The sequence below is a fragment of the Thermobia domestica genome, chromosome 1, assembly GCF_964235325.1.
Source record: "Thermobia domestica chromosome 1, izTheDome1.hap1.1, whole genome shotgun sequence".
In the NCBI taxonomy this organism is placed as follows: domain Eukaryota; kingdom Metazoa; phylum Arthropoda; class Insecta; order Zygentoma; family Lepismatidae; genus Thermobia; species Thermobia domestica.
This window is the reverse complement of record NC_137454.1, coordinates 189,642,428-189,714,516: the sequence shown is the minus strand read 5'-3', so window position 1 is coordinate 189,714,516 and position 72,089 is coordinate 189,642,428. Positions and strand designations below refer to the sequence as shown.

The 72,089-nt window shown below is 34.5% G+C and overlaps 1 protein-coding gene, 1 long non-coding RNA gene and 1 other non-coding gene across 3 annotated transcripts; 1 reads left to right on the top strand and 2 right to left on the bottom strand.

Annotated features, from left to right (window-relative positions):
- Window positions 1–800: 800 nt before the first annotated feature.
- On the bottom strand, window positions 801–6,927 carry LOC145666881 (uncharacterized). Its single transcript, XR_014127836.1, has 3 exons — window positions 6,856–6,927; window positions 5,066–5,185; window positions 801–1,080 (listed from the first exon to the last, which is right to left on the bottom strand). It is a non-coding gene; the product is annotated as an uncharacterized LOC145666881 (long non-coding RNA).
- A 23,718-nt stretch (window positions 6,928–30,645) lies between these two features.
- LOC145666872 (uncharacterized) lies at window positions 30,646–57,599 on the bottom strand. Its single transcript, XM_081734456.1, has 4 exons — window positions 57,513–57,599; window positions 43,835–43,939; window positions 42,862–43,092; window positions 30,646–30,850 (listed from the first exon to the last, which is right to left on the bottom strand). The coding sequence occupies exons 2-4, from the start codon at window positions 43,908–43,910 to the stop codon at window positions 30,813–30,815; spliced, it is 345 nt and encodes a 114-aa protein (XP_081590582.1). The 5' UTR covers window positions 43,911–43,939; window positions 57,513–57,599; the 3' UTR covers window positions 30,646–30,812.
- On the top strand, window positions 52,827–52,898 carry TRNAR-CCG (transfer RNA arginine (anticodon CCG)). Its single transcript has one exon. It is a non-coding gene; the product is annotated as a tRNA-Arg (tRNA).
- Window positions 57,600–72,089: the final 14,490 nt, after the last annotated feature.

Below are 72,089 nucleotides of genomic sequence, written 5' to 3'. Positions count from 1 at the left end.
TTTCACCAGATCTCCGAAAATATTAAGGCGTAGAATCTTTGAAATTTTGTATACATATTTTCCTGACACTCCAGACTGTAAATAAGGCAAAAGTTTGAGAACTGCCTATCTTAAAAGGAGATGGAAGCTTAAATTATTTTTTCCGCTCACTAGATCTCCGAAACTGTAAAACGCAAAACCTAATATTTTGTATAAATATTCTCCTTGCACCCCAGGCTGAAAATAACGCGAGGTATTGGGAATTAGAATCAAAAAGGGGGAAGGAAATACACATTCTTTTCTTTTGCAGATTACATTTCGGAAAATATAAGGCGCATAACCTTGCAATTTTGTATAAATATTATCCTTGGCTACAATGAGGAGGTTTCGGGAATTACGCATCCTGAGGAGGATGAGGGACTTTAGTTTTTATGCCGTTTGCCAGATCTCTGGAACTATGGCACGTATAACCTTGAAATATTGTATGAATATTCTCCTTGCACCATAGGCTAGATATAAGATCAGGTTTTTCTGAATATCTCATTTTTCGGAGGGATGGGGGCTTAAAGTGTTTGTGTGTGTTACTTAATTACATTTAATATCGGAGACGAAGAGGAATGGAATGCAGGGAGAGGAAGAGGTGCAAAATATTGCCCATGGTAACACTAGGAGCATAAGCTAGTACCGTATTTAATAAAATAAAGATTTCGTCTTATAGATATTTTAAATATGTATTTATTATGAAATTACATGAATATGTAAGTTACATGAAAATATTATCTGCAATTTGTATCTTATTTATACTATTACACCATCCGATATCTTTCTAGAATTTCTGGTTGTTATTAAGAACTGAAAATCTCAACTATTTGTACTGAAAGTTTTAAGTTATTTAATGTATTTTTAGAAGTAAAATAATTTAGCAACTTTCCTTCCATGCTTAATTCGTGCATATTCATAATGTTTATCTTCCTCCTTGTCCTTGGTTTCCTCCTGTTCCTGTATTAGTGCCTGGATTTGTGTTAGTGCCTGTATTTGTGTTAGTGCCTGCATTCGTATTAGTGCCTGTGTTGGTATTAGTGCCATTGTTGTTGGCCGTAGCTGAAAATAATAAAATAAAACAAACGTTAGATTTTTTAAAAAGTGAATAATAAAATGTTCGTTTAAATATAGGTATTGTACAGTACCTCCAATTTTATCTTTTCTGTTTTAAAAAAGCAGATGACACATTAGATAAAGTTATATTACTAAACATACATAAATTACTTTTCATTTAACCCAATTTCTTTTAATAATGGATTTGTGAGTACCTTTCAAACCTGTTTGTTTCGAGTTTAATGTTTCACTAATCATGGTTTTTATTTTCACATTAACAAGACGAGACTACACAAGATGGTTAATGAAATATACCTCTAAATTAAGATTAACCCTAACTACTTTAATTTTGATTTAACTACAATATCGTCCAGAGGTCACACACATATATAAATCCATAGATTACATGGCTAAATTCTCATGTGTAGTTTTCGAGAAAATTGAGGAAAACGAATTTCTATGGCGTTAAGAATATGTCGTTTGTTCCTATTATTAACTGATAACTTTTATTTTCCTGAAAAGTATTGTTTACTTATTTACGAGTATATACGTAGCAAAATACACTGTTAAGTATCCGATCGTATTGAAATTAAATGAAATTCTTGAGTTTTCCGCCCCACGGTTATGCTGGCTAGCTTAAGGAGACGATGATAATGAGAAATAAATGAAATGCTGGAATGAAGAAAGTGGGATGAAACGGGAGAACCCCGAGGAAACCCACGCACACGGTCTTTGTCCACCACAAAGTTCACTTGGCAGGAGCAGGATTTGAACCCGGGACCCCACGCACCAGAGGTGAACGCTCCACCACTGAGCCACCGCTGCCCCTTGTATCAGATTGTACCTACTATTACTTGTCTTTATCTAAAGGTGACATAAGTACTTTTATCATTGACACATTTAATCCTAACAGTGACATACATACTACTTGAATTTTTTCAAAACTTTCAAATATTACAGTATTTTTCTGGTGGAACCAATAACAATGAAATATGATAAGGAAATGTACGTATATGCACCTCTGTTTAGAGATACCACCATTTTCCTGGTGGAAATAAAGGATATAAATAGTTTGCAAAAATCTCTGGCAGGATAGATTCAAAACCGTGACCTCTTTATTCTAAAGCGAGAGTCTTAATTGTTAATCTAGCAATATATTCAAATAATAACTCAAAATTTGTTGTTGAAATATCAGTCTTTTGTTCGAATAAATTGGTACAGTAGCCATTGTCATAATTCGGTCATTGTTGATATACTCAAATACCGGTTAATCAAATTTTAATTTTAAAATATTCGCAAATCAATCAAACCCAACAATTGGATATTCTGCAGATTCTCTCATCAATTAGTTTCAACTATTACGAATTACATACGCATGATTCGGGTAAGAAATCCCTGTTTATATTATAGGCCTATGTTTCTGCATGAAACGAAAGCGAAGCTAAGTTACAAACCAACTCTCTTAAATCATATAGTAACAAGCACAGAATTACAAAAATATGATGAAAAATGTATGACATTGATTTAGAAATGACAATGGTTGAAATTGACTCACGCGAGATCCTCGAACAATACGCCGCAATTGAAATTGACTGATGGAATATCTTACTGATGGAATAAACGTTGCTTACAGCAGGCTGCAGAAGAAGCAGTAGGTTACCGCGAACACAAAACTGCTAAGAAACCATGGGTTACAGAGCAGATGTTGCAGAAAATGAGGGAGAGGAAGATGTGGAAACAGGTTGATACAGAAGAGGGCAGAAAGATGTACAGAAAGTTAAATAATGAATTACGAAGAGAAACAGACAAAGCGAGGGAAGAGTTTTACAAAAGAAAATGCGAGGACATAGAAGAATTAGAAAGAGTTGGGAAATATGAGGAAATGTACAAGGAGGTGAAATCTATGGAATTTCGGAGGAAACAAGGGAGTATCATGATGGCAGTAGAAAATATGAATGGGAAGGTAGTCAGCGAGAGAAATGAGGTCATAGGAAGGTGGAAAGAATACGTTGAAGACTTATATGAGAGTAGGGATAGACCGTGTAGCCTAAATGTTGAAGTGGAAAATGAAGTAGGCGAGGATGATAAAGGATTTAGTATTCTTCGGGATGAGTTTGAAAAGGCTATATCTGAGATTAGGAATGGAAAGGCAACAGGAATAGATAACATACCAATTGAATTCATTAAAAATATAGGAGACAAGGGAAAGAAAGAATTGTGGCGACTATGCAATGAAATATACAGGAGAATGGCCAAGAGACTTTCTGAAAACGATCATGATACCGATGGCTAAGAAATCGAACCCAAAGAGATGTGAGGATTATAGAACTATTAGTCTCATATCTCATGCAGCTAAAATTCTGCTCCGAATACTGAACAGAAGGTTATATGGAAGAACAAATAGAGATGTTGAGGAAGAGCAGTTCGGGTTCAGAAGAGGCAAGGGCACAAGAGATGCTATTGGATTATTAAGGGTGATCGGTGAAAGATTTATAGAAAAAGGGAAAGAGGTGTATGTTGTATTTATTGATCTAGAAAAGGCTTTTGACCGCGTGAATTGGGAATTGTTGTTGGGAGTTCTAACAAAGATAGGGTTGGAATGGAAAGATAGAAGACTCATAAGAAACTTATACATGAACCAACAAGTAAGTGTTAGAATAGGGGAAGAACTGACGGAAGAGAGTACAATTGGAAGGGGAGTTCGACAAGGATGCTGCCTCTCGCCAACACTATTTAATGTCTATCTAGAAGGGATAGTAAAAAAGAGCCTACATGATGATGATGGCATTTCGGTAGGAGGTAGAATGATTAGATGCATAAGATTTGCAGACGATATGGCCCTTGTTGCAGAATCTGAAAAGAAAATCAATAAAATGTTAGAAAAAATGAGAAGGGGCTTTGAAGAATATGGGATGAAAATAAATGTTAGAAAGACAAAAGCCATGGTGATTGGAACGAAGGGGTCTGTGTCAAATATAAAAGTAGGAGGGGAGAAAATAGAACAAGTGAATAGTTTTCGATACCTGGGTAGTGTTCTTAGTAATGACATGAAATGCGAACGTGAAATAAAAGCAAGGATAGGAATGGCGAAAGAAGCCTTTAAAAGAAAGAAAAGTCTGTTTTGTGGGACCTTGAACAAAGAGTTGAGAAAAAGACTCATAAAATGCTTCGTGTGGAGTGTTGTGCTGTATGGGGCGGAAACGTGGACATTGCGTAAGGGTGACGAAAATCGACTGGAAGCCTTCGAAATGTGGGTGTGGAGAAGAATGGAAAGAGTTAGTTGGGTCGAGCGGAAAACGAATGAGAGAGTGTTAGAAATGGTGGGTGAGAAAAGAACACTTTTAGATATTATTAGGAAGAGGAAGAGAAACTGGTTGGGACATTGCCTAAGAAGAGATTGTATCATGAGGGACGTCCTAGAGGGTATGGTGGCGGGAAAGAGAGGGAGGGGGCGAAAGAGACTACAATTAATGGATGATATTAAAACAGAAAGATCATACGCGAAGACGAAAAGGTTAGCGGAGGATCGTGGAGCATGGAAGCTTCTCAGCTGCGGCAAGTGACCTGCCAATAAAGGCAGAATACCTATGATGATGATGATGGAATATCTTAAATGTTTATAACATTATCACAAATAACATTTTTCTCGTGTTTGATTTTGATTCTAACAGTTTAAAGAAAACGAATAGAAGTGATACGGGAAACGAATGGAATCCATACAGTACAGTACCCATCTTAGATTTACATAGCCATTTTCTGTGTGTGTGTTTGTGCTCTCTAGATATTTTAAAGCATTGATTCATCTCGTAGTTTTCCAGAATGGTTAGGTTCGTTGAATATATAGTAATTAGAATTCATGTATTAGTATAAAATTCCTTTCTATTTTGTCAATTTTGAATTTGTCAGAATTTTTTTCCTGTCAAAATCTTGAATTTTGAAATATTTTTAAACTACTAGCATCATAGAGTATTGATATATTTATATTACTTACTTTGTCTGCAGTTGTTTCCAAATAATTGCTGACACGTTGAGAAACCACTAAAGACGCAGGTACAAACGAGGCAATTGTGAGGATAGAAGACTTCGCCCCTATTACATTGCCTGTTATTAACTAGAAGTAGTAGAAAATAAAAATAAACGTCTTATCTAAAAATTTAGGATTATATTTCTTATAGTATATGTATATATATTTGAGGCATATACTTTATGTGATATAATACAGTGAAATTCATGCTTAACAATAGTGTATTGTACTTTCATTGTGGACTTTTTTAGATTAAAACTTTAATTACATTGAATTTGAATAATAGAGCTTTAATATCATATTAACCAGTCAGTTGTATTCATGTAAAGATGGTGAAATACTTTAACGAAGGCTGATAGATTGTTGCTTTCAACAACAACTTTGGATATGTATAGGCACAGAATTTTTGAAATCTTTAACATTTAACAATTATGTTCTTTAAGCTAAGAGAGACGATGATTAAAGCAAGTGAACGATGATGGAAGATGTGATGGAATGGGAAAGTAGAACAAACGGGAGAACCTCGAGCAAACCCACGAGCACGATGTTGTCCACCACAAACTTATATGGACGGCTATCGGACCAGGAACCCTACGCACTAGAGATAAGAATTCTACCACTGGGCCACCGTGCTCCCATGTATAGGCACAACCACACATACAGGATGTTAATGAACTACACCGACAAACTGTAACAGGTGATTTCTCACATCAAAACAAGAGGAAAAGTTCATATAGACCTATGGCGAAAAGTGCATAGTTTCAGAGCTAGGGCTGTCCAAACTTGCGAAAAAGCTAAATTTCAATAGGCCCTATATCGAATTCCAGAAACTGTTGATGGTGGATGCATATACTATCCAAAAGCTCATATATCATCAATTGTCAATAGGTGTAAAGATTATTCCCTACAGGGTGTAATTCTCAGATATGCTTTCAATAGAGTGTTCAGATATACCCTGATTTTAAGAAGGGTCCAAAGTAGCCAAGAGGTAAACCTTGACAACAATGGACATCCATTATGTTAATGCAAAGAAACCCTATTCACACAAATATGTTGATGGAAATGCAAGAAATTGGAAATAGCACTGATAATTCAATAAATTCTCCAACTATGATCATTCAATAAATATTGGAAGTATGCTTATTTTAGGATTACGTACCCTCAGAAAACTTTTCCCGTACCCCCGGTTGAATAGCACTGGTCTAGCCCGCTGTGTTTCCACTTTTCGATTACTTTTGTCTATTTTGAAGATATTACAGAAAAACTGTAAAATTGGCTGTAGTTTAATTTCGTCCCAATTAAGCCTCTTGCAGATCTTCACTGTTTCCTTCTGCGCCAGCTATAATCAAAGCTCCACCCCATGCTCCTATACGTGGAGGTCGCAACATTTCTAATTTCAAGTTCTTTTGCATTTAGGATTTTTGGTAGAGTTACAAACTTTTCCATTGATCCAATGTAGATAAATACAGTTTCAATATCACCCAGGGTTAGTAAGTACACTATTGCCTGAAGCTCAACTCCACTTTCAACCAATCGTGTGAGTTTTTCCTAGGTCAAGTTACTAGAATAACTCAAGTCAAAATGGTAATGCAACCCCCTGGTGATTACATAGGTGTAGTGTGGTACGACGCAAATTCGCTGAAAATCATCAAAATAACGTTGAAAAACGTAACTGTTAGATTAAAATAATTAAAAGACCTATAAACATTATAAGTAGTTTCTTTTTACTGCGAACTAAAAAGATTTAGGTACTTTACCTTGTTGTGTGGTAACTAGTGCCGATTGACTTAACACATTCATACTGATGCACAATAACTTACACAAGACAAATTCCGTTGCGCAGTTCTGAATACAACAATGCATAACAAAATACAGTTCCCTGTAAATATAAAAAAGTGAATCGACTAAGTTGCCTAAAACGAATGATCCGTGCTCCTCTTCTTTCCTTTAGTGAACCATTATTGACACTCTATAGATCACTATGAAAATGAGTCTCAAGGATAGAAATTCTGAATATTATGAAACTATCTCTTGACACTACTTCTAATACATACAGCGAAATATCTATAATTTTGCGATATGAAAGGTATCGACGCTTAGGTCTGTAATTTTTTGATATTTTACTATTATTTCGCGAGCTTGTCGTTTCAGGTCTCCTTTTTAATGAATCCAGTTGCCAGCCCAGATTTGTTGTCGTAATCCAAAGAGTACGGGAAAGGGAAGCATAGCACTAAGAGTTCTATCAACATACAAAAGGTACCGTAACACTTATACTGTGGAGTTTTATTAAAATAGCTAAATGTAATGGCTGGGAAACAGAGTACCCATTACAAACGGGGCTCTGAAACAGGAGTCCCATTAGAAGAGGAACTGGGAAATAGTGGGCATTACATGCAGGGCTGGGAAACAGTTGTCCCATTCATGTAGGGCTTGGAAGTGGAGCTCTGAAACAGTGGCCCCATTACAAGCAGTACAGGGAAACGGGGCCCCATTATAAGCACAGCTGGGTAACAGGGGCCCTATTACAAGCAGAGTTGGGAAACAGGGCCCCATTATAAGTGGAGCCAAATAATAAGCGGGGCCCATTATAAGTGCGGCCTCATTACTTGCTTCATAAGATCCTAGTACATAACAAACAAAATACTATTGTCGTATGTGCGTTTTATCTTATTTGCTTTCCCTAATTATTTGGAAATTAAATTATAGACAGTATTTTAAAAATTTTTGGGGATCCCCAAGAGAGTGGGGCCCTAAGCTACAGCCGATCCCGATGATGTCCAGCCAGGATGTTCGGAAGCCCCAGGGAAGCCCAAAATATACTAGGCAAAATATAGGATGTCCTAGGGACGTCTGTATGTCCGCCTAGATTCCTGAAAATGGTATAATCCTACAGGATAAAAATGGGACTACTTTAGGATAGAAAAAAATTCTCGCCATAGTCCCAGTGGGACATCGACGGGATGTTGTATTTCCCAAGAAAGTCCCAACAAACTATCCCAACAGGGATCCCATTGGGTTTTCCCCATGTTTATAACGATAACGTTATACGTACTCTCTAAACAATCCCCGTATATACACCCGATCACCGAGACAAAATTCTTGGAAATTAAAAACTGCGAAGTTTTCCTCTCATGAGTGTTTGAATGTGTATGTGTGTGTGTGGTTGCTGGCCCATTTCTCTCTTCGCATAGCCTAATTTGGAAGAAGAATTCGTCACATCTTGGCTTTCTCCCCACCTCTGTACAAGCTGAATTGCGAAGCAACGACGGAACACTGGACAATATGCTATAATTTGCATGTTTCACGTTAATCTGTAGTTATTTATGTCATTCTCTGTTTAAGTGTGATCAATATACAGTTAATAACGCAATAATTAGTTCCTACCAGAGGAGCAATTACAAAAAACCTAATGTTTTGTAGGAAGTATTTTTGTTATAAAAGTGTATTCATACGCATCCATTGTGTGGAAGAAGAGTAGCACACACACAGGGCGTGAAGACTGGGACTCCGACGACAAGATAGAATGGATCATTTCAGACTACTTCTCACTTAATCTTATTTATTTAGTGATTATAGTGACATGGAAATTCTCAACGTAACACATGAAATTCACGTCATCACTAGTTTCTTTATATAAATAATGGCGTACGAGAAAGTTTTAATTATTAAAATACTGTGAAAATTCCAATTGTGAATAAAATTATGTCAAAGGATGGAATACAGTAATCTACGTTAAAAAAAACGTATTGTAGAATCAGAACGTGCGAGGAGTGAAATGATTTGAACAAACGGCGCATAAGTTCCTCATCTCCAGTGATTAATACTTACGTTTTTCGGTCAAGTAACTTTCGTAATCGTAATCACGCGTACGAGAATTTCGTGTTTCGGTCGTGAATATGTACGAAAGGGGCCTAATCAGTTCATCAAAAATTTATTTCAGTGTTTGTAAAATGTGAAGTGTCTATTATTATTAAAAGGTTTGAAATATACGTATCAAATATATATTCTTCGCTTGTTAATTACTACACCAAATAATATCACTGTGAGACAGTAAAAGTGTGCATATTACACAATAATATATTTTATGTTATAGGCTAAGTATTGTGCATGCATATATTTTATTATGTTTATAGTTTCCGCAGTGCTACAGGTTGGTATCTTCTTTAACGGAATATATAGAGAAGGAATATATATCACACCCAACGTTCCCCGAACTTCTGACCGTAAGACTGGGAAACCACTATTCGGAACAATCAGCTGGCTCAGCTGAAGTGAACACGGGGAAATACCACGAACATAGTATAAACTTAATACCTATAGTTTATGGTTCGAATCCCGACTTCCACCACTTTTGTTCTTAGTTGGTTAATATGTGTACTTGTGGTTAGGTATTATCTAGTCCAAGAGTCTGTTTTATTTCATGAATCAGTACAAGGATGTTCAGGGATTAAATCCAAATCTGTTGTCTCAAATAGTAACCCACAGGGAACGAACCCAGAACTACCCTTATATGTTCATGATTTTGGGAAATAAATAAGACGTCCCTAGGACGTCATGTGCTATGTGGGTAAACACAGATAAAAAGGCTAACTAACTAACTCTATGGCCTATGGAACCCGGGGGTTCAATGCCGCGTTCACAAAAGCTCTCCACTGACTTCTATCCTTAGCCAATTGGATCCAGTTTCTACTTTATATTCCTATCTCTGCGAGATACATCTTAATATTGTCCTCCCATCTGTGCCTAGGTCTTCCTAATGGTCGTTTTCCGATTGGTCTTCCAGTCAAGACTTTGAAAGCGTTTCTATTTTCTTCCATCCTAGCTACATGACCTGTCCACCTAAGCCTCCTGGACTTGATGACCCTAACAATGTTTGGTAAACCGTATAAATTATGTAGTTCGTCGTTATGAAATTTCCGCCATTCCCCATTCCCGTTCATCTTGGGTCCGAATATTCGTCTCAGGATCTTGTTCTCAAATACTTTCAGTTCTTCCCTCAGAGTAAGCGACCATGTTTCGCAACCATATAGAACAACAGGCATGATTATCGTTCTATATATTTTAAGCTTCAAATTCCTCGACAGAATTCGCGACGACAAGAGATTTTGAACCGAATAATAACACGAATTCCCTGCTTTAGTCGACATTTAATTTCTTCGTGAATATGATTTTCGTCTGTTAATATTAATCCTAGATATTTGAAAGTATCCACTTTATCAAAAGTATTATTTAATATTTTAACGCATCCCTAATTTGCCATATCACGGTCTCGACGCACTTCCATGAATTTAGTTTTCTCTGCATTTACTTCTAAACCCATGTCCCTGGAAGGGTTTAATAAGATTTCTGCATCTCTTTCTATTGTTTTTCTATAATCACCTATTAAATTTACATCATCAGCATATGCCATAACCTAGTCAATGCCGTTCAACTCTAGGACCTTGTTGCTATTTTCGATTTTCCTTATAGCGTATTCCAGAACAAAGTTGAATAATGGCGACAACGCATCTCCTTGTTTCAGGTCATTTTCGACGTGAAAGCTCGTGAACAAAAATTTTCCTACCCGGACTTTACTTTGGGATTTATTTAAACATATCTTAATTAATCTAATTAGCTTTCTCGGTATTCCAAGTTCTGTAAGAACATTGTATAATGTTTCTCTCCTAACCGAGTCGTAGGCGTTTCTAAAATCAATAAATAGTTGAAGTACCGGGGTATTGTATTCCCACTTCTTTTCGAGTATTTGTCGAATGGTAAATATTTGGTCGATAGTTGATCGATTTCGCCTAATAATCTCCAATAATTTCAACTGCGTATGGGGTCAATCTTGCTAATAGAATATTTGAAAGGATTTCGGTATTTCGTCTACACCCGGAGATTTGTGTTTCTTTAATTTCTTTATAGCGGTTTCTACTTCTTTTCGGTTGGGTTCTGAAATATACGGTTTCAGGTATCTTATTATTTAATTATTATTTATAGTGGTATATGAGGATTTAAAAAGATCAACATTATGATAAATTAATTAAATTTAGGAATATTATGTGTTGCGGTGTGTATTTCCTTTCCTCCACGCACATTAGTTTGTGGCTGTGTGTTCAGCAAATCGTCAAAGAAATCTTTCCATCTATTTAAGATGCTATCCGTGTCAGTGAGAACTGTTCCCTCAGCTTTCTTTAATATATAAGCACGAGGTTGATAGGCTTTCTGAAATTCGTTGATTCCCTTATACATGTCTCGAATTTTTTATTTTTACTATTATCTTCAAGTTCATTAATTTTAGCTTTCAAAAAATCGCGTTTCTTTGTTCTAAAAGTTTTGGAAGTTTCCCGCCTGATGTCTACGAAATTTTGTGTAGTTATTTCATTCGGATTTTGTAGCCAAGGTAATTTTGCCTGTTTTCTCTTCTCTGGTAGTTTAATGTATTCCTGGTCGAACCATGGTTTGTTCCTACGTATTTCCGCGTGTCCCAATTTTTCTTTTGCTGAAATTGTAATGCTATCTCTAATTTCAATCCAAGTATCCTGAACACTAGTGCACTCCGAATCTTCTAAAACCGAGAATCTATTCGAGACTTCAATCTGGTATTCCTTTCTTAACTGGCTTTCTTCTAATTTCTTTAAATTAAATCTCTCCGTTTTCGGACATTGAATATTTCCTCTATTCAACGATAATCTCTCTTTTATTATCGCTGCTACCAGGTAGTGATCAGTGTCACAATCAGCCCCTCTAAACGACTGGGCATCAATTATGCTAGATTGCCTTCTTCTATCTACTAAACCGTGATCAATTTGATTATGTGTTTTTCCGTCTGGTGAGGTCCAAGTGCATTTATGAACATCGCGATGTGGAAATTTTGTAATCTTCACGATTAGGTTTTGGGATGTTGCAAAGTTCACGAGTCTAACACCTCCTTGTTGTTATTACTTTCCTTATGCAGACTTTCGTTCCCTATAATCGGTTTGAAAATATCCTCTCGTCCTACCATCGCATTCAAATCTCCTAGTAGAATTTTCATATGGTATCGCGGGAGTTGGCCAAATATCCGTTCCACTTCTTCATAAAAAATGTCTTTTATATCATCCTTATCTTCTGTTGAGGCATGTACATTTAAAACAATAATATCACACCACCAACCGTTAAGAGTAATAAAATAAATTCTGTCAATAACAAATTCAACCCGCTTAATTGCTGGTAATATTCGTTTGTGAACGGAAAACCCTGTTCCTAATTGGTGATTTTTATTTCCTTCCCCGTAAAAGAACGTAAAAATTCCGGAATTCATAGATCCATTTCCTTCCCACCTCTTCCTGAACTCCTACTAGGTCCATCCTGTATTTCTCTAACTCACTCGTTACGGATTTTAACGCGCCTGCCCTATAAAGATTTCTAACATTCCATGTTCCAAATCTCATGTCCATTTTCTTTTGCTGAGGTCGTGCCAAGTTATGTCCTTGTCCGAGGCTTTTGTGAATGTTTCTGAACAAGTTTTTTTTTTTTTTTTTTTTTTTTTTTTTTTTTTTTTTTTTTTTTTTTTTTTTTTTACAGGATGAGGTTGTTAACCTTACCCAAACCCCCAAGCTGGAGGACCATTCCTTGTCGTGTGTTCGCGACTGCTTATTCAGTATATTCGCAGCTAACCTCTATATCTAGAGGCCTTCTCCTCGATCCGCAACCTGAGGATGCGCCATGCCGTGGTGACATTAATCCACGTTACACGGCACAGATAAAAAAAGCACTAATCAGTATAAAATCACAGATAAAAAAGACAAACGTATATTTTTCATGCTAAATATACAGAAAAAGTAAATACTTACTTAGAAAATAAGAATTCACAGTAGAGAAATGAAGAATTAGTATCATAAAAACTAAGTACATATTGAAGTGTGACGTCACTTGTAGTTTCATTTTCAGAATTTTTCTAATTGGCTGCAAAAGAGAGAAAGATTATTGGTTAGACATCGCTTGAAGTAACTTCGATACTCAGAGGCAAAATCGTTTAACTATTTGATTTTAGACTATACTCTACAAGAAACGAAATTAACATTTTGGGAAGTAGTTCATTTATCAGTAATAAATAATGTTAAATATGCAGTTGAGTGATCCCCATATCGTTGAATCGCATAGCCCTGGGTCTGATTCCAATATTGTAAGACAACTTGGAAGCTACTTGTTTTAAGAGGTAACTTCGGTAGAGATGTATTGGAAACTGGTCCACTAATAGTTTGTGCACTTCGTTGTGTACTTGTCTTTCCAACTTGGTATTTCAAATTATATTTTCCAAGAAACACTAACCCACATAGTAAAATTGTATAATACTGGGAGTATTTGAGTATCCAGAGTGTTATATTAGATTTCTGTCATCAGTGTGCACAATTGTTGTATTATTGTCCATTGTGCTATGAACTGGATATCTAAATCTCCTGAACCGATGTTGTAACGTACAAGTCCCGTTCCTCACCGCAATTGCTGCACAAATCTCTCAATCAAATACGTAATTTAATCCCTCATATAACATTTCTTTCATTCATATATGATGGAAGAAAACATTTTTTACTTCCTAGTAAATATTGATTGATAACGTAACATTTGAAACGTAAGTACCTTGAGACAATCTTAGCTTACTGAACTTGAAAACTATTGTGCCTATAATAGTGAGTTCAAGGAAGTACTTAAAAATTAGTATGAGATTTTTAACCTGGTGTCATTTTTCAAGTTCTTCTCCTTAATTTCAGCAGGTAAATATTGGTTAGTTGGTTGTTGTAGGGTTTTAACATCCTTTTCAACATCAAGGCTATGATGACATGGATCAAAAACTTAATTTGGGATCTGAACTCAAATGAACTCCCACTTGGACTCGAAGATGGGTCTTCCTAACCAAAGTCAGCCGAATGATGGAACATTGTTTGTAGATACCTAGGCTGATTGCACAATCTAAAAAATCCTTTACATACCATATATATATATATATATATATATATATATATATATATATATATATATATATATATATATATATATATATATATATATATATACGAGGGCTAGTCAAGAAAGACTTGGACTGATTTTCTTTCTAGGCAATTTATTATTACTCAGCAACAGGCACATGATCCTTTTCAAAGTAGTCCCCGCCCATTTGAATGCAATTTTTCATTCGAGTCTTCCAGTCCTCAAACACGTGTCGCAGGCCATTCTTTGAGAGGTCCTTCAAAACCGCCTCCGATGCCTTCAGAACCTCGGAATTATCGGAGAAGCGGCGTCCACGCAGTCTGGATTTTAGGGCAGGGAATAGAAAAAAGTCGCACGGTGCGGTAGGCGTCTCCACCATCCTCAAACCTTTGCAACAGCTCCCTGCAAGTCTCCACTCGAACGGCCTTCTGCTCTGGTGTCAGGAGTCGCGGAATCCATCGCGCACACACTCGGCTCATGTGGAGGTGGTCATGCAAAATTTTGAAGGCACTGCCATGAGATATGCGTAGTGCGGCTGCCAGATCGTCGATACTGATGCGGCGATCTTCTCTAACAATGACTGCTGCCGTGTTAATGTTCACCTCAGTAACAGCTGACGCTGATACACCTGGTCCACCAGCTTTCGTGATTTTCATTCGGCCCTCTTTAAACTCTTTGAACCACCAGAACACGGTACTTCGTGGCAGAGCGTCATCTTTGTAGGCTGCTCTCAACATTCCTAGAGTTTCTGTTGCACTTTTCCCCAGGCGATAGCAGAACCGTATAGCTGCAAATTGTTCATCTCGTAATGACTCCATTTCTTCTACAGGCGACTTCTAGAGGCGGCGCAGAACATCACCTGCAATAAAAAGTCGTGGTTACCAAATATGCAATGATTCCTTAACAACATTTTATATATATGCACAGCAAGACCCACCCTACTTGTATGCCAAACTATGAAGCTCCAACGTTAACAGAACTGCCGGGAAAAAAATCAGTCCAAGTCTTTCTTGACTTGCCCTCGTATATATATATATATATATATATATATATATATATATATATATATATATATATATATATATATATATATATATATATATATATATAAATTGATGTACACTTCTGTTCAGAATTTCTGTCCCATGTGCTTAAAAATTATATATACATATTGGAACTAATACAGCGTTTTAAGAGTAGGTTCCACTTCTTCCATCAAACCGTATTCAAACCGTTTTTGCTAGAAGTAGGGCGTTTTCAGTTCATCGTTGATCGTCATGGAACAAAAACGTAATAGAAGCGACAAGCTGCTTTTGGGGTCGATTTAATGTCTCAAGGAAAATCTCCATCACATTCGTAATACTCTACTCAAACAGGAAGTGGTAAATATTTACTAGTACTTACGATTATATATTGCTGTCTACAGAGGAGAAATGCCAAGAGGTATCGAGAATCAGTCTTTCGGTGTCAATGAAACGTCCCAAAGAAGAAAAAAACTTTAATTTGAATTTTTATCCCCCAATGCCAACCAGAAGTTTTGGAAATCTACTATTTTCAGTCATAACATTGATCACAATATCAAAATATACGTCATATATTCGAACACACTTAAGATAGATCAAACTCGGTATATGAACAAGTAGACACTAGTCGCAGCATCTTCGAAAATTTAGATTTTGATAAGATGAAAAGATCAAATTCTACATATTTAAATTTCTCAATTTCTATTCATAAAAAGCCAAAATGAGAAAATACTTAAACTATTTATAATTAACTCGCAAATTACCCTTTCTTCGCACGGGCAGAACAAGTTTCAGTTTGCACATAAAAGACAATGGGGACTGAATTTGGATTTAAATCGCATCGGAAGTGGCATTGTTCATCTCAGCAACCCCGAAAACTAGACATTCGACACTAATATCGGTCATTTTCGACCGTTTTCATATATCTCCTCCTCTCCTCCCCCAAGCTCCGGAACTGAATTTGGATTTGAACGCCATCGGAAGTGTTATTGTTCATTTCAGCAACCCTGGACACTATGGATTTTACATTAATATCGGCCATTTTCGATCTTTCTTATGTATCTCTCACCCTCTCCCTCCCCTGAGTTGCAACGTCAAAGTGAAATGATAAAAACTATCTCAGGTTTAAATTTCATCTATGTTGAAAATTTGATCGATCGTCTGGTTTAAACGTTATTAAATCACAAACATAGTCACTTTCATTTTTATTGATTTAGATTTGTGAATTGAGTAGACTTTGGTTTCTCGTATTTAATTTTGATTCATAGGCGTATTCTAAGGGGAATAAGAGTGCTCAAATATATCTTTCAAATATCTGCCAGGAACGGGCATTTCAAATAATATATTACAAAAATGACATCAATCTTGTCTGCTCAATGATAACGAAAAGTCGACTGAGCCCTGTGAAAAGAAGGTTTGAATACTGTCCTTAACCTGGATTTTTATTTTATTTTATTTATTTATTTATTTATTTATTTTTTGGCTTTCATTAAGAGATGTATGCTAACGGGCAAGGGAGATTCATAATTTTTACTAAAATTAAAGTATCTCAAAGCCTCTCAAACTAGGGATATGAACCTTGTATACATATATCCCATTAAAAATAAGTGGGGATATATCTTAACATTTTCCAAAATTTCGCTTTTAAGGAAGGGAAGGGAGCATTTGAACAATTATTTCACTCATATTGAAATCATCGTTACCTATCTCATCATCATGGAAAACTGTGAGAAGTTAGAAATTAATAAACGTATTCATAATTAATATTGTCATTGAGCAGGGATTTTATCATGTTACTTTCGTTAAAATAATACATAAGGAAAGAGAGTTCAAAATTTATGCTAGAAGTAGTCTTGTGAGACGGATATCTCACGAAACCTTTAAGTTAAGAATATGAAACTCGGTGCATATATTTCTAATTTAAAATTAGTAGATATGTATCCGCCTTCAAGAAAGGGAAGGGACAATTCCTACAATGATTTTCTTCACTTTCGAATAAAATACCATCCCATCATCATGGAAAAAATTCTTAACGATTTGAAATGATTTCTAGAACATAATTGGCATATGTAGCTCGAAAAGACATTTTATCATCCTATTTTCATTAAAATGTGTATCAAGGGGAGAAAGTGGGGTCAAAATTTATGTCAACAAGCTGAATATCTTTAAGGTTAAGACGACGAAGTTTTGTATGTAGATTCCTAGTTAAAAATAAGAGGACACATGCTGCAAGTTTTGAAAACCCCATCTTTAAGGAGTGAAGGGTTCAATTTCTATAACTGTTTTCTCAATATATGAAACTGACATCGCCGTTGCCGATCTCATTACGGATAAAAGAATAAATCGTTTGAAATGACTTTTGCACTTGGGACTTGGGTCAAGCTTACAAGGGGAAAACAAACTTTGGTAAATGAACTTCCGGGCCATCTTTTGTGAGGTACTAGTGCACATTTAAAGTGTTAAATTACAAACTGTTAGAGCGCAATAGCCAGTAATATCGGACAAAAAGCGTCCTAAAGTTTCCGACTCGCCGCATATATGATACGACGCGTTATCAAGTAACGGCGCGTGACAGGAGCATTTACACCTCACGTGCAAAGGGTTCGGAGTTCTATTCCCGCTCGAGTTATTTTTTGAATTTTGCTTTAACTAATAACATAGCTATTTGTAACTACAAGTAAAATATTAATTCACCATATGTTTATAATGCATAAAGCAATAGAAATGTTCAAATCAGTTGTAAAAGTTTGCAATATTCCATGTTAACTAGCAACAAAATGTAACCTATTCCGTAGATATATTGATATCATGAGTTATATTATGGTTACCACAGTCGTTGTGTAAAAATTGTTCTTGACGCTTCATGTGCATATCTGTGGACAGTGTGCGAATTATAAGGGGATGAGGGCGAAATCCCCTTTGGTAATACTGAATTATGCTATAACCAGAGGTGTGATTTCAGACGAAAATATAATTGGAAAGTATGACAGTTGTAGCCAGGGGCGTCATTTATTGGAGCAAGAGGGGGCAATTGCCCCCGAACAGTTTGAGGAATACATATACTTTAATCGATGGTCTACTAATATACTAGTACAAAACGTGAGTCTTATGTCGGTGATGCTCTTGCCCCCCTTAAGCAAAGTCTGAAATGGCGCTGCTGGTCATAGCATACATTCAGTATTACCAAAGGTTTTTTTCCCTCATCCCCACTGTAATTCCCACACTGTCCACAGATATACACACGAAGCGTCAAGAACATTTTTTAGACAACGACTGTGGCAACCATAATATATTTTGTTATCTCGTGCTATCAATATATTTACCGAATATGTTACATTTTGTTGCTAGTTAACTTGTAATATTGCAAGGTTTTACAACTGATTTAAACCTTTCTATTGCTTTATACATTATAAACACACTTAATATTTTGCTTTGTAGATACAAATGGATACTTTATCCGTCGAAGAGAAAAAAAAAACAAAAAAAATGTCGGAAACTTTAAGACGCTTTCTGTCCGCTTTTTCTGGCTTTTGCGCTCTCCCAGCTTGTAATATTAATACCTTAAATTTGCACTACCACCTCGCGAAAGACGGCTCCGAAGTTCATTTACCAAAATCTGCTTCCCCCTTGTTAGTTTTCATCAGTTCACTTTAATTGAAATAGACATCCTTTAATAGAAATAAAAAGAGGAAGGACTTTAAATGAGCCTTCCAAATATTTCTAAAATGAACCTCTTCTCGTTCAAAGAACATATATTTTTGCTAGTGAATAAATAAATAAGTAAATGTAGAAACTTTCAATCAGTCAGGCGAGAGTTAAAATAGACATATGAAGTGCGTCCTTGATGTGTAGACTATAGTATTGTTATATTTAGTTGTATTTCTTCACCAGTCTTAAATGTTGTATGTATATTGAATTCTATGTTACTGCTATGAAGTAAATTGAGAATGGTTCAACTATATGTGAATTATATCTTTTTGTTAAATTACTTACTCGTATATTGCATGTCCATGTGGCTAATTGGTATCTTCCTGAAAGAAGTACGGGAAATTCGGATTCAATTCTCGGGAGTAGTGATTTTGTTGCGGATTCCACGTTAAGCTGTAGGTCCAAGTCTTATGAAGACTCGGTGTTGCAAGGAGTCGTTAAACTTCCAACCACTAATTCATAATTAGTTTAGACGATAATGTATTAGACTGAGGTAGTAAAACATTTTGTCCTATTATTAGTCCATAAATAGTGCCTGGTTATTGAATCACCTTCAGAAAATACAGTGCACGCACATTCCACTGTAAAGTAGAAAGGGAACACGCATCTTGGATTTGTTTTCTAATACGATATTCAGTAATGCAATTGGGGCGTTCAGAGCACAATGAAAACAAGTAATATTATATAAGTTTGAAAAAATAGACGTGTTTAACATGTTTTACAAAAAACGTTTAATAAAACGAAAAACGTTTACACTGTTTTTCTTCTTTTTATAATAGTTATTTATAATATCTGGACATGAAAAGTTGAATCTTATAAGCTGCAAAGACGAAATATGTCTAAAGCAAGTGAGTTTCATTTCACAGTTTGAAACTACTGTAGGCTTCCAAATTATGTGAATTCAAGACTCAAACTTGAAAAAAGTATATTTATAAATAGTGGTTGCAATAGATTAACCTCTCCACGGATAAGGCATCAAATGATGCCACATATTTATCGGGAAATAATCCGAATTTTTTCATGAAGAATAGTGCGAACTGAAGGTAAGTAAAAACAAGTGCTTCAGAATCTTATTTTTACTTACCTTCAGCTTGCACTCTTCTTCGTGAAAAAAAAAATTCGGATCATTTTCCCGATTAATATGTGGCATCATTTGATGCCATATCCGTGATGAAGTTAACAAGGTCAGAGATAGAATCTGTTCTTCGGGCGCTGAATCCATATCAGAAAGCCATTACTCGCTATTCCTTACTGTTTTTCGTTCTATGGCGCTAAAGATTGAAATCCGAAATCGTTAATTTGAATCGCGTCCGGCTTGAATATATGGTTAAAAGAGAAGGTATAACGTAATGTTGGGAAGCTGAATCGATTAGATAAAACTATATCTCGATATCTCTTACCGTTTTTGCTCTACAGAAATCGGTGTTGAAACCGGAAGTAGTAGTAAATTTAAACCATTCCCGGTTTTTGGTAGAGTGTTCACCATTGCCATGATACGTTGTTTTGAAAGGCTGAATCGTTTGCAGAAAACCACTTGTTATGTAATAACCATTTTGATCTATGGAGATAAACGTTGAAACCAGCAGTGAGTGATTTGAACCACTTCCAATTTGAACAGAGAGTAAACAGAGGATATGAAACCTATCCTTGTGACGCTGAATCAATTGCAAAAATCCGTTATCTCTATATCTTTTATCGTTTTTGCTCTGATACCTGTCGACAGATGGACGGACGAACGGACAAAGCTGTTCTATAAGACTTTAGATACTTATACATAACACAGTTGGAAGTCTTATACCAAAAGTGAAGCTGATTCCTTTGTGCATTGAATGCCAATTTTCAGTATGAAACACTAGCTTCTACATGCAATCAAAACTGGATAATAGAAGTTCGTCTATAGTGAATGACATAAGTATGAAAACTGTGTCGTTTCTAAAGACATTCAACTGTACTTGATTTGTGTGATAGACTTCATGTAGAAAGAAAAAAAAAATGCTTTAGTCGTATTAAGACTACTGTGCTAAGCACAATACAGAACACATAGGCACGAGCTACAACCTTATGGTTCGATGGTGTCATGCAGGTAACTACCTAAAGGAGAAACAGCTTGCCATAGCAGTAATATTAGCCGAAAAATTAACACAAACAAACATTGAATGTTTGAACACCACAAAAATACCACATTCAAATTCTTATTAACTACGACAGGCCATTTGTATACATATGATGGTATATAGCACGATCGCAATAATTGATGATTGAGGCTTTGAAATCACTGGGCATTATTGAAATGGAATTATTTAGTTCAATGTTTCACGTTTATGCTCGAAAGTAAATGAAAAGGTAATTCTTTTTTGTTCTCCTGGCAGGAATAGAACCCGGAACCGCATGCTCCAAAGGCGCACGTGCAACTCGCTAGACCAATGGGAAGAGTTGGAAGTTAATATTTTATCTGAGAATACAATATTGTATTCACAATTATTTACAATACTTTACTTACAGTCATCTACCTGTAACAAAGAAAAACTTTAAGTTTTACGTAACGTAGTTGTGTCGACTAGAGTAAAGGAGAAGGTGATTATGAGAAATGAATAAAATAGTGGAATAAAGAAAGTGGAGGAAACAGAAAAACCCCGAAAAAACCTACACACACCCGAACCGAAAAAACCTACGATCGCTATGTGTCGAACCGAGAACTCCATGCAACAGAGATGAAAGCTCTACCACTTTTCTAACTTCCTGACTTATGCTCCATTTCAACCACATTTCAGGACTACTAGACTCGACAGGGACATGAACACAAAAACATCGAGGACAGTTAAAATTCCACAATTACTACTACAGAGGGACTCGAAAACCTCACGATCATCAGTCTAATGCCTCAGATCGCTCGGCTACGCATACCGGCTTCCACAGGGCAACTGCGTCCCCTAGCTTTGTAACGGCTTGTAATAATATTCATTAACTTCAGCCTCGCAATCAAATCGAGTCACGGTGATTAACTTATACGTAGGGGAGACCGGGGCACATTTGCCAACTTTTTTTAATTGCATGTGTACTATTTTATCTGAAACCTATTTAGAGGTAAACAGGATATCATTATATTCCTTATACCTTTATGAACGAAGTGGAACAGGTATTTTTTCACAAAATGAATATTGATTTTCACTATCAATGGTTAGTTGTGGTAATGTGACGTTGGAAAGTGTGCCCCGTATGTGGGGCAAGTTGGCCAACCTGCTAAAACTATACAGGAGCAAGTGTTCCAACTACTTCACATGCTAAAACACAGGTAATAAATCGTTGCTTTTACTGGAAATGTACCTTTTGTTTATTGCTTGAATGGTATACAGAAGTGAGATTATGGTAGGTCTAATCAACAAGTTAACAAAAGTCATCATTGCCTGGATCACAATGAACGCAAACAAAAAATACAACATCTCCCTTTGTACAGTTTTCGTGTGCCCACTTGTTGCATTTTGTGCACCTCACCCACTTTTCCTTTGCTTGAGAATTGGAGAAAGGTTCAAAGCAATAAATGCATAAACAATCTTCATCATCTTCATCACTCAAATTAAATGTTCTTACACAATACACTATATGGTCAATGGCAAGCCCATATTCAGTAATTTTTGGGGGAGAGGGATAGGGCCACAGCCGCTTCGATATTTCGATGGGGTTCGGACGTCATTTTTGAAAAAAAAAAAATATTTTTCAGTAATGGTTTATCTTATTATTCTCCAACTGCAATCTGGCACTGCCTACATATGCACTCATATAATGAGGTATGAATATTCCAAGCGTCACATAGAGCTATTGAAAAACTTAACCTTAACCTTCGATTTCAAGACTTCTATAAAAATAACACATTATACAACTTACGTGTTCTCGCGAAGTCAAGAATACACACACACACGCTGTTGATATTCATGCGGACAGATATTTATATAGTGCAGTACATAGCATATTGACGTCAAACACAAACATACTATTTCCATGACTGAAGCAATGTGTTTTAATATCATCAGCATGTTGAGTAGAAAATTTGCAAATTCATTTTCAATCATTGTTATTACAAGGCATACAAAAGGTGACATGTTATAAACGTCAACACATTTAAGTATCGGAAGCGTTAAGGTCAAATCACTCCGTTCAGAGATCCATTCACATTCACATTCCACGATTATTAGTAAGCACAAGGTCAGTTAAAACTAGGGCACGGTTTTTGTTAAGATGACAAAAAAATACACATGGATGTTAGTATTTTTTAACTCATCTTTAAATTGTTAGATTATTGACGACAAAAGGAGAATGCTTATCAAAAATTGTATTAAACTTTATATTGATGAGAAAGGTGTTTCCTGGGATCACTATGTACATGTTACTAATAGCTATGTATATTTTTTAAATGCGAAACATCTCTTAGAAATACTATATAATTGAATATAATTTATAAATTTATTATACCAATATGTTTCCTGATTAGGACAAGGAAACAGGAATTGCACATACAATGAAACATTTGAGTGTGTATTATTCAAAAATACATCCCTTAAACACACTATTGGAAGAATTTGCTGGAAAAATACTCGATCGAAGCTCTTTGGACGTCTTCTGTTTTGGGAAAACGAAATAGGAGGATAAAGATCAGGATAGTGGGGCAGGGAGGAATAATAATCTCTTTGGGGCCAAAAATTGATCGACAAGCACGGACCGGTGACTTCGTGTATCGTCAATCTAAAAGTACCATGTGTGTGCTCAGTTGTCCGTATTGTGGCTATTCCCGTTGAATTTATTCCCACAGACACATCAAAGCTTCAAGATAGAAATCCTCTGTGACTGTTTGTTCACTGATAACACATTATTTATGAATTATATCCATAGGGCCAAAGAATGTGACAAGCATCATCTAGATGTAGGACTTCTGGAGGCTAACTGGCTTCTGTTTTGGGAATTCTCGACTCTTGCAAACGCTGGTGTTTGTTAACAGTCATATTTGCTTTCTTATCTGCTCCACGTTTCATCACCGGTCGCGGTAGTTTTCAGAAGTTTTACACATTGTTCCCCCTACATTTCGATATGGCGAACTTCGAATATCACTACTGTAACATTTTACAGGAAGTAGACTGTTTAAATAGTATGATTTGAAGCTTGTATGAATTTCAAGTTTGATTTATGTATTTCACATTTATATAAACATTTTTCACAATGTACGCGTACTCGTCCAAGTCGTTTGTCTACAAGTAAAAAACTGAAGTGTATGGCTTTCTCCCTTAGTGTCGTTAACTACCTTCGCAAGATTATCAAGTCAGTTAGTTTCCATGTAATATTATGATTATATGGCTTCTAAAGTGATTTCAATTAAGGTATGAAAATGTTCTCAGTTTCTCTAGTGTGTAGATTACACAGCCAGATAAAGAAACGAGGTAGGATCAACAACGAAGATTTTGCTCCCTCTAGAAAACTTCTCATTTATGATAAATGTATTAGCCAAGCACATTTTTGTATTTAGAATAGATGACTAGTAGTGATGAGCGCAAGAGTCTTGGTCTTGCAGTTTTTGCAAGAGTCTTGCATACAAGACCAAGACCCAGACCAAGACCAAGACCAAGACGAGGAATCCCGATGCAAGACCAAGACCAAGACCAAGGGGTGCAAGACCAAGACCAAGACCAAGACCATACCTCCAAGACCAAGACCAAGACCAAGACTCTTGCGCAAGAGTCTTGCACAAGTACCGGCTCGGTGGTAGAGCAGTCACGTGTGGTTATACGGGTCCTGGTTGGATTCTAGCTTGCGCCATGGGAAATGTTTGGTGGGCAAACATCTTGTGCGTGGGTTTTCTCTTAGTTTTGATGTTTCCTCCTACTTTCTTCATTCCACAATTTCATTCATTTCTCATCATTACCGTCTCCCTTAACCTCGATGCATAATCGTGGGACATTAAAATCAAATTTTTAACATAGATGAGGTTCAAGCCTGGAATGATATATGTCAGTTCACTTTGACGGAGCAACGTAAGGGAGGAGGAGGGAAAAGGGATATATATATATATATATATATATATATATATATATATATATAATACTTAATAACTTTTGAACCACCCGACCGAAGTCGATGTCGTTTTCAACATAGATGAGGATCGGACCTGAGATGATTTCTGTCATATCACTTTGACGTGAGGGCAGGGGGAGGGGAAAGATATTTAAAAATGATCGAAAATGACCGATATTAAAATGGAAACCATAGTTTTGGGGTCGCTAAGATAAACAGTGACACTTCCGATCCTGTTTAAATCAAAATTCAGCCCCATAGCTTGGCGGAGAGGAGCGGAGGTATATAAAAATGATCGAAAATGGCGAATATTAGTGTCGAATCCATAGTTTTCGAGGTAGCTGAGTTGAATACTGACACTTCCGATACCGATTACGACCATAGTTTTTGGGGTCTCTGACACGAACAGTGACACTTGTGATGCCGTTTAAATCCAAATTCAGCCCCGCAACTTGGGGAGGAGGAGGAGAGAGAAACATAAAAATAATCGAAAATGACCGATATTAGAGAGCGCTTTACTAATAGTAAAAAAAGTGATTGACTAACGAAGTATATTATTATTATTATTATTATTATTATTATTATTATTATTATTATTATTATTATTATTATTATTATTATTATTATTATTATTATTATAGTTTAACCCAACGAAGTGGATACTTAATGCTAGTAATCCATATTCACAAGTGAGACTTCAAATAACTTGGAGTTTGATGCCGTTATTTTGTATTTCTAATACAGGTAAACAATATTTATATAAATTGAGTTTACACAAAAGACATAGTTTTCAGTCGTTTTCAGTTTTCACTCAAATTATTCTATTTTAAAATGTTAAAAGGTTTGATTATAGTAATTATTATTTTAATTCTCTCTCTCTCTTTTTTGGTCAATATTGCTAAATATATCATCATCATCATAGCTATTCTGTCATTATTGGCAGGTTATTTGCTTCAAGAGACAAGGTTCGACGTTCGGCGGTCCTCAGCTAATCTTTGTCTTGACGTAGCAATTTTCTGTTTTAATACCTTCCTTCAACTAGTCTGCTTCGCTCCCTCCATCTCTTTCCTTCCACAATACTCTCTAGCACGCCCCTCATAATACAGTTTCTCCTAAGCCAATATCCTAACCAGTTCCTCTTCCTCCTCTTAACAATATCTAAAATTCTTCTTTTTTGCTCCTACTGCTAATATTTCTAACACCTTCTCATTCGTTTTCGTTCAACACAGCTAATTCTCTCCTTTTTTCTCCATGCCCATGTTTCGAAAGTCTGCAATTTTTTAATCGCTTTTGCGTAATGTGTCCCTTAGAGTACATATTGGAATCAGTAAAACAAAATGTCAATATTTAATTGGAAGTTTGTTTAATACAAGGATTAGCTAATCGTGGTTGAAAAGAAAAATCTGATGCCTTTAGAGTGTAAAAATTAATTTGCAATTCATGGTATTTCAATAATCTGTGCCGTCTGATTTTCTTTCATGCGCCTCAGGGGTAGCCTTCCCAGTTTGGGAACCAGTGTAGTGTTGGATCTGTTAAAAAATATAAACACATTACGAAACATTGGGATTTAGGCATATCTTATAAGTAGTGAAGCGTGGGCACCCATTAAAAAAAGATCATCACCTATTTGTACACTATCATCATACACGACGTTAAATTATATTACATTTAGAAACATACATTGTATTTCCGTTACTACTGGTGCATTGTAGAGTTTATTATCCCTTATATCCATAGTAAAATTTATCTGTGAAAAGCTTGAGATTTCTTAAATGCAAGACTTGCAAGACTCTTGCATGCAAGACCAAGACCAAGACCAAGACTGGGTGTGCAAGACCAAGACCAAGACTAAGACCAAGTGTTCCAGTGCAAGACCAAGACCACTCCGGTCTTGGTCTTGGTCTTGCATTTGCTCATCACTAATAACTAGAGAAAAGCCATGCAGTGGAAAATCAGCGTCCGGGGCGAGAGCATACGACGGCTCCCCTATACATATATTCCGAGCAATTTTTCCTATCTTTTTTCCTTTCTTCTCCCGAATTTTTCGCCCCCCTTACTTCGGCGCGCGGGGCCGTCGCCCCGCTAGCCCACCTACGGCACGGCCCTGGACTAGAGTAGTGGGCAACGGGGGACAATTGCTCTCCCCTAGATTTTCGACAATTACTCATCCACTGCAGTATTTAATATAGTTACTGTAGTTAATAGAATCTTGCAAAGTGCAACAATAATAATTGTTACATAAGAAATATTACGTGCATCAATTTCACGAGTTCGCTTGTGTGTGGGTCTTTTGATCCCCTTTACCGAAAAAAAAAAACCTACGGGAACTTCTGGTTTGTAGCAACATTGGTAGGAGTGTGAATTCGGAGGATGAATAAAATTACTGTCGATGTCGATTCTTTTAGAAATGGCCAGATAACCTTTAATTAAAGTTATTATAAAAAAGATGTAAATACTAACTTGCGGACAGAAGTGTAAAATGTAGCAATTTTAATAAAAAAATAATAACTGTATCGTAATTACTTTGGCATGGGAAATCAAGCGATCTCATTGTTCCATTCTGAATTGCTGCATCGTTGATGGTGTAGTTTTGATAAACATATTTCTATACAGAGTAGAAATGTTATTAATTATGCTGAGTTTTTTGAATTACAGATGTGACAGGAATTCTTGAGGACAATTACATAAGTAATATTCCACATAATTTCTTCTTATTGCCTTCTTTTTTTTCTCTCTATTTCTGAGCCATTTTTACTTTCGACCCATGATAGAAGGGAAAGTATGTGAGGTGATCACGAAAATAGTCGTCGTATTTTCACCCAAAAACGAGCTTAGATATTTCATGATCCCTAAACGGCGAAAAAGTTATTTTTGAATAGATGTCCCTTTGTTCATTTGTCTCGATATACAGGGTGTTTCAAAACAACACCAACAACGTTTGGGAGGTGATCCCTGACACGAAGATAAGACAAAAATATAGACCAACGTGGGTGCACAAATGCTTCCTTCAGGAGTTATAGGCTGCCGAAAACATGAAAAAAGGAATTTTAGAAGTCCATAGCTCCAATACTATGGGACCTACCGTAGTCAGGTCAAGACCACTTAGGAATTAATATGTGCACTAGAATGTGCGTATACATGTTTTAGAATCCTAAGGTACTCACGTAACAATTTTTTTAGAAGAAATTTGGCTACGGTCATATAATTTGAAGTACCCACCAATTACCTCTATAAAAATAGTTGCAGAAGTACCGCAGGATTCTCAAACTTGGATATTTAGATAGGGCAGATACTGCTTCGTAAGTCTTGACTCGACTAGTAGGTTCCATAGTTTTGGAGCTATGGACCCTTAAAATGCATTTTTTCATGATTTCGGCAGTCTATAACTCGGAAAGGAAGCATTTGTGCACCCTAGTTGGTATATACATTTGTCTTATTTTAATGTCAGGAATCACCTCCGAAACGTTGTCGGTGTTGTTTAGAAACAACCTGTATATACACTCGCCTAGAATTGAATTGAAATTAAATGACATTTGAAGTTTCACGTCTCACGGGTATTCTCTTTAGGCTAAAGGAGACGGACGATTAATGAAAGTGATTGATTATGAAAGAATCTGCGAAATGAGAATGTGGGAGAAAAAAGGAAAAGCCCGAGAAGAACTGTGAACACGATGTTCTCCACCTCAAACACATGGACTCTAAAACCAAGCCATGGATTCCTGGTACAGACGTGAGCACACTACCACTGAGCCACGGATCGCCTGAAGCAGGGGTTCTCAATCTATGGTACGCGCACCACTGGTGGTACGTGAGACGCAGTTGGTGGTTCGTACGACTTATGGTAGTACGCCTTTGATGGTACGCCGGTGAAAAAGGTTGAGAAACCCTGGTCTAAAAGCAATTCCGTTTATCATATCTAGACATGCTTTTAATTTTCAAAGCCAGCGTCTTTCCCTTTAAAGGGAAGTGAGTATCATTCTCAAACAAAATCTTACCTTCCCATTTACACTTTATTGCTCCACAAAATCAACACACTCAACAACCCCACAAAAAAAATCACAATAGCCATGGTTTTTGCAGAAAATAAGAAAATTATATATATATATAACCAATGCACTTAAATCTTTGAATATATTAACAATAAAATTATTAAAAATACAATATCTTACAATTATTTTTGAACTTTATGTTTCAATCTTTGTTATTTTCTTATAATTATTTTCTTTCATTTTAGCTTCTCTTTCTATCATTATTATTATGTATATATCATTGTCAAAAGCCTGGCAGTTTAAAAGGCATTGTCCCCGTTTCTTGGTCTTGTTTTGTAAAAAATAAACATTATTGTTCATTTAAGAATACAAAAATACATGATTCTGTTTACATTGAAACATATCTATTGAGGAAAACTGCTTTGCAGCAAACATATAACTAACAAATAGAAACTAATATCATGTTTACCTGCTGATGTATCGTTTCAATGACATCTACTGTATTTGTACAAACCCTTATCAGGATTAGTACGTTTACTCCACAAACTGCCCGTCATCTTATCTTCAAATGACAGCTTTGCGAGCTTTACTGGGTTGTTACGAAATAATTCTTGAGCATAGCGTATCGTTGCTATGCTTGGATCCTATTTCTACCGTTTCATTGGTTTCCGATTCACGACAAATTCCTAACTTTACCTCCTAGCAATACGACACACTGTTTACCATCCATTATTTTCATCCCCAAAATTACTCTTCTTAACCCCCATCACTTCCGTTATTAACCTATCTGACTTTTTTAGTCTTATCAGTACATTCATGAATATATAGTGAGTCACAATATTCCAAAATCCCTTTCATTCTATCTTTGAGAATACTCACTTGCTTGACTTATTCTGTGTCGTTCGAAAACTGTGTAAATTTATTAACTACTTCATGTAGCTAGTATGTAGAAATGCAATTAATAACCTTCTTATTACTATCATTATATCTTGGACCTATAACCTCCTCGTTGACTGCCATACTTACTTCAGTAAGTATACCAGTATCTGTCATCCTTTTCTGTCCTCTATTTCCGTTCAACCCTAACTTATTTACTTTCAGCTACCTGGTATCCTTTGATTTTATTTGATATATACACTTAAAGTTTCTATATATTTTTTCACATTTCTTTTCTTTTCTTTAAAAGAAACTCTTCCTACCTCCAAAACTAAGGTTAGTTTACCAAAAGATTAAAAAATAATAAATTACCATTCTATCGAAAATGGCTCTATTGATTTTGCTTACATTTCCTATATCAATATTTCGTAAACAATATTATCTTATATCCTAATTCACTGGAGGAAAAACAAGGGGTAGTTTACCATAAAAGGTATATTTCTCTGATGATTTTCACTGAATAGACTCAAGAAATTTTGTTCATATTTTATAAATAAATATTTCATTAATAAACCGATAGTACGACTTAACTTATCCTGAAAAATCTATAAGAGGTAGTTTACTCTTGACAGTAATTTTCCTATTGATTGAAGTATGCTCTTTCCAGTAGCAGGAAAATTATAGTTCGAATTGTGTTCATGTTGATTCTAAGTAAGTTAAAAAGAAGTCAAAATGCAGCATATGTCTGAGAGAATGCTAAGTAAAGTACACTAGCTCAATTCCAAGTAAAAAGTCCTTGCTATAACTTACACCTGAGATAACAGAATTAAAGTGTAATGAAGGTTATATGAGGGTTTTCCTTTTATAGTTCTAGTGTTGAGAGGATGTTTCAAAGGCTTTATGCACAAAAAGATAATTTTTGCTTGAAGCAGAATATAATTGGCGCACATCATAATCATTACATAGTATTATAGCGTAAATCATTGAATCAAATTACGAAGTTTTACTTTCCAATACATTTTCAAAATTGTATTCATCATGGAATAATGTTGCAGCTTGTGACTTTCAGAAGATTTGTGTTACTCGTAAATTGACTGTGCTTCTTCCTGAAATCTATCTAGTTCGTGGAACAGTCTGTACAGGTTGATTACCTGAAAAGGAAAGAATAAAATTTAAATTCAGTGAGATTTCATTTTGTTATAATATCACTATATGCATGGCACTGGCTTCAAAACAATAAATTCGCCTATCATGATATAGCAAAAAAAAAATGTCATAATAATATGACAAAACGGTACGTAATTTAGACCTAGATGATACAGTACAATTCGAAGAATATAAGAAGTGAATTCAGAAGGAGAAGGAATACAAACTTTGAACATACAACGATAATGTATAATTGTATGTACTTTTTAAGTATTGTTAATATTTACGGGCAAAAGTGCTATTTTAAAGGCACAAGCAATTAAGAAGAAAAATATGAAGAAATATTTAAATATTTGTATCATATTGAGATTTTTTAAAATTTCGTTGTTATGACAACTTATCAGTAGCGGCTCCATACCATAATCTGAGGTAGTTCTGGACAGTTTTTTTTTTTTGTATATTAAATTTCCCGTTTACAGCAATTAATTATAAAATGTACACGAACCAGCATAATGTTTCAGCACTCTAATCGTTATAAATGACAATTATAATTGAAATTAACAAATATATAATATATATGCAACTTTACTGTATCGCAAGAAAAACACTGTTGTTTTGATTATTGGTTGTCAGTGGCGTATTTAGGATTTTATTTCGGGAGGAGCTATACACAGCATATGAATAAGAACTTAATTTTTCCTTTGGGATGCCTACAAGTTATAGTTAATTTCGGGTGATCTTGAGCCCGATATCTCCCCCTAAATACGCCACTGTTGTGTGTAACAAATTTTAAAAATACATATCCATACCGTAAGAAATATACTGTTTTCAGATACCATAACAATTTCGGATTCACGTGATGTCTACAGGCAGAAATTTTATTAATACTACTGAATTATAGATATTTTATCGTTTGTAAATGAAGTCTATCTGACGTGACTTCTGCTGTACAAAATGTCGTATTACTCTTTCATTCAAGTTCAGCGTGATGGATATGAAATCACGCTCGATTGATAAGTCAGCCAAAGCATTGATTCTTTCCTGACATATTGTGCTTCCCAAACATGTTTTAACTACAGTATTTTAAAATTAGAGAAGTAACGTTCTGCTTCAGCTATTGTCGTTGGGATAGTTAGAAGAATTTCCAAAAGGTTTATGGTTTCCTTAAAATTGTCACACAAATTGTGTTTTGTTCAGAAAATTTGCACAAACTCGAACATGGAATACCATTATTTTTAAAGCGCGCAACAATTACACTGAACTCCGTTATCAAAAACAAGAGAAGGGCGCCTCATGTACATCACGTCGTGTGTCTTCGGCTTCTTCGGAAGGATTCGTGAGTTCTGAGCTGCTGGAAGTGCAACTCTAGTAAATCCTATCTAACAAACAAGGTAAACGTAATACAGTGCGGCTGGTGAAGATCTTGGTGTCAATGTTAAAGCACAGGGCAATCCGTGCACAGCTCTTGCAATATTATTAAGCTTCAGAAGGTGTTTCCAGTAATTCTACGCTATGTAGCATATCCAGCAGTACAATTTCAGGACACTATTAGACCAAATATCATCATTACATGTTATTACCTTGATTAAATTAAACACAATTCAACTTAATTGAAAATACATTTATTCCATTAAAATAGCTGGTAGTTCTGCAGCTCTTTAGCTCTTATAGACAAGCCGCCCCTGCAACTTATTGATTTGTTTGGTGTCGATGTTACGGTAACTAAGAAGGATGAAAAGAACGAAGAACCATCTTGTATAGACTGAATGTATAACATTTTAATGTGACAAACACGATATAAAAGGTATGTTGAAAGTGAATATATATTCAAAAGTGCATAACTGTATTGTTTAATTCATGATAATCTCGTGCACTGTATAAATCTTCAATATATACATTTCGAATCAGGAAATGTAAAGCAACAGAAGATATATAAAAATAACGTTACATATTTATATAGTGCCGGAACCATGGAACTTCGAGATTAGTCAGAAGTATTAGTAAACTATCTCACTCAGCATCACGGATTATCTATTACTACTTAATAAAAGAAAAATATACCGAAGACCTAAAATGGATACCAATACAGGAGTTGAAAATGTTGATATTCCAACAATTGAGACTTCAACGGATGTAATTAATCTTTTACGACAGCTAGGACAGCACATGAATTTCATGGCACAACAGATGGATTCCAAGTTGGATACCAAATTGGAACGAGTGGCACAACAAATAGGACAGCAGATGAATTCCAAATTGGATTCTAAATTCGAACAAGTAACACAAAACTTGGATTTCAGATTGGAACAAGTGACACAACAAATAGTACAGCAGATGGATTCCAGATTGGAACAAGTAACGCAGCAGATAAATACTAAATTGGAAATAACTGACAATAGGATGGAACAAATTACTCATAGATTTGCAGTGGTGAAAAGTACTGTTGATGTAGTCGAAACGTAAATCAACGAAAATACAAACCAAATTTGAAGACTGCAAGAAGAGATTCAGACCATCAAAGAGAAAATCAATACAGCCCAGTGTAATCCTGTCCTCAATGTTATGTATGAAGAACATAGGAGAAATGTGTCAAGATCCTGTGAAGAAGACAACAACTCATCAGAAGTCTACTCCGAAAGGGAAGATACCATCTCAAATATTGAGGAAAACTGTGAACTAATTGGAATAGATAATACTTACTTCCTCAAAATCTTACCGCATATTTTGTTACCACCTTGTTCGGTATGGTACAAAGCAATAAGAGGTAGTCTGCGTAATTATTCTGATTTTAAAAATGCGTTGTTAGCAAATTTCGAGAACGATTTTATGTTAGCAGACCGGGATGCCCAAATTAGAAACCGACATTTTGATCCTAAAGTGAACAAGAGCCTTACAGATTTTGTAATCTCTGCGTATAATGACTTGAAGCTGATCAATCCATATCAGCAGGAATCACGTATTATCGTATCAATAAGAATATTATTACCGTTTAGGCTACAACAAGTATTAATCTCTTCGCAATGTATTAATTTTAATCACTTAATAATGATAGTTCAAAATTATGAAAGTCAGACTAGATTGCAAAGTAATAATAACAGAAATCAAGCTAACTATATTCCTGTTCGAAATAACAATGTTACAGAAGATTGTAATCATAATACGAGAGGTAATGTTAGATTTTCTCGTAATGGCAATACGACCGAACCTAATTTTAGAAGAAACAGAAAAATAATCATATAGCTTTTAGGAATAATGTAAACAACCGCTCTAATTACTCACGTACTGCCAGATTCCGTAGTAATTACATAGGTGGCAAAAAATTTCGAAATAGAAACCAAAGAATTTGTGGAGTAAATAACATGCAGGACTGTACTCAAGATTGTCCTATTCAATGTAATCTAATCGAATATTTTGGTAATGTAACTTGAGCTAAAGTTATGGCGTCCGTCAAAAACATTCAATTAATTCTTGTTTTGTTTCACTTTGAATATTGTTAAGATTTCATTTGTAATTCGTACTTCGTTTGAATTCTATACAGTTATATTAATTTGTTAGAATTGGATGTATTTTGTTAAGAAAATCCATACCTCGGTTTGAGGAATGCATGAAAATTAAGCATAATTTCAATCTATACAAACCTATTTAGAATCTATTACGGTTATGATTTCATTGTGATTTTCACTTCGTTCACATTCTATGCAACTACATCTATGTATCGATACAAATATTGTCTATCAAGTTTATGTTAAATATGCCCGAATAAATTAAACATGTTCGTTGTATTTTATCTCGCACCAACTTTATTGTTAACGAGTATAAATGACATTGAACTATGGAATCTATTTAGGACCTAAAAATAACCAACAAACTTACAACATTTTGAATGTCTTTCTCATCAATCATTTTATATAGAATTAAAATAAAAATTGATTATTGAATGAATATAAGAATGATTTTGAGATAAAATTAAAATAATATATTATTTTATGAATTGTAATTTATATATATATGAAGGCTATTCAGAAAGTAAGGTAACTATTAAATTTTTAACGGTCCAGGATTCTTTCTTTAATTGTGATCAATTAAAAAAAGTTCCATAGTTCGGGAGCCATATATACAACGATAATGTATAATTTGTATGTATTTTTAAAGTATTGTTAATATTTACGGGCAAAAGTGCTATTTTAAAGGCACAAGCAATTAAGAAGAAAAAGAAGAAAAATATAAATAAATAAATAAATATTAAATATAATGTTGAATATAATATAATATTAAGTGAAAGTGTTAAATATTTCTATCGTATTGAGATTTTTCTTAATTTCGTTTATATGACAACTTGTTGATTTGTTTAGTGTCGTTGTTACGGTAACTAAGAAGGATAAAAAGAACGAAGAACCATCTTGTATAGACTGAATGTATAACATTTTAATGTGACAAACACAATATACAAGGTATGTTGAAAGTGAATATATATTCGAAAGTGCATAACTGTGTTGTTTAATTCACGATAATCTCGTGTACTGAATAAATCTTCAATACATACATTTCGAATCAGGGAATGTAATGTAACAGAAGATATATAGAAATAACGTTACAAACATGTAAAACCAAACTGATTTTCTCAGTGAATATACACTACCGTCCAAAAATTTGGAAGTAATCATATTTTCATATGTCAGAAATTTACTCTAAACAATATTTTTTTTAAAAAAAAATAGATATATGTTGATTCCTTCTAGCGCAAAGAAGTAAAATCAAAAACACGAAGCTCCCTTGCATATTTGTTGGAAATATTAAATATTATCTTGTTTCAGCTGCTCACGTGTTTCATTATCATTGCCTACTAGAAGTCACAGTTATTTATCTTGTCAAAAATCGATGCTTTTGCAAATTGTCTTACATATATTAGATATCATCAGTAGCATTGAAACTTTCGTGGGCAAAAGTAGCTACAGCAAACCCATGTAGCAAACGTTTGTAGTTCTATATGCCTTAAGTACTTCTACTAGTGCACTAAAATATAAAATATTGTTCATTTGTAATAGTAAAGCAAAGGAGGTTTTCTGTTGAAGAAAGATCTTGTGTCTGTACTCTGTGTGAGAAAATGTATAGTAAATGGAAAATTCTGAACAAGCTTTACATATGATTACTGTTTTTTTTTTTTTTTTTTTTTGAAAGCGAACAACTCGTATAAATGAAAAGACTAACATCAAATTAAAGGGCCCAAATCCACCACAACGAAGGAGGAGTAATTTATTAGATCGTTATCTAAAAATAACTTATGTTTAACTGCTCAACAAATCACCGCTACTTTAAATGAAATACCAAAAATCAAGTATTCATTGCCACAATTGAAAAATTTTTAATGTCCGTTGGTCTAGGAGAATGTAGCCGCTAAGAAACCACAATTATCAGCTAAATATGAGAAAAATAGATTATGGTAGGATTAAAAAAGATAGACTGACGTGAGATGGTTAAAATACACAAAAAATAACTGTAAACCAATGGAAGCAATTTCTTTGCCAAAAACATTTAAATTTCAGTTATTTGGTTCTAACAGAAAGATGTTTGTGCGCCATTAAGCAAACAAGAGGGCATCTGGAATGTGTCTTGTCTCAAGTATTGAGTACAAAGAAGGTTGCATAATGCACTGCGGATGTTTTGGAGGCAATAAGCCTGGAAATCTAGTAAAAATAGGCAGTATATTATGAAAAGAATAAAATTTATTCGAGACCATGCTAAACCTTCTGAGCAAAATATTATTGACCCTAGTTTTATGTATCAACAAGACAATGACCCAAAGAATGCTTCTAAACTGTGTAGAGATTTGCTCAAACAAAAACAGAACGAAGAATTAAATCATGAAATGGTCATCACAATCATCTGACTTACCTTCAATCGAATTTGTGAGGAATCAAGAAGACTGAGGAGTGAAAAGTTGGTTTATAATTAGTGTCAAATAGTTGGGGGACTACTTGGATAGAGCTTTTTTTTTCAACAAATTAATCAGGAAAAAGTCAAGAATTGATGAAAAAGTCATTTAAAATTAAGATAACTATTTTGATGAGGCCAGAGTTTAATATCTGTGCTTTAAAACCCATTTTCGACATTACTAACTTTCTTTAAACATCATTTTATCAAGTGAAATAAGGCTTTATTTCTTTTAATAATTTTTATGTTAATGTTTTTGTATTTTCGTTTCCAAACTTTTTGAATGTAGTGTAAATTGTTTTTAGAAAATAACCGCTTACCTAGATAATCTTTCCTTGGGATATAATAATAGAGTATACACCTAAAACACATGAATTTATTGTTTGCAACAGTGGCTAACGGTGGTGTTTCTGGCCATAAACAGGTCATGAATAGCAACACGCCCTAGCCATTAACAAGCACTAATATTAGCATGTATTAATAACATAAACAACACCGTGTCCATTGGTTTTTCGGGTTTCTTCAGTTTCCTCAAACATTATCACTCCACCATTCTTTCCGGATTCCACCTTAAACTGTAAGCCAACGTCTCAGATTTCCTCGGAGTTGAAAAGGAGCTAAACTTGGATATACAAAAGGAACGTAATTATCCATCTGCTTTAGTCTTAATGGCATAATCGAATGACGTTAAAGTAACGATTTTATTTAATTTTTACATGTACTCGGTAAATGCTTCAGCTGATCGATTTCCAGTAATATCTAAATCATAAGAAACTTTTTCACCTTGTCTCCCTTTGTCATGTAGTGTTTGTTCAGAGTTGCAATTCACTCACTAGACCAGTTATTTCATTAAATAATATTGTAATAGAGAGATAACTGAAAATTTCATACTCTATTTCGTCAAACAATATTTCTGCTACAGAGCGGTTTAAATCATTCTGAAATCTGAATTCAATTGCAAATTCCAGTAAAAGTACTTGCATTCGACAAATAGTTGGCAACTTTTTAATCATATTTCTCAATCAAATTCAGATTCCGTGGCGAGATTTCCAATTCATTTTTAAAAATTCCGCTATGAGTAGTTGGTTGGACCGAGTTTTGGTGTCCAATAATTTAGTATCCTCTATTACTGATATTCATTTGCAATAATTAGTTCCGTTTAGTGACCATGCCGCAGTGATTTGGATAAGTTAGCGCTATGTGTTTCTACAACGTATGGAATTACAGCTTGGAAACTGAATTACTTACTTACTCAATTACTTACTGACGCCGACACGAAAAGTTTATTTAGAACTAAATGGACGTACTGGCTCCGACAACGTCACTACTACCCGACACTGAATGATTGGTGGGTCAAATATGCGAAGCCTAAAAGAAGAAGTTTTTTTTTCAAATGGCAAGGAGCTGAAAAGAAACGAGAACAGCTTGAAACCCTAGCGATCTACAGAGCGCTTCATGAACTTTGGATCCTGCCCAGCTCCCCGCAAAATATGATTGTAATTCACAAAACGAAGGCATGAATAAAACAACTTCATGCTAATACTGTACGCAAATATGCTCATACCCTGTCAGACGGAGGCTGCCCGATGAACACATTACATTTTTTCACTATATAGCACAACATAAACGTCGTGTTGGGAAGGTGATTGACACACTGAATCATAATAATACCAAACTTACGGCCCTCCCTGACATTCAAAGTCTTTTTGACCATTATAAAACATTATATGCTGCCACTACGGACCCTCCCAACGGGTATCAAGATTATTTAAATATGTTCGTCCGAAAATTATCGGCGTCTGATAATCAGACCTTAACTGCATCACTAACGGAAGTGGAAATACTTCACACGCTTAAGCAATGTAATCCTACATCCTGTCCCGGGAGTGACGGTTTGCCGTATGCACTCTGTCAACAGTATTGGCACATCATAGGTGTGGACATGGTATAATTATATAATGAACTCTATGCCACTCCGCACTTCCATCAAAATGATGGTCATGTTATCTTTATTCCTAAATCTTCTGATGCCAACACTGTCACACAATATCGGCCAATCACCTTGCTCAACACAGATCTCAAATTGTTTAATAAAGTTCTAGTGCGACGCCTCAAATCAATATTTCAAGACAAAATTAGTCAATTTCAGGCTGCTCTCAATCAACATAAGAATATTCATTATGCGCTGACCAAGATTCGAGATGATGTAGGTTATTTTACGCTTGCTAGAAAACCGGCTTGCCTGATATCACTTGATTTTCAAAATGCATTTGATCGATTTTCTCATGCCTTTCAGTTTTTTGTTCTACGAGCGTATAATTTTCCAGAGGTTTCCTTAACTTTCTCACTCACATTTATAGCACAGCCACGGTTAAGCTTCAAATAACTGGCTTCTCTACTGCTCCGATTCCATTACAGAAAGGTGTGCGACAGGGTTGCCCCCTCTCCTTGTTTCTGTTTGGCCTCACACTAGAACCTTTATTATATAAGTTAGCTGCGTATATATAACCTGGTCTGAATGACCTCCAAAATATATCAGTTACTGCCTTTGCAGACGATGTTAACTTTAGCTGTACCACTCTACAACAATTTAACTATATTATTGACCAATTACAACAATTTAGTGCTCTTAGTGGCGAACTGCTTAATTTACAAAAAAAAAAAAAAAAACGAAAGTGTTGCCCTTTCATTCTTGGACAACGGAAGGCATACCCCTACCATTTGCCAACATTGAACTGGTTACTAAAGTGAAAATCCTGGACATTACATTTTCTAATTCGGACATTTTTCATTATGAACATATTTGGGATTCTCTCATCCAAAAATTACGTATGCTCACTCTAAATCACAAATTGCGAAACTTAAACCTAATCCAACGTATTTAGTATATCAATAGTTATTTATGTGCTAAATTATGGTGCTCCGCTCATATATATGCCATTACTAATTTTTATGTTGGTAAAATAAATTCCATTATTGTTTTTTCTTTTTGTGGGCAGGACATCATTTTCGTGTCAAGAGTGACACTGTTACCTTACTCCTTAAACGTGGGGCTTGAACCTAATATCAGTGAGGGCTAAATGTACTGCATTCTTTCTAGCTAATAATTATATACAATTTCAAGTGGATGACCAAATCACCCACCAATCGATTTCTTGTTGGATCTCTTCCCTCCCTGCACCTAATCCTCCTAATATTATGTCATTCAAACAGGCGCCGGTGTATATTTAACACTGCATGCAAGGTTGGTACTATGTTCCTTTATCTGATCCTACTAACTACTCCCATATGCGCTTTCTGTCCACACACTTTCACGCCCCTTTTTGCAATAACATAGTTTCGTGTATCCAACTGAAATTTCTTGCAAAAGATTGGTCCAGAATTTGGTACAATATTCATAACACCACGTTGACATCGGCGGTCGTGAGTGTCTGATATATGATAGTAAATGAGCTCGTACCTACTAAAGTTAAGTTAAAACGTATGGGTGTACTCCCTACGGATATGTGTTAACACTATAATCAGGAAGACACGCTCGAATACAGACTGACGTTGTGTGTTCACTCTTCTTCTATCTGGGCTAAATTACAACGCCTGTTAAGTGTGATTTACCGAGAACTTGCACATATGTTTGATGATACTTATGCTTTGTTCCCAGATTATACAGTAAGCTTTTTCCAATCACGAAAGATAGTAGCGCCACATAGTTAGTTGGTCAAACGATTTTTTTTATCTCATCGACACATATCCGTATGGAAATGAATATGCCTATGTGATATTTCTTAAAACTGCTTGTAAACAATTTTCTGTAAATGTAGCTCACAAATATTTTGCAAATCATTTACATATACTGTGTACTGTCCTAAGTTGTTTTAGCTTCACGTAACTCTTCTGCAAATAGCAAATAAAAAGAGTGGTAGAGCGTTTACCTCTGGTGCTTGGGGTCCCTGGTTCGATCCCAGCTCGTGCCAAGTGCACTTTGTGGTGGACAAACACCGTGTGCGTGGGTTTCCTCGGGGTTCTCCCGTTTCTTTACATTTTCTTCATTCCACCATTTCATTCATTTCTCATCATCACCGTCCTTTAGCCTAGTCTAGCCGGCATAATCGTGGGACGTAAAACTCAAAGATTTCATTTCATTACAGTAGTTAAATGTATCTGCTCTTGTTCATAGACTTGTTATCTTCATATTTTCGAAATGTCCATTTCTGCTTTGCAAGAGTAAACCTCTGACACTAATTAAACGTTCAATTTTCCTCGTCTTTTTACATCTTAATTGTGTATAATTATGCCTTAGCGATGTTGCTGAATCACTTAAGTGTCGATCCTTATGTAATTGAATGCCTTTAATGCAGTAATTGAGCTGCATCACCGGTTATTTATATTAATGAATTGAGGCACTCCATACTGTTTTGCCAGAAGCTCTGAAATAAACATAGGTAATATTACAATTTATTCCTTAATGTATACTCAACTAACCACTTCGTAGATTTACGGTAACTAATTTGGATAGTGTAAGATTTTGTTTTGGTTGAGTCTAATAGTTGCTCTTTGGTTGTTAGTTTAGAAAAAGCATAAATATTAAACAAAATATTTTCTTTCATTTCTAATTATTCTACAAGTATTTGTGAGAGCTCTCATTAGTAAGTCAGTAAGATTTTAAATACAAATATATTCTTATAATGCCAATTAGAAAGAAATCTTACCCCTTTACTTACCAATTTTAAATCTCCCGCTGAAGGCAATGACACCGGATTCTTGCAAGACTTCACAGTCACTGCGTACATGTACTTAAAATGCTGTAACCTCATTGTTTGTTAATATACTTTCTAACGAAACAAATAAATAAATGTTAAAAGCCATAGCATTATAATTAACAACTTAATATGTGGTATGACCTCCTTTAAAGCTCACAGGGCAGCACCTATACGGTTTCGCATGGAAGCAATGAGACCTTGATACCTATATGTGGCTGGAAATGTGGCGCTCACATACGTACATACACACAGTTACTTAATCCCTGTAAATTCCTAAGAGAGAGAGGACGATGAGCTGGGATCTAACATTCAACGGTATCCTAAAAGTGTTTAGCTGGGTTATGATTGGCCTTGTGACAAGAACCGTTGTTCTGCTAAAAGATGACACTATCAGCTGGAAACATGGTCAACATGAACAGGTGTACATGATCAGCAATAACCTGCCGATAGCTGGGAGCCGTCATGGTGAAGGTTCCCACAAATCATAATGGAGCCATCACTTGCCCATCATCATCCTATTGTGCATGTCTCGAGTAGTTGTTCCTCTGGAAGATGGATTGTGATCCAGCCATTGGTGTGATGAAGGTAGTATTGTGCTTTTTCGATCCATGCAACGTTGTGCAATTGTTGTGTGGACCAATGACGATGGACACGCGTCCATTCTAGTCGTAACTGACGATATAGTGTGGTTAAAACACGTGTGGGACGGGGACAATGGAGGCTCATATTTAACAGTGTACAGTGAGCTGTGTGCTCAGACACATTTATGTTTTGTCTACTGTTAAAATCTACTGTTAATTGGGCCACAGTTTTCAGCAACCTCGACAGTCTACGACATCCGACATCTTTAATGAGGTATCCCACTTCTTGTAATTTGGTACTGGTTTCACTGTCCTCTTCTATCTTTCTACCTAGGTCAGACATTAACCACAACAGCTAGCAAACACCCACCAAGTCGTGCTGTTTCTGAGAAGCTCGTTCTCAGTCGTTTGGACCTTATAATCTGCTTCTATCAGACTCTAATATGTATCTATATCGTCTGTCTCTTCACTTTATGCACAATCACTACGGTGCCTGATAGAGTGAGATCTCTGTCACCGCCTGACAAGCAGTTCTGGTATGTTCAGTTATTCATACGCCAGATTAACGACTTCGTTCAAAAAGTGGTTATAATGATTTGGCTGGTGAGTGTGTACTGCAATATTACTTGAAATTTAAGAATATGAGGATAGTTAAATACTTGAAGAGCAAAGGCTTAAACTATAACCTGTAAAAAGATTTATCAACGCATGTAACACAAATAATCAATACCCATTACGTATACAAACCATTGCTTTCATTACTTCCATCGCTCGGTGGATTGTTATTATTTGGAGGCGTTTGGGTTGGTCTAGTAGTAGGATTGGTGGCAGGCCTAGCAGTTGTGGTACTTGTGGTTTCGTTTCGGCAATTTCGCCCCGCGAGTTGCTGGCAATTGGAAAGTCCATTGTAGATACATTGGCATCGAAGACATCTATGAGGATAGTGAATTTCCCCTTGCCTACATTGGCTAGTGTTTACTGTAAAGATACAAAATTTAAAAATCATGATTAACTCCTTGTAGTACGTTAAGTTTTTGTTGGTGTGTTTGATACATCTGTTTCCAAGAAATATGGATTAAATCCAGTGACAACAAGTCTTGGTCTTGCACTAAATTCTTGCATGCAAGATCAAGACCAAAACTGCAAAAACAAGACTCTTGTATTAATCACTACTGGACCCAGTGAATGTAGTTTAGCCCCTTTTTGCGTTCCATACATCAACTCAATACGTATTTTATAAGTGCCTAACTTTAATTACCAAGTTAAAACATAAAAATGTATTTAGTTTGAAAGGAGCTAAGTGCAAAATGTAATATTTTTCGATATTAACAATAAATAAGTAAAAACTATATGTATACACCGTACGATCATACAGCAAATGTCATCCTTAAGCTTTGCTATGAACTACAAGGAAACATATTGCCACATACACTCTGGTAGATACTGATTTCCACTTTAAGCAGTTGATTCCCATTGGCACATAGATCTATAATCCAACCAAAAATTCGCACTTGACTCCTTTAAAACTGAATATACAGGACATTCATATAGTAAGTAAATTGTCTCGTTGATAAAACACTTTCTATTCATACTACTACAGTGTTAGTGTGCTAGTTACGTGATAAAACGAGTAAATTAATTACCTATATAATACATTCAAATACATTACTTTTAAATACATTACATGTTTTATTAAATTCACAAATTAAATCATACTTACGTAGGAAATAGGCGTGAGTTATAATCAATGCTGTTATCAAAACAAACAGTTGAAAATATACCTTTGCGGCTGCCATTTGCCTGATTTACAGACGACACAAACGACCTGAAAGTTAAAAAAGAAAAAAAATCACTTGAAAAGTTTTACGTAAGGAAATCTTTCTTTGTTCAATTTCGAACTCTACCCGCTAAACGTGAAAACATATCGATTGAGTTGGATTTTTGCGTTTTGTGTCACGTTCAGTAGCGAGGCTATGTGAGACGTGGACCTGGAGCTTAACGTGGGATTCGAACCACATGAGCTTTCGCTGGGAATCGAAGGCGGTTCTCTCACGCCAAAGACGCGTACGCTAAACACATAGCCACGAAGGAGCTCAAAACATATCGAACTAGGATTCATGCAAAAGAAGAGTTAGTTCCGTCTAACTAGTAGAAGAACTAATTTCGATTTCGAGGGGAATTGACTGTGAGAAGACTTTACGAATATTCCAAAAGCTCATTATTCTAATAACGAATATTTCGAGAATTTATTATTTGAGTAAAAATATTTCAAGAATTCATTATTCGAATTTGATAGAAGACATTAATATGATATACGAGGGCGGTTCAAAAGTTTCCACTTTAACGTGTGTCCACTAAAAATCTGCATTGAGTTGACTTAATAGAAGCAGGTGAGGAACATAGTATATTGGAAAACCAAAGTAATCAGCTGGTAGCGTTCACAGTCGTACTAAACGTGAAATTGATCAGTAAATTGAAAATGTCTCAAAATGACATCAAAAGAAGTACAGTTGAGAAAAATGGTGTATAAATTTTATGAAAAGAACATCAACCGCGTCAAATTATTTATTATGCGATATTTTATAGACTCGAAAGTGCCTAAAACAACTATCTGCAACAGTCTTCAAAGTTTTGAAGACAATATGTCAGCTTGAGGAGAAAAGCAGTCAAATTAAACCAGCAACGTTTCGATGCGTTAAAAGAGTAATTTGAGAACAGTACTACAATTTCCGTACGACTGGCGGCCAAGAAGCTTGGTGTATTCAAAAGTTACTGTATATACACAAGGTGATTCAAGGGAAAACAAATCTTTTTTTTTTTTTTTTTTTTAAAGGAAAGGCAATTTCAAAACGTACAGAACAGCATGTGGCGGCTGCAAAAATTAAATGTGGCTCTCTTTACAAGAAATTCTCCAATTGAATGATGAGCCTTTTGTTACTCTTAGCTAGGGTCTACTAGAAAACATGTTAACGTTGTTTTTTATTCCAGTAACGCTACCCCAACACTAAGTGATAAAAAAAGAAAAAATGCCAAACGAAAGCGAAGTTTGAAGCAAAGGTATTGGTTTGGGTTGCTATTGGTCCAGAAGGGATATTCAGTGCACTGATTAAGAAATCTGGTTTTACTCTCAATTCCCGCACATACTTAAAGAACTGTATTAAGGCTAGATTTATTCCGTATATAAAAAGGCACCATTTGATTTACAATTATATATTTTGGTCGGATTTTGCGACTTCACATAATGCAAATATCGTTGTTGAACATTTGCGGCACCAAAACATCAACTTCATGGAGAAAGAAGACCTTGCAAACGTCCATGAAGTCAGGTCGTTAGAAGACATTTCGGCTTTATTAAAACAAAGAGTCTACGCTTACAACTCGAGAGCACATAGCACAAAGCAACTCATCACACGATAAGAAAGATTTAAACTTAGATTGTATTCACAGCAACTGATTATTAAGTCTGCATAATATGTTGTACGTTTGCTTACATTTTAGGTATTTTGTTCCTGGTTTTCATTTTTGTAACATTTTTGTTTATTATTATTATTATTATTATTATTATTATTATTATTATTATTATTATTATTATTATTATTATTATTATACGGTGCCAATATTTAGTGGACACAACTTAGAAAAAGCTTTTAGTTTTAACTTTCGTTTTAGGTTAGTAGGCAACAAACGTAACTTTCTCTGGTTAACACTGAGAAACTGAGTAAGTTAGTGGTAGAGCAACCAGTAGAAGCGAATATTTTTTTTTCTTTTTTAGTCCGAGATTTTACCACCTCAACCTTGACTGACCAACCAGTAGATGCAATCCTTAAGCCTTAAAGGAAATTTACGCAATGTTAGATGAAAATCGAATTTCTTTTGCTTTACAAGGGCACCTTCAAACATCTTAATGTTGACGTGAAAAGTCTTACTAGCATGGACGTGTTTCATGAAACTCGGATATAATATTTCTCCATCGTGTCCGTGAGTTTTCTCGGGTACTCCCGTTTCCTCCTACAATCTCATTCACTTGCCTAAATCATCGTCTCCCTTAGCCTACAAGAGCATAAATGTGGAACGTTAAACTGAAAGATTTCATTTCAAATATTTCTTTTTAAGAGAAAGTTATAATTAAACATTTTTGTTTGAGTGTGGGTTGAAACCATCTCTTGGCTCTGATTACGGCTTATTAATTGCCACTGAAGATTTTCGGTATTAAGGATTGAGTTCTAGAAAATTTTTAGCGAGATCAAATAGGCTATATAGTGTAGCTAATTAAGAACATAGGAAAAGAATAAAAGAAAGTGTTTATAACAAAATTTATGGAAAAGAAGACACTTGAGAAAGAAAAAATGGATTTTGGAGTAGAGATGATACTTTGCATGATTTTGCTTTACTATGAGTAATCGGTAAAATGTTCCTGGGAGGGGAGAAAAAAAGGAATACCTCTTTTTTCTTAGGGTATTCTTAAATCCCTGAGACTTTAAATAGGTAGAATATTCTTTTGAGTATGCATTTTTCTTCTTTCTTTCTTTATATAATTAATGATCTTAGTTCTGAAAGCTCATTTTGCTAACTTATCAATACTTTGAAATTTTATTTACTACCTACATTCTATGAAGGCTACAATTCGTCACAAGATAAATGGTGCTATTCAGCCGATTCGCTAGAACCGGTTGTTAAAATATTTCGACTTCGCAGAACTGTTTGTTATACCAAATCATAAACGCACACACACAGGTAGACTGCTGGAAGGGAGAGCTTATTGGATACAAATTTTTTCACAGCAAAAACCATTGACCTATTTAAATAGGCTTGCCATAATTTATTATTGACTAACCGGGACACTAAAAGAGAAGGATTAAAATATACCACAATATTTATTATATTGCTACATATTTCTATTACATTATTGGATACGTCTATATAATATTGCTCCAATTAAAGCTAATTCCAAAAAGCTTGCCAGCAATTTAGGCAAATTCAAGCAAGCTTGCAGTATATAACATATAGGAACCACAATCTATTATTAACTTATTATTTCTTCACGTTACATTTACACGCCACAGTTCGTATAATTTTAACTATAGAAATATGTCAACACGATCAATTTACTTTAAATCAGACACGCCACTTATATCTATATTACCTTTTATTATTCTTTCACAACTTCATTAATAATAATCTTTTTTCGGTCGTCATAGCAACCATTAAACAACTATTTGCTATTACGATAACTAAGAGTACAATTTTATACATTTAAAACCAACATAGATTTTCCAGCTGCTACGATTAACTCTTATTTCTTTATATTTTAGAATCAACAACATATTATCTATTTTTCTTCTTCTTCTACTCAACAGATTGTGTACTTTTACGCACCGTTGCCAAAGAGTTGCCAAAGATTTATTCAAAGAAATGTTCTCAATCCTCTGATGAAAGTGGGAACTCACTTTTAAGAAAGAAAAAAAAACGAATACTCTCTATAGGGTTTGAACACATAAACTTCTGATTGATAGGCTAGTGACCCAAACCGCTCGACCAGTTCGTATGTCTTCACTGGGCCTCTTTTGACTTTTATGTAAAGTGGTTTCATGCTCCACACTTTTATTATTATTATTATTATTATTATTATTATTATTATTATTATTATTATTATTATTATTATTATTATTATTATTATTATTATTATTATTATTATTGATACGACTATAAGTTTGTGGTGAATATTTGGACGTTACAACTCTTGCAATGCATAAAAGTCTTTTTCGTATAAATTATATTCAATTTTATGTCCCAATAACTTATATACAACAGTTTAATCTGTGAAATGATTGGGGTTGGAGTGATCGTAACTGTTTTCATAGTTAGGAGCCTGGATATGGAAACCCGCTTTACGTGGGGATTTACTTCTGTGAAATTTGGTACAAACCGGGTCTTACGGTTGTACGTTTCTCCAACAAACCCTAAAAACGAACTCAAAGTGCTTGTAAACTATATTAGAAGGACATATGTTCCTATCTGGTTCGACATAAATAGATATCAGTCATTGAAATATGGACCTAAACATATTTTGAAGGTAGTACAAACAATTAGACATTTGTCAAACAACATTAAAAGAATTATCGATCCTGTGGTTAAAAAAACGCGATCTTCTGTCATCCAAAGGCCATATTGGTAGCTATGACAGAGAGAGACAACACATACGAGGGTTGGGTTACGGGAGAGTGATAGAGGCAAGAAATCAAGATCCGAAGTTGAAATCTGTTAGAACTTTTGAGGCAACTTCAATAAATGTTGATGCCACGGACTACATTCATCTGATAGATTGGAGAAAATGTAAGCAGTCGACTTCTCCAGTACTCGAAAACTTGACAACATTTTATTACTTATGCATGACAAATCTGCTCATGAGTTTGACGTCTTAAATGTTCCATGTCACACCCAGGGAGCTAAAAGATGTGTCAAACTTGTCACAGGATCTGCAGGAAAAGTGTACGGACAAGAAAACCGAGATGGCTACATTAGAGCAAATTTGTTCTCAAGACTCACAATGCCAATATTTGATTAAAAATCTGAATTTAAGACAACGTACTTGATTAAATCAGTATAATTTAGCACACCCTACTTGGTAGAGAGTTTAGTAGAATGCGAGGAGAATTCGAATTACAGCCACCTCCTCGTGATTAGTTCTTGACCATTTCATGAAAAAAAGAAGAAAACGTTGACTAATGGGCGAAGAGCTGCAAAATCATTATGAAAATAAATGTATAAAATCGCTCACATTAACGAATTATTAACAAGCATGCCCTCACACAACTAAAACAAAGTTCTTAGACGCTAAAGAAATGAACAAAAAGTAATCTGTATATTCCTTGCGCAATGGTAAGTTTTGGTGGTTTGTCACTTAAAAAAAAAAAAAAAAAAAAAAAAAAAACTTTTAGACCATATGCTCGAACTGAAGATCCGAAGTGTGATTATTTTCGTTATTTTTCCATTGATTAGCACGCAAATACGCAACTTTTGAGCTCTTTTAGAATTCGATACTCGAAAATTTGGTTTCTCGCTCCACTCTATTACACATATCTAAATAAAAATGGCAAAAATGAATAACTTAATTCTCTTTTGATACTATGTCCGATATTAATGGAAACTTCATGTCCTAACGGAAAGCGGCATTAATCAACTTTCATAGTGTTCACAATCCCAGAGAAAAATCTCAGTTCTTGAAGAATATTATTACAAACGTGTTCATAACTTTATCAGTTTGCAAATTTTAGCACCATCGACACACTGCATATACAGTTCTTGAATCAGCTTTTCATTTAGCAACATCAGGTGGCGTACAATGATATTATTATTAACTTATTATTATTATTATTATTATTTTTTATTATTTTATTATTATTGCGATTAATATGTTATCTAAGAGGATAACGAAAAATACTTAAAGTAAAACTTGCATATTTTCGATCGCAGAATCCGAATCTGCATTAGATAAAGTAGAGGGTTTCTATTTGAAATTTGTGGAAGATGAAGGCAACTTCTTTTAAAATTATTGGACACTTATTTAAATTGCAATTGTATTTCTCGAGGTATTTAGTTTATCATCAGCTTTAGGTGACGTACGATAATGTTAATCCTTTTGCAATTACAGCACCATCTAGTGGGATAACGAAAAACTACTTCAAATAAAATTTGCGTATTTTCAGTCGCAGAATTCGAAACTGCAATAAAAAAAAGTAGATTTCAATTTAAAATTTTCAAATTGGCTACCGGCTACCCAGTAAGATAACGAAAAAGTGATTTAAGTAAAACTTGTGTATTCTCTAGAATCAGCATCTGCAATACAAATAGGAAATTTTCATATAAAACTTTCAAGTTGGCCCCTGAGGCCCTATGATGGGACTCCTGAGGGCACCTACTATTCACAAAACTTTAGAGGCCGCTGATATGGGTACATTGTTGGGTAGATTGTTGGGTAGATTTGTCACATTTTTGTCATTTTGGAAATATTTCAAGTCGCAGTTAGGGGACGTACTACGATATTCATTTTTTGATTACGCCACTGCTAATATGGTAACGAAAAAGTACTTCAAGTAAAAGTTGCTTATTTTCCATTGCAGAATCATAATCTGCATTAAAAATGGAGTTTCCATTGGGAAATATCAAGTTGGGCACTGGGGTCCTATAATGGGACTCTTGGGGGCACTTGTTGTTCACAGAACTTTATAGTCTCCTGACATGTGCACATTTTTGCGTAACTAGATTTGTCACATTTTTTGCCATTTCCGAAATATTTTAGGTCGCAGAGTTAAGGAACATACGTGTGATATTATTATTATTATTATTATTATTATTATTATTATTATTATTATTATTATTATTATTATTATTATTGCAATTACAGCGCCATCTAATAGAATTTTAAAAAAGTGCTTCAAGCAAAAGGTACTTATTTTCGATTGCAGAATCAGAATCTGCAATAAAAATAGGGAGTATCTATTTAAAATTTACAAGTTGGGCACTATGGCCCTATGATGGGACCTCTGGAGCACTTGTTGTTCACAGAAATTTATATTTCCCTGACATGTGTACATTCTTGTCTAGCTAGATTTGTCACAATTTTTGTCATTTCGGAAATATTTCAGGTCGCAAAGTTCGGTGAGACAGCCTATATATACAGGGTGTTTCAAATCAACACCGACAACGTTTGGGAGGTGATTCCTGATACCAAGATAAGACAAAAAGTATAGACCAACTTGGGTGCACAAATGCTTCCTTTCAGAGTTATAGGCTGCCAGAAACATGAAAAAATTAATTTTAAGGGTCCATAGCTCCGAAACTATGGGACCTACCGAAGCCGGGTCAAGACTTCACTTAGGAACTAGTATGTGCACTATCCAAATATCCAAGTTTCAGAATCCTGTGGTAGGCCTACTTCTGCAATAATTTTTATAAAGGTAATTGGTGAGTACTTCAAATCAAATGCCCATAGTCAAACTCCCTTTAAAAAAATTGTTGCGTGAGTATCTTAGGATTCTGAAACATATATTTTTGGATAGTGAGCATATGAGTTCCTGAGCGAAGTCTTAACCCGACTACGGTAGATCCCATAGCTTTGAAGCTATGGACCTTTCAAGTTAATTTATTTCATGCTTTCGGTAGTCTATAACTCCGAAAGAAAGCATTTGTGCACCCAGGTTGGTTTATCCTACTTTTTGTCATAACTTGGTGCCAGGAATCACCTGCCAAACGTTGTCGGTGTTATTTTGAAACACCCTTTATATGTCACAAGGCAAATAACATAAGTCTGTAAAACATTACTGCAGCTTAGTAGTACAGTGTATGACTGTAAGTTGGGCACGTGCTCACCTTGATTTTGAAGCTTTATGAATGCTAGCACGCAATTGAGACTCATCATATTATAATGTTAGTACGTCCGTGTATCTGCTACTCCACGCGATAATTCTTGGACAAAAGCTATTTTTTGAATTCTGTTTGTTGCAATATACAACTGGTGCAATTATCTCGGTGAGTCCATTAATGGAGTTAATCCTTTAATATCTTCATGGGAACAATGGCTTTAACTGTGGGTATTCATTTACTAATTATTTTCTACTATTGAATCAATGTTACATGACAGCCAATATCTTACAGCAGTTGACACCTACCGGACGAAATTGATATAGTCCATGATTCTTTTTCACTGTTTACTAGAGTTTATTGTTCCTTAACTAGCTCTTCAAGCCTGTTCGATGTACGGACCTTCACAGTGCTTCTACAGGTGGTTCGATGTACACGTATAGGTCCCGTGTGTAGTGAAGAAATGATGCATATTCTGCAATCTATTGTTTTCCCACATACGAAAACGCGTCACTCAAGAGTAGACTGCAATGTGCTGCCATCTATTGGTTTGCCAAACAGTATCACACAAATTGAACTTCTATAACAAGAACACAAGAGAGGAGTACTTTGTAAACGCAACAGGTAAGTTTTTATTTTTATTATTATTGATGTTTTTATAGTATAGATGTCATTATTTATACATCTTTGTGTAGTGTAAAGTTTCGTTTACAAGTCATGAAAATTTCATTGTAATTGATTGAATGTTTTTTTTTTTTTTTTTAAGATACTGTATGTTTAATTTTGTTATATGCGAAAATTGCTGTTTGGGTGATTTAATAAATTACGACCTGTATCAGCAACTTACAGGTATTTAACTCCTGGCTCGAAGAGTTAGATCACTTCCTCAAGTGGGACATTTCATGTGGAGTTAAAGGCATCATAGTTCTGCGTGTTTCAGTAGGTATAACCTAATGTTGATTGTTGTGACAACAATTATAATACAACTTAAGTATTATAATTTCTTTTAGTTAAAAAATATACATAGCTTATACAAAACATGAAACGTTACCTTACCAAAAATTTCAAAATAATTCAAGTGCAAACGAAGTTTTCTTCCGTTTGGGAATGGGTGCTGAGAATAGAAGGTGATCCGAAATTGAAAACTTGCTCCCTCCTTTCCAAACATATTTGTTTCTTTGGGATGATTGAAAAATATATTTACCATACCAAAGGTGGGCTTTTGTAATTACTTACAATAAAACTATCTTACGTTAGTATATTTTGCTAAATGAATGATATATCTTTCAAAATTTTATATCGTATTGCACGGAGCTCTTACTCACATGTGTGCTTCTATAACAAATGAGGGGGGCGCGGTGGCTCAGTGGTAGAGCGTTCACCTCCGGTGCGTGGGGTCCCTGGTTCGATCCCAGCTCGCGCCGTGTGGACTTTGTGGTGGACAGACACCGTGCTCGTGGGTTTTCTCGGGGTTCTCCCGTTTCCTCCCACTTTCTTCATTCCACCATTTCACTCTTTTCTCATTATCATCGTCTCCTTTAGCCTAACCGGCATAACCGTGGGACGTTAAACTTAAAGATTTCATTTCATTTCATTTTATAACAAATGAAAAGTGGTTGCGCAGGGCTAGATTAACACATCTGGAGGCCCGGGGCTGGAAAAAATGTGGCCCCTGCTGACTTCGCCTAAGACATTTCTGTGAAAGTACACTGGAACGTTGAGGGACTATGTTTCATATTTTTGGTATATTTTATCTTATGGTGATGACTGTATCTTATATGATTCTTTTTAGACAGCCACCTGAGGTTTTGATCAGAGTGAAGGCCCGGGGCAACAACCCCCCTAAGCCCCTCTCTTAATCCGGCCCTGGGTTTGTGTAATAGTGTTATGCAACGATGGCTTTGTATATAAAAGATACATTCTACTACCTGACGGAATTTCTGCAACGAATTGCTGATGTCTTAATGCCATCAACTTGGATGTGTTCATCCTTACATAGCGGAAATTCGGTTATCATACTGATCTGTGTCGCTTGGGAGGAGATGCGCACATTGAGTGATGAGACCATGAAATTAAATTTTGAGATTCTTTTTCCAGATATATTTCTCATTACGATTCAGTACAAAAGTATAATTGTGAAAATATAAACCGCATTGGTATTTTTTTAAAATATAACTAGCAGCGTCCAGTGTTTCTTCCAGACTTGTTTTTTGGGGGGCACTGCCCCCTCCCCCCGGAGCTCTGAGAGTGCCCCCCCTGAGCAGACAAAAATAATACGTTTATAATATAATAAATAGAATAGTATCAGCAGTGTCCCCCCCAGAATAATAAGTGTGCCCCCCGGTATATTATTTCTGAAAGAACCACTGGCAGCATCATTTCAGCCTTCAAAAGGGAAATAAATACACCCTCCTCATGAGTTCGAGATATGAACACATTTTAATCAATTAAATTCTAAATAAAAATAAGGAAAGTCTCCTCTTCCAAGCAAAACTTGAAACGACGGTACTGTCTACAGCTAATAGTACGTTTATATCACCAAAAGGTTTATATAATGGATTATAGGTAAATCGAGGTCCTGTACCACAGTTCATGCAATTGAAACATACTTATCTTCTACTATTTCGAAGAATTAGTGATCCGTAACTAGTTGCTTAGTGTGTTACAGTTCAAAATTCACAAGAGTTAAGAGTGGTGTCGGGACCCAGTGGATTCCATTGTGAATCCGTCTTTAATTCAGTGTAATCGTTTCATTATACAAAACAAAATAATCATGGTAGACTACCAAGAAATGAAAATTGGAACGTGTGTTAATGCTTTTCGTTTAGTTTCTGTATATATGCAGGTGAGGTAATATTTCATGTGGCAAGGATGTTTTATTTGCAGATTTCTTTGAATCATTTTATTTGCACATTTCTCCTGGATATATTTTAATGTAATGATTGTTTACTTAGTTTAAAAGTAGTATGTGCGTTACTAGTAGGAGTGTGTACATCAGTGTTAGGAGAAATCAAACAACCGTATGCTATTTAATGTCACAGCCACAAAATAAAAGTGCTGTGCACCGGACGCCAGAATATGAATTCGATGTATTTTGTTACACAGAATCCAAATTTCTGTGTAACCGATCGACCTTGTCAATTTTTTGCTATGGACGAAAAGCTTGAAGGATTTTGGGTAGAGAGGATACTCGTAACACAACTATGCAAAAAAGAAGAAGAAGAAGAAGTTTTGTGCAGCGGACCCCAAGATATGGTTCGATGTATTTTGTTTCACAGAATTCAAATTTGGAAATCCCAGGAGAATCGACCGTGTCAATCTTTTGTTATGGGCGAAAACGTTGAGCGATTTTGGATAGGGAGGACACACGTTTTCCAACCATAAAAGCAAAATTGACACGCTCGTAGTCAATCGTCCTAAGATTTCGAAATTTGGATTCTTTGTAACAAAATACATCGAATCTATATTCTGGGGTCCGGTACAAAGATATTTTATTTATTTATTTATTTATTTATTTATTTGCTTGTTTGTTTGGCTGTGTAATGTACTGTATATTTTGCATAAGAAGTGCATAAATAAATGAATAATTTATCCAAGCAGAATGAGAACTATCAGAATGGCAACGAACGATATACTTCCTAGCTCCATAAGTATTCGTTTCTCGTGATTTCCAATAAATAAATAAATAAATAAATAAATAAAAACAGTATGAGAATTTACCCTACAGCATGTTATTCTGTTCAGCTCAACAGTCTTATCTTTCTACAATATTATAGTTAAACAAAAATTAAAGTTTAAGAGTTCATTATAATTTGGAGGCATATCTCATTAACCATCCTGTAAGCTGTTGTCTTGCTAATGTCATTAGGAAAAGGTTGATGACGGTATACTTCAGTATCAGGTTCATCCTAATATGTTATTTACAGCATCAATTTTTAGATTTACTAAAAGGAAAAAAAAAAGTTTTATCTCGATTTTCTCGAATACTACATATGAAGATTAACACATGCCCGTATGATTTTGTCTCGCTCAATGATATCTCTCGATTGCTAGATGTCTCATTTTTGGACATTTATTCCCATTAAACGGTAATAATATTGTAGAATTGTTGACAGCAATGTGTCACTTGCATGAAACCAATGCAGAGGCATAATATCAATTCATTTTCACATAGTGGACATCGTGTAGAGAGGAGTTTCACAACTGTATTAATGTATTGTGTTCTATTAATACTTGTATGTTGCTTCATAACACAAATTATCGTTGTGTACTATGTATTAGAACATCTATCTGGTTTATTGACACAATAAGAAGTCAGAATGTCTGATACCCGACGAATATTAATTGAAGCGCAAATGAATATCTGTGTAGTTAAAATGAAACGCCAGTTACTAATTTATTGTATAATACCACACTCTTCTTTAATTCACCAACTTGTCTCTTCAATCAAGTATATTACTTTCTAGTTTAACTTGACTTTTTTTTGCATACATACGAATTTCCCTCTCTTTACTAGTGGCTAGCTTGTGTTCCTTTAGTGCACAAGGTTCCGACTTCGATTCCCGACCGAAAAGCATCGAACGCATCACAGAAATTCAGATCCCACTACAAACTGTAGCTCTTGTCCTGCATAGTGTCGCTGCTGACAAACGAGGTAAACACAAATCAACCAACCAAGTGGCAAGAAACTGCTAATCTCTTCTTTCCTATACTGACTTAATTGGCTTATAAATTATTCTAAGTAAAGTATCTGCTTTCAAGCATAATATTCAAACAAGACAAGTCTTGACTATGCATTTTATACTAAGCTATTCTTCAGTTGATGTGTTTGAAAAAGTAGTTATGCTAAAGTCTAACATTTTTTTAAAGGTTAAACCTCCCACGACTATGGATTAAGTCTATCGAAGACGTTGATGATGATAACGAATGAAATGGTGAAAAGAAGAAAGTAGGAAAAATGGGAGAATTGCGAGAAAATCCCATAGACGGTGTTTGAGCGCCGGAAAGCGCACTTGGCGCTAGCTGCGATGGAACTAGCCGAGAATCAGAAGTAAGCGCAGTTCCACTGAGCTGCCGCGACCTCTATAACACGTTGTATAGTAGAGAGTAGTACAATTTGTTATAATTGATTTAACAAGTAAGTGACTATAAATGTCGCAGAAGAGATTTATCACTGTCTGTTAAATATATATATATATATATATATATATATATATATATATATAAAGAAAAGACAAAAGCAAAATACCCGGTAGTTGAATAGTTCATTTTCAGCAGAGGCTACAAGGGCACATTGTACTCCTTTTTTTATTAAGAGAAATTGTGCCCCTCAACTCCATTATTAATATCATGTTAATTTATTATTTTCAACATTGTTTCTTCTCAGTCATAAAATACAGCTATTATTTACTTATTCATGCGTAAACCCACAGAAGAGTTTCAACACATATGTGATAATGTTTAATTTAGACTTCGCCCTCTGCAAATGCATTCTATTTTCTATTATTTCGCTTTAAATAACGCTTTGATTCAATGATTTATGAGTTCATCAAATTTGGTTTAATAGTTCCAAACAAGTATATTATCATCACATTGTTATTTACTTGCAACGATTTGTTCCTCCTTTTCCGAATTTTCCTTTCTCTATCTGCACGTTTGCATCTGTATTCTCCATCTGGGAGTTATTTTCTTCAGATATCTTCATTGTTCTGAAGTGAATTAGGTGTAGAACATAATATCATCAATATTATTAATATTTAGTGACTTCTCTACATTCTGAATGTATTTTAAGAATTATGTATTACGTTGTATTAAGATATTACTTTCTTAAAAAATCAAGGTTTTGAAAATGTTCTCCCTCCAAAAAAATCACCATTTTGTGGAGATTTTATACGAATATCTTTGTAGAATCTTTCCCTTCCCCTTTTAGGAACCTTCTAAATAAACACTACCCATGTGTAAGCACTATTATCATTGTCCAAAAACTACTATCATTAGATTGTTAAAGCGCCAACTAAACTATAGAAACATAAACTTACCTTAAAAAGGATAAGGCAAAGCGGAAACTAAGTTAGTTTCCTTTCTTTCTAACGTATAAATGCAAATAATTGACGTTTATTCAGGTGGTTTATGAACGCGAATATGCGTATATAAATACCTGGGTGTGACGCGACATTAATAAATTCATACATTTGTAAGGAAACTGACATTACACAACATTTATCTATTACGTTTTCTTCTACTGTATTATTACGGATGTATGTCAATGCACAGTCATGTATGGCCTGCCAGAAATTAGCATCGCATTTGGACACAAGGTCAATATAGAACATGGTGTTCAATAAGTACGGGACTTCTTGATTACTTTTAGCGAACAAAGCAAACTTCAAAATGAATGGAAAATTTTCAAGAATGAGAGGGGAAAAAACTTCTGTGTGTTTACACCTGATATTGTACAGATATCAAAAGGAGTCCCTATCACTGCGAAATTAAAATACCGCTAATTTTACAATAATTATATGATATCTTCAAATAGATAAAAGATAATCGAAAAGTGGATCAAGGCCTCCCTAGACGATGTTATTTTGCATGAGGTACCATTATCACGAGTCACCTAGTAGCTTTCCGCATGCAGTTATTTAGAAACGCGAAAATAAATGCCGATTTTCTAATTGGCTGGAAATTGAAAGCAGATAAATGAGTCTTGATAACGGTATCTCACGCAAAATAATATTGTCTAGGGAGGTATTGTTCCACTTTTCGATTATCTTTCATCTATTTGAAGATATCACATAATTACTGTAAAATAAGCGGTATTTTAATTTCGCACTGATGAGGCCTCTTAAGAAAACGTGCATATCATCACCGTTTGTATGAAAGTGGAGATATCATAGTCGAAGTTTGCTTCTTAATAGGAAGAGTATATTGGTCTTAAAAAATTAATTCTTATTACCGTATATTTCTCAGTCGAAGACAGTGAGCTCCTTCGTGGCTAAGCGGTTAGCGCACGTCCCTGAGACGTGGGAGACCCGGCTCCGATTCCCTGCCGTTCCTGTTCGGATTCCACGTTAATCAGTAGGTCTCATATAGCCTCGCTGCATAAAAGGAACGTTAAACTCAAAATCAACTCAACTCCGAACCTAAGACGAACTTTCATTTTTTAAAACAAAGATTTTTTTTTTAATCGACAGTACATAGTGAGTATAGATATTCCTATAATAAACCTAAATAAACTAAGAGTCAATTTAATTTAGATACAGATACATTCGTATTCCTGACTGGAAGGTTTCACTGGATTTTCCAATCATTTTGACCTTCATTTTCTTTCCACTAAAGATTGCCCTCACTCTCACATCATTTGTCACGAAAGCAAGATGACCTCGTGTTTTGCGGGATGAAATTGCGGTCAAAAACCTCGTCTTGGATTCAGAAATTATGGCATATCTATTGCAGCATGCTCCTGAATTTATGAGACTTTTGCATGCCACAGACACTTCAAGACAGTAGCAAGACGGGGTTTGTAAGGAATCACTGGTTTTGAAAATGATGGTAAAATTTACGTAGTTTTTGAAAATAAAACTAAGAAAAGCCTTCTAAAGTCGTTAATTGATGCCCTTTTGAAAATATGGAATAATCTCACTTGTGCTGTTTTCATAAAAATTGTGAAGTAAATACACTGTAAATGAAACTTCATAACTCAAATTATCCGAAACAATAACTAATGTCTTTTCAGAACCAATAATTCAATTGCCGTGACGTAAGGAAAATTAGTCACACTGATTTTCAAATATTATCTGAATCTAAGCCTTTCTGAAAAAAATGAAATGAAATCTGTGAGTTTTACGTCCCACGGTTATGCCGGTTAGGCTAAAGAAGACGGTGATGAGTGATGAATGAAATGGTGGAATGAAGAAAGATGGAGGAAACGTGAGGACCCCGAGAAAACCCACGCACACGGTGTTTGTCCACCACAAAGTTCACTTGGAGGGGGCTGGGATCAAACCCGGGACCCCAAGCACCAGAGGTAAACGCTCTGCCACTGACCCACCGGGAACCCACTAAGCCTTTTTATTAGTAAGGTTTGTCTATATACAATTACTGAATTTCTTTTAACTTTTCAACTAGTTTTTTTCCTTATAAGTTTTCTCCATAAAAACTGTTTAATAAACTTATTTCTTCGATATATAACTTCTTTACAACATAGATTTTAGAGGAGAAATGTTGGTAAGTGAATTATTTTACAGCTGCAGTGATGCTATTGTTTTAATTTCGAGAAATGAACACACTAATAATTTCGTGAATAAAAAAATAGTATTAACATATTTTGTTCAAGAGCAATCATACTATTTTTATCTAGAAGTTTTCAAATTTATCGTATTAGAGTAGAAGACTTCTATTAAAGTAACAACAATATATTTTGCACCATGCGTATGCTATTACTTGCATATGTAAATTTAAGTTAAAACTGTAAGAAATTAGAGTACAAAATGTCTTCAGTAACATTTCCAAAATTCAATATATCATTGGTTAACCATCTCTGTTCTAACATTAGGCATTTATTTTTGTTGCAACTATCTCAATATAGACTAACGTGAGTTATTGATTTTTAAATTAACAGTTAGCATTATTTTCTCATTTTTACTTTAATGTCCCATGATTGTGTTCTGAGGCTAAATGAGACGGTGATAATGAGATGGGTGATAATATTGGAATGAAAGAAGTGGAAGGAAACGGGAGAACCCCGAGAAAACATACGCACATGGATGTTAGCATTGTATTGGCTGAAAATCAATTTAGTTCTGTTTTGACGTAAAGATAAAATACGAAATTTTTGTTCTCACCAATAACCTGATTGTACTAGGCCCTATATGTACATAGACAAATTTGTTGTACTATCTTCCACCATCAATCCCATTCCACAAAATATTTTATTTTTATATTTCTTTCTAATTTTTCCTTTTTCTTTTCCTTTACTTTTCTTCCTTTCATTCTTTCTTTTTCTTTCTTTTTTTTGTAGCAAAGAACTTTTCCAGGAGCCATTTGCCATCATTAAACGAATTGATTTTTTCATTAAAATAATTGGTAGAAATCGAAATCTAGCGGTGGCCAGTATACTGTCTGATGAAAACTGCGGATGAATCAGTGCTTTCCCTTAGGTTTTGCAGAACCAAAACCTAAATGCGATTAGCAAAACCGAGCTTGTGCAAATAATTTTTAATGTTTGATTTGAGTATTTCAAGCATGTCAGCTATCATCTGTGCAATATAACGTGGGTTCCTTTCTGTTAATAAATTGATTTGCTTGCTATCAACTTCAAGTGATCTACTCGATCATGGAGAATTGTGTTAGTATTCTCCAGCAGCGAGAAATTTCCAGGGCAAAATTTTACTCACTTTCGACCATTCACAACAATTTCTCCATACACTATGCAGATGTATTTTGAGGTTTGATTGCGTTTTTACTTTCCTTGAAATGATAAAGTATGATAGCCTTAAGCATTTTCTTTTTTTACATCTTCAATAATAAAATTTAATAATTTGGACAAATTTATGTTAAAATACACTCTGATATAACACTATACACACAAGAAATTCTGACAATTTTGTTTTATGTAAAGTACTACTAGAGCCATCTTGTGGAAAACCGAACAAACTTTCTGGCCAACCCAACAGTTTTTCGTCGACTTATCCTGCTTGAGGAATTACGCTTTGTCACTGTTCGAATCTTAGAACATAAATGGTTTGCAAACGTGCAGAAGGAGTCGTGTTGTGATAAACAAAAGGTGTAATTAAATTTACTTTTGTAATTAATCTTATTATTTTATTATCTGAATACAGAATATCCGATAAAAAATATACAGTATAACAAAAAAGTGAACAAAAAATAACGTCGATAATTGCCGAATTAAATAATATTTTATTTGCAGACAAGCAATATGATGAGAACGCTTCTTTTCTTTGTGGAATACATATGAAAGAGTGGGTACTGAAAATGAAAGTGAGACTAGTGAAAACTATCAAGAGAAAATTGTAAAGGAATCTAATATAAAATCAATATTTTAATACCTAGGTAGATATATGAATGTGGTGATAGCTTCACATATTTTTTTTTCGTTAACTGTGTATTTCCAATTTCTTAAATGTATAAATTCACAATTATCACATTCGAGTCTGCTATTCACATTTTACACATATGAAAATCAATTCTATTTTCCTTTTGTATCATTATGAAGAAAAGGATCGTAATAATTATTTAAGACATGTAAACAGTTTCCTTTAAAAATAAAGTGCCTCAGGAAAAATAAAGCTGCAAGAATTATGCATAAAATAAATTATTACTTAAGTTATTAATAAGCTTTTAGATAAGATAAAAAGGTTCTCATTCTATTTGTAAATGTTCCACTGTACACTTTATAGGAAACTACTGCATTTAATTTGTTCAAAATTTCGTAGTTAATAAATTAAAATATTACTACATTACTCCAGAATTATCAACCTTTCTCGGAACTTCTCTGACACATTAATGAGTACGTTATCCAAATACAGACTGAGTATCAAAATTAGAAAATAAAGGTAAAATTCGACGAGTGTTTCCTGATGTGCATTAGAACGTTATTCAAAAAGAAAATGAGCGGATAAATTAACATCTCTTCGTAAAAGAGATAATTCCTCTTTATTTGATAGCTATATTACTGTTGGATATCCAACTTGTGACGATAACATATGATCACAAGTGGTAAAAAGTGTTTTGTATCACGTATTTGTAGGAATCTCATTTCTAATTTTTCCTATAGTGTTATTGTTTAAATAATATTACCATATTTTGTTCCTATTTTCGTATATTAATAACATTTATTTAATTTTGCAAGTTCTTGTTTGTGTCAATTAGTTAGTGGGGTGGTGATACTAATGATACTAATGATCAAATTATTACCCATGTATATATATATATATATATATATATATATATATATATATATATATATATATAGGAAAATTCTTCTCAGTTACGTAAATTTATTTATTTTTTTTTTATTATTGTCGTATTCTAAATAATCGATTTGGTTAATTGTGATAAATATTTTCAAAATTTACTCAGAAACTTCGAAGATTATTAAAAATAGGCGGGTTATATTCAAAGTCTTGTGTATGTTTACTATTAGATATGTTTTAATGTAACGTTGCTATGGAAACAGGGGTTTAAACCCCTGATTCGCTGAATGTCTCCGTTTGGGACTAGTACTTGATAGTGATTTTAAACAAACTCAGAAGTACGAAATTTCTGCTCCTGCATATATTTTGCAATTTTGCTGATTTTTGCAGAAGTGAGGTATGTTAGACACCAGCGATGTTTAATTAGTAAGGTCCAAAAGAAATCATTGAAATGGAATTGGGGAAGAAAATCTACTAAATAAAACCATTAGGAAAATACAGGGTTTTCATAAAGTCTGGACGGATTTAATTTGCTTATAATTTTCATAAAAATGCTCATAATGAAATCAAATAAAGTGCAAACGGTAGCGGAAGGATTAAATTTTTACCTGTAATCTGCACCAGCTCAGTTCATTCACCGCCACACCTCCAACTGGTCGCCATTTACTTCCACACATTCGCGTAGGCGGCTGAATGTCACCCGACCTTACCCCCTGCGACTTCTGGCTTTGGGGTCATGTGAAAACGGAAGTTTATGCAAAGAAGCCAAGTGGTTTGGAGAACTTAAAGGACAAAATCAGGGCGTCTGTGGCTGGCATTTCGGATCACAGCGGAACGCTGTGAGTGGATTCCAGCGCCGCCTACGCGAATGTGAGGACGTAAATGGCGCCCAGTGAATGAACTGAGCTGGTGCAGATTACAGGTAAAAAATTTAATCCTTCCGCTACCGTTTGCACTTTAATTGATTTCAATATGAGCATTTTTATGTAAATTATAAGCGAATTAAATCCGTCCATACTTTATGAAAACCCTGTATTAAAAGTGCAAAAGTACCTCTAAATTCTTGTGCTATTATTTGATCAGTGACATAACTTGTTTTATGTGCTTATTGGTCAGTAAATCTTAGGCAGTATAGTAAGCAGAAACATTATTAAGATTGAAAAATTCTTTGAAGTTAACGTAAAAATAGATATAACGTTTTGGAGATTTTAAAAGTGCATTTAAAATTCCTTTTGCTAAAAAGAAGTTGGATTTTTGAGAGTATGGGAAACGCTACGTACTTGGTTCGTTTCTAGTTTTATTTTAGTCCCTCCTTCCATAAAGAAAAATGATTGTATTTCCGAGTATTGCACAATATTTTACTCCATATCTAAATTATTAATATCTTGACAGAATGAAAGAGACTTGATGAATAAAAGTGTATTTTTTTTCAATTCAATGACTCAGATTTATAATATTTACAATAATCCTCAAACCAAGATCAACGCAACAAGCACAGTTTAATGGATATTTTTTTATTTTATTTGGAATTGTTCATTGCTGATGTTTACAAAAATAATGCTCACAAATATGAAAACTTGATTACTTTCCTATTTTGATTTTTCGTACAAATCACGCTTAGTAACCCAAAGAAGATGACTATGTGTTTAAATTATTGTTATAAATATTACGACAATTATTATAAGTAAAGAAATCTGAATTATAAAATATGAATAATGCAAGAAATTTCTACTTATGTATGAGCCAATATCAGAGTAAAGTATTGATGTATGTTATAATATGTGTAGAAAAGATGCAAAACTAATACTTTATTTTCGATTTGGTGTACATATTAACATTGCATGTATAGAAAATAACAATTTAATGTTTCATAAACTATGATGTAGACATCTAAGCACAACCTTGTGAAAACATCATAACTATTGAAAAACGATTACAACGACATCTACTAGCAACCTTATAAATTAATCTAGACCAGTTGTCACTACAAATTCATTGAAAACTTTCTTTTTCTTTTAAAATGTGTATATTGCTATGAATAAAGATTACCCTAATTACTATACAATTTTATTTCCGTATTTAGCTAAATAATTTGCTTGCATTTTGGGAGTTATTTCATAAGAATTTTTCAATATATTTCCCGTTATGAGAAATTAGTTTTTTAAAACTAGTAACAACAATAAAGTTTCTGTGCACAAAGACGAACATGGAATATATCTTCTGAATTATAAGTTGATTGGTTTATAATAAGTTAGATTTGCAGTTGCTAAAGAATAATAAATATAAATTTTTGATTTAAGTGGAATTTTGTTTCTAACATTTGTAGGAACATATTTCCGACAGCTGCTAAAAGGGGCGGTCCTATATTAAATATCCAATTTACATAATTCATTACACATTACACATTTATTATTATTATCAACTTATATATATTTTAAGTAGGTCACACACTAGCCAAGAAGAAAAGAAGTTTACGATAATGAGATAATAACGCAGATAGTTGTGGATATGAAATTATTGAAGCCGATTATCATCTTATATACATATTATTGATTAGATATATTAATTATTGATTTCATTGTACAGTAATTTTAATCTTCATACAGCTACAAATATAGTCAAACTATTGAAAATATTATTTAAGTTGGGTAGTCAACTATTAATAAATAATTTCAAAGATACATATATTCACAGACATAAGTATTTACTTATCAATAAATTTAAATTGATGAACCAAGTAAATACAAGTAAATACGTTACAAACTTTATGCTGTTTTCTTATAAATATGAAAACGGCGCTTAGTCATTTTTGCATAACACGGTACTTTAAAATGCTTGTCCTTTAATTTATGAAAAATCTAAACAACAATAACACTGAACTTGACTTTTATTAATTTGTTGCACTCTCTGCACTGTCAGTTATGGATGTGGGTTCTGTCGCTTCGGTTTCTGTTACTTCTGTTGGATGTGCCGTTTCAATTGATATATCTGATGTTATCACAGTATCTGTACTTGATCCATCACTTACAGCTGATACAGTTGACTCTTGAGTAGTAAAGACATTTGTTGATTCTATAGTAATTGTAGTTTCCTCTCCACTTACTGAAGATGTACCTGCAGTTGTTTCTGGTGGCTCCGTATCTTGAACAGCTGAGAATAGCGTTGTTTCTTCGCTGCCGGTAGATATTTCAGTTATCTCTGAAGTTTGAGATGTTTCTTCACTGGCTGTTGATATACTAGTCGTTGATGGTGACTGAGATAACGTTTCTTCACTTACTCTATTAGTCGTTGATGTTGGTTGAAGTGTTGTTGCCACACTGGAAGATGTTTCATTGGTTGTCTGTGGAGTTTCTTCACTAAATGTTGATTGTTCAGTTGTCAGTGATGGAGATGATCCTTCAGTGATTACTGATTCAACAGTAGATGATGAAGATGATTCTGGTGTATCTTCTACGACTGTTGATTTACCAGTTGTCAAAGGTACTTGTGACGTTAATTCTTCAGTTGCTGTTGATTTATCAGTTATCAACGGTGTTTGAGATGTTTCTTCAGTAAAAACTGGTGTCACCGGTGTCGATGCCGTTCGTAATGATATTCCTGTGTCTACTTCTGAGGATGAAGTTTCCAATGTTACTTCTTCATTGTCTGTTGATAACAAAGTTGTAGACGATGTTGCTATTGTTGTTTCTTCACTAATGCTCGATTGATTCGGTGTCTCTGAAGTTTGCTCACTAACGCTAGATCTCCCCGTTGTTGATGGAACGTCTGGTGATGATTCTGTGTCAAATGTAGATTTCACAGTTGTTGATGGAGTTATTTCTTCATTTACCACGTCTGTAGTTGAAGTCCCTTGTTGCTCTGTCCTCGTTGCTGATGTGGGTGTTCCCTCTGTTGGTTGTGTTACGGATGTTGATGTTTGAGTTGTCTCTTCAGTTAATGCGGGTGTTTGTGAAGTAGTACTTATTGGTGTTGTTAAAGGTACTGAAGGCGTAGGAAAAGAAGTTCTTGATCTTACTGTAATATCTATTTCTGGATAACTAGTTGTTGTTGTTGTTGTTGTGGGACATCTTGTTGTTGGGGGTAAAACTGGAGGCACTAGAATGAAAAGATTTTAGAAAAGTGTTTTAGTTAGAAGTGTTATAGAATGCATAGCTATTTTCTAGGTAAAACAGGATCTAAAATTTATAAGATAATAATAATAAGAATGCATTTATTGGTTGAATACTTCTGTATTATACTATCTGTTAAAATTTATGAACTTATTTACCTGTAGAGTGACTCTTTTTAAAGATTTAAACCATCTTATTGCTGAAGGAGGAAAATACCATCTGTATTCGTGTAATTATTTAATTTAAATATTCAATCAAGTGCATCCTAATTTCACCATATAACCTAGAAATTATTAAACCAAAAAGAACACAAACTATCCAAAAACAATTCATTTAATGAAATCAATATGTTCCGTACTAGGCGTATTATTTTTGAAATGACATTTTTGTAACATCTATCTCATAGTACTATAGATTGAGTGTGCAAATTGTACAAATCAGCAGTTTAAAATACTATTTACTTTTAATTTCGAAGATATATTAACTTGGAACATTAATTTCCATGTGAAGCAAGTCAAGGTCTATGTATTTGAAAGGTATTATCCAGGAATTTCCCTAGTACTATAGTGGGAAAATTGTAGAATATTTATCAGGATGAAATATCCCACTATTTATGACCACTCATCATAACGCTGGAAAACAAAGCTGTGATGGATTATGATTCTTATGTATGATAATAGATTAAGTATCTAATATTGTCATTTCTACAACACCAATTTAACAAAGATAAAGTACACTCGCAACTTTACATATGGTAACTGTTAATAAAAACTTAAAAAGAGAGAGAGAAATATTAACCGACTTCAACAGAAGTGCTAAAAGGTAGAAAATAATAAAATTGATAAAAGCAGAAAATGATAAAAAAATAAGTGCTTAAAAGCTGAAAATAATTCATTGCCTTTATCTATAAAAAAAATTGAAGTCTGTAACAAACTAAACACCTCGTAAAATTTATAACGAGATACTTTGTATCGGCTCATAATTACATATATCTTGGGCAGAAAGTGCTTTTACATAAGCACTATACCTGTTATAATGTTAATTAAAAATAATAAAAGGAGAATGTTTTAATATATAAGAAATATACATTATTGTCTAGTTGGTTGCTATGTCGTTGTTTATAGATACTCAGTTAACATGTTTGATTGCAAGTCGGTTTGTGTGAATATACATTAAAAAGGAATCAAAGAATAAATTATTTAATATTCATTATGGACTTGTAATTTCAGTAGAAAAGGTGAGCATACTAGTGAATATAACTTCAGAAGATATTTTAAGGTGAAAACGATTATTGCCACTAAAGATATAACTGAACCAGGGTTAACGACTACCTTTGGTGAGTCGTTGTAAAATTTTTGGTTTACCTCACCCGGGATTCTTGTAAATTCATATCCCGAAGTCTAAAGTAAGGGTGAATTTACCTTAGTAAGAAGGTTCATGAATACGAACTCAACTATTCTTAGAAGTGGCAGAGTAATCACAAGAAAAATCATGATTGGTGAGACAGTAGAGAATGAAACTGTTGACAGTGCTAACAACGAGCAGAATATAGCTCCTATTGCACCCGGAATGTTGACATTAGAAGACAGAATTCTACTAGCATTGCAGCGACAGGAACAAAGCCGAAAGGATGATTTAGAAATTATGAAACAAAATTTAGCCCAGATGTCCGAAGAAGTAAAGCAAACAGTACAGCAAAAATCTGAAGAATTGAGTAGACGGTATGAAGAAGTGAATGGACGATTAGAAAGACAGTATGAAGAATTGAATGGACGATTAGAGAGACAGCATGAAGAATTGGGTAGGCAGTTAGAACAAATAGATCAAAAGTCCGAAGAAGCGAAACAATCTGTAATACAAGCTGTGACAGACATCACGTTACAATTCGACGAGAAGTTAAAAAGATTATCTGAAGATTGCAAGGATAATTACAATCATGTAATCCAAGAAGTTAATATTGTAAAAAAAGATTTTGAAGTAATCGAATCTTCTGTTCGTCAGCAAAAGATTCAGGTGACAGATAATTCTAACCAAATACGGGCAAATACACAATTGATATCTACCTTACAGGAGGAAATTAGGACATTACAGATTAAAGACAACGCATACAACAACAACATGGTTAATGATCATTTGGAGTTCCCTCATTCACAAGAGATGACCTCGCATTCACCCGCAGTAGATCGACGTGGACCTTGCGTTATCTCTTCTTCAAGTAACCCATCCGATGAGGATATTATTTTGGAAAGAATTCAACCAAGGAATACAAATGGGCGGAAAAGAGATGGTGGAACCACACATAACGCAGTAGGTAGAAATTTTCACTCAACACGAACACGAAATGGTGAAAGAAATGTAAAGTTAAGTGTAAAAATGAGCGAAATACGTGCTATGAGTAAGTTTAGTGGTAGATGTAATGAAAATGCTACTTCTTTCCTAGAAAATTTTCAGGACGAATGCAGTATAATGTGTATAGATAAATCTCAATATATGAAACTGATCCCTCATTTATTACTTCCACCGTGTTCTTTGTGGTTTAAAGCGGTACGGGAACACGTCAACACATATGAGGAATTCAAGGCAGCGCTGATTGCAAATTATGAGAATGACTTTCTACTTGCAAACAGAGACGCTACGATTAGAAATCAACCTTTTAATCCTCGCTTGCACAAATCTGTTGTTGATTTTGTTGTGAATACGTATAATGAATTAAAAATCGTAAATCCATTGCAATCTGAATCTAGAGTGATCGCATCTATTCGAAATCTACTACCGTTTAAATTACAACAAATCCTGTTTTCTACGCAATGCATGAGTTTTAATCATCTATTGATGCTTGTTCAATGTTATGAAACTCAATACCAGGCACAGAATCATCAAGCGGGAATAGGCAAAATTAAAAACAATTCAGACAACTTTAGATCAGTACCAGTCCGGAATCTAAACATCCGTAATGTAGACGATACGGAACATAACCTAAATCGAGTAAATTTAAACAATCAGAACAATCAGAACAGGCAAAGATATGATGGGAACACACCTAACCTAACTAATCGTGACAATAATTATGTCAGACCATTTAACCAAAGTAGATTCAAAAACAGACGAAATACATGGCGAAATTCTAGAAATACTGTAAACTACATTGATAGACGTAACCATAGTTCAAGAGATGGCACTTCGTATCAAAATCAAAATAATGACACAATTCCTGTACAGAATAATAATGCGGGACATAATCATGATTGTGCGGTACAATGTACTTTATTAGAACCATATACGAGTATGAATCTAAACTGATTGCAGTTGATGTGGTAGGGGTTAAACCCATATCAGCTATTGATTCTTATGAATATTTATGTGTGAAAATAAATTTAAGTTCTTCTTTTCGTTCACTTGAACATAGATTATTATATCTACCATACGGGAAGATGTTAATGTTGTTACTGATTAAAAACAAAGATTATTTATATTATATTGGCTTATGTTGAAACTTTATTGTCAAAGATTATATTCAGTAGAAGGTTCATTCTATTAAGCTAATTATCCGACGACTGTACTCATGTGTCACCTTATATGATACTTGGATAAGATTCTTTTGTATCATGACGCCTTGTTGATATGATGTATACTTTAAAATACCATCTTACGTAATTGTTATATAATGCGCCCTGGAAAGAGCAAACATTTTTTTTAACATGACCGTTTTTAATGATGAATGAAATCGTTGATCATTGTAATTTGTGTTTTAAAATGTAATTATCTCTTACGCTTTTGATTTTGCATCCTTCGTTGATTGTATTAGTAAGCGACGACATTTTTAATGATAAAAGATAAATAATAATGGAATAAAAGTTTTATTATAAATGTATTTATATGAAGGAAACTTAATGAAGTTATATATGAAGGGCGATCAAAATGTAGAGAACACAATTATTATCATGTCATTATTATAAACGGACCAGTGGCGCTTAAATATAAAAGTCAAGCTCCCTTGTAACTTTTATATTTAGTCCCTTTATCGGGCGACATTTTATATAACGAGATACTTTGTATCGGCTCATAATTACATATATCTTGGGCAGAAAGTGCTTTTACATAAGCACTATACCTGTTATAATGTTAATTAAAAATAATAAAAGGAGAATGTTTTAATATATAAGAAATATACATTATTGTCTAGTTGGTTGCTATGTCGTTGTTTATAGATACTCAGTTAACATGTTTGATTGCAAGTCGGTTTGTGTGAATATACATTAAAAAGGAATCAAAGAATAAATTATTTAATATTCATTATGGACTTGTAATTTCAGTAGAAAAGGTGAGCATACTAGTGAATATAACTTCAGAAGATATTTTAAGGTGAAAACGATTATTGCCACTAAAGATATAACTGAACCAGGGTTAACGACTACCTTTGGTGAGTCGTTGTAAATTATCATTCAAACTACTTTTGTACTAGGCATTAATTTACCTGGCTTAACACAGGCTTCAAACTTTTTATAGGAAATGGTAATGATCTATTTTCCTCTTTTAAGTACTTATCATTATCATTTTCTGCTTTTAGCACTTTCATTATATTCTACGTTCTAGCACTCAGGTTGAAGTGAGTTCATTTTTTGTTTGTTTTTATTTTCTGCTTTTTAGCGCATTCTTGAAGTCAGTTATTTTATTTTTATTTTAAGTTTATTTAATGTTTCCGGCTTTTCCTTAAACCAGTAGTTTAGTTTGATACCTAAACTTAAACTAGGAAAGTAACTTCCTATAAAATAGCTCGGCCTACGAAACATGCATGACCATATAAATCAATCTACGCATTACGGAATTATATGTGAACACTGCGACAAAGTATACTGTTTGAAACTTCGAATAGTCGAAAAAGAATCATCGAAATTGATACATCTAGCTAGGTATGTTGAAGTTATTCGTGAATATGCACACAATGAAGTCAGTCAATTACGAAATTAATACTGTCAATCGTTGAAGAACTTTATGATCTAGCTCCGAAGACTATCATTAGAACTTATTGAAATCTATACGGAATCACCACGAAACCATACTCTTGCAAACTAAATAACAACAACAACAAAAAAAATCGACCACCTATGTTAAATCGGTGGACCTATGTTAAAATTATGCATGATCATGTACATAATTATGGTATGAACACTGTCCTCCATTGAGAAGTTTTACGGTCTAGCTCCGAAGACTATCGTTAAATTCTTATGAAATTTATACAGGACAGCCAGGAAAGATAACTCTTTTAAACAAAGAAAAGATAATCATCAAAATCGGTTGTTCGAAGTTATGTGTAGGCATACTCATATTAAAGTCTGTTAATTACGCTTTTCACTAGACTTGTTGAAGTATTTCATGGTCCAGCTCCAAAGACTATTATCACATCCTAATGAAATTTATCTGGGACCACCGGGAAAGCATTTTATTAACAATAGAGAATCATCGAAATCGGTTTAACTATGTTGGAATTATGCTTCACCATAGCCACGACATATATATATATATATATATATATATATATATATATATATATATATATATATATATATATATATAT

Bases quoted from the DNA above. Each gene is read 5' to 3' on its own strand.
- LOC145666872 (XM_081734456.1), bottom strand. From the start codon at position 43,910: ATGGCAGCCGCAAAGGTATATTTTCAACTGTTTGTTTTGATAACAGCA. The intron at 43,093-43,834 runs GTAAGTATGATT...GTATCTTTACAG, and splicing joins AACTCACGCCTATTTCCTAC to TAAACACTAGCCAATGTAGG. The intron at 30,851-42,861 runs GTTTGTATACGT...TTTCCTTTTCAG, and splicing joins TGGAAGTAATGAAAGCAATG to GTAATCAACCTGTACAGACT.